The sequence below is a fragment of the Mirounga leonina genome, unplaced genomic scaffold (genome assembly GCF_011800145.1).
Source record: "Mirounga leonina isolate KUSES-001 unplaced genomic scaffold, KU_Mleo_1.0 Mir_114, whole genome shotgun sequence".
NCBI lineage: Eukaryota > Metazoa > Chordata > Mammalia > Carnivora > Phocidae > Mirounga > Mirounga leonina.
Genome location: NW_023270265.1, coordinates 43061400 through 43133488, shown reverse-complemented (window position 1 = coordinate 43133488; position 72089 = coordinate 43061400). Strand labels below are relative to the sequence as shown.

The 72089-nt window shown below is 42.8% G+C and overlaps 1 pseudogene; it reads right to left on the bottom strand.

The window, feature by feature from the left end:
* Positions 1-20315: 20315 nt before the first annotated feature.
* Positions 20316-66482, bottom strand: LOC117998559 (annotated as a pseudogene).
* Between the last annotated feature and the right edge of the window lie 5607 nt (positions 66483-72089).

Sequence of the window (72089 nt, the reverse complement as noted above, 5' to 3'; positions counted from 1 at the left end):
GGAGAGCTCAGCTAGAGTGAGGTCATGAGCTATCAGTCCAGCCTGTGATTTGGTATATGCATTTGTTGGGAAATTGCAGCTTTCAACACAGAAACCTGGATTTCAGGGGGTAGTGGTAAGTACAACTAATATATTCTGAAGTTTTGCAACATTACTTAGAGATGTGTCATATCTATCAGATGATGCATGATTGAGTGCTAATTTTTCAAAACTTCTAGAAGGGAGGTGGTGTGGAAGTGAGGAGGGGCAGAGGGGCATTTTGTGATTTATCAGACTTAGCAAAGCAGCTCAGTTCTGTGTGTGTGTTCCCTACGAGGGTGTGTATGCTCAGCACGCTCCTTCCCAGGTCTCAAATTCTTACCTCATGCCAGGACGTTCACCTAAATATCTAACCACAGTCTTTTCAAATGTGGAGGCTTTTGCCCCCAGAGAAGATATAACCAAGGTAATTTGATCAGTGGAACAGAAATGGTCTATGCCTCACTGAGCCCATGGCAGACTTCTGCTGCATTTTAAAGATGCTGGCATTTATTATCATTGATTACTTGGCTTTTAATTTGACATTTAATATAGCTCCTTGTCTCTGAGGCATTCAAGACATACAGACGTTTCCTTTTTACTCTAAGTTAACATTTTGCCTTTCTTTGTAGCTCATCATTCTTAATCTCCTTTAAACACTTCCTCTAAGCCAACAGCTGTCTTTAGCCTTTCTGCCTAAAGTATTTCTGGTAACAATCTCGCAAGGTTGTCAGTGTATTTGAACTTCGATCCTCAATGACATCAGTCTTAGTGAGGCCTGCAGTCCTTGGGGCCAGGAGCCTCAGCTCTTTACACATTCTGCAAAGCGTCTTGTGAACTCACAGCCTTCAATAAATTCTCCACTGTGGCCACGGTGATCACTTTCCATCTCCACCCTTGGGACTTCGGTCATCCCTATTTCATGGACATCTCTTAACTAGGTCCATTAATTCTGCAGTAAGCATTCTAACTGCAGATCAGCTCCTGTACGGCATGATTTCCCAACTGGTCTATTTCACAAAGGCGCCAAAGGGATCTAATTTATAACATCCTTAAGGAGGGCTGTGATTTGTTGTTTTCATGCAGAAGCTGGAAAGCTCTCTGTGGAGCAACCCCTACACAGGAGCAACATTTACCTGGGCTGGGCCAAGCCAGAGCCTGGGAGGCAGATTGAAGCTAGATGAGGGCATTGGGGTTCCTGGACAGCAGGTGGAAGCCCACCTAAGGAACACCTTGGTCTTGACCAGGGTCTCCCCTGGTCAGTCAGGCCACTGGTCAGTGGTGGAGACAGAAGGCGGGGATCACAGGGGTCCCGGCAGAGGGCCCTGGGGCTGGAATTCAGTTCTCACCCATGGATGAATTGGCCCCAGGTTTGGGGCTGGAGCCCTCCTAGGCTGGGTTCACTCCTCCAAATGCTGAGGATTTAATCACAGTCAACCCACGTGACCTAAACCTGATTTCAGGATCCGCGTGCCACAGCCCCTGCTCAGCAGCCAGGCAGCCTTCGCCTCTCCTGAGCCTCCATCTGCTACCTGGGTCGGAGGCTCGCAGCACCAACCCTGTAGAAAAGTTAGGAGAACCCACAGCACAATGCCTGGCACAGAAGCACTCAATGCCCGTATGTTCTCTGTATTTTATTATCACTTCTTATTGCTTCTGAACATTCCAGAAGGTCATGCAGGGCATATCGCTCCACTTGCCCCCAGCTTCTCACCTGGCACACCTGGCCGCCTCCCCCCCAGCTCTCTGCGATCTGCCCAATCCCCAATGGTGAACACAGCCTCAGAAACCGCACAGACCTGTTAACAAAGTTTAGGCAGCACATAACAGAATTCAAGGCGGGGATGGGGTTGGGGGAGTAGAATTATGTCACAGCCCCATGGACCAAATATTTCATGAGGCTGCTCAATGACCCCTTTCCCCCAGCCCCAGCTGCCAGGTTGCTGGATTCACTCATCACCTCCACACAAAACCTCCAAGTTCCTGTCCCTTTGCCATGTGATAAAATCTCTGCAGTCACCTGTACCCTCCACAGAGTCACCGTCCTTATGCAGAGGATGCCTCACTACCCATTCCAGGCTCAGCTTTAGTTTCATCTTTTCCACAGCCAGATGCATCAAATAGTAATTTCCCCCAAAGGGGGGAGCCCTGAGCCCTGAGAGAAATCATGCCTCCATCTCTGGCTACATAAGGAATGTGAAAACAATGAGCACCTTCCTCTGAAGGTTACAAGAATCCCAAGTACAATACCAGTAAGTAAGGTGCCCCCAGTAGCACCAGGAAGGTCCTTGACCTCCATCTCGTGGAAGGGGCTCGCCAAACGGGTCTCCCAAAACAAAGGGCTATCTTCCCCAAACATTGCTTTGTTACCATCATGGAATAAAGAAACATTTGAGGTTTTCAAAATAGCATTTCCCCTTGTCCTGACCGCACACGGATCCCACCATTTTGGGGTGCCTGGGTGGCTCAGTTGGTTGGGCGACTGCCTTCGGCTCAGGTCATGATCCTGGAGTCCCAGGATCGAGTCCCACATTGGGCTCCCTGCTCGGCGGGGAGTCTGCTTCTCCCTCTGACCCTCCCCTCTCTCATGTGCTCTCTCTCTCATTCTCTCTCTCAAATAAATAAATAAAATCTTTAAAAAAAAGAATAGCATTTCCCTTTGTCCTGACCGCACATGGATCCCACCATTTTGTAATCTGTTCTAATGTTCTGCTTCCTACTATGCCAGGATTTTTTTTTAAGATTTTATTTATTTATTTGGCAGAGAGAGAGAGAGTACAAGCAGGGAAAGGGAGAAGCAGGCTCCCGCTGAACAGAGAGCCTGACGTGGGGCTCAGTCCCAGGACTCTGGGATCATAACCTGAGCTGAAGGCAGACACTTAACCAACTGAGCCACCCAGGCGCCCCTATGCCAGGATTCTGATACATTTTATAACCCATGACTCCTGCATACTTCTCTACGGATCTCACCACGATTTTGTAAAACTTCACTTTCTATAGTTTGTATTTAAAATAGGCATTTGAAAGCATTTTTAAACCACATACCCTTCCCCAGAGGTTCATATCGGCCCTCGTGGCATCTGCATCCTATTCCACTCCAGAGCCTGGGAGTCACTGATGTTAGACCATAAGCTCCTCCAAGGTAGCACCCTCCTCCACTCCGGTGGGCCCCACATTTGATCGGCCCCCAAGGGTGGTGGGCTCCACTCCTGAATATCTGTTCATGTCATGGATCTTTGCACTCCTTTCTATTCGTGGCCCCGCCATACTTGAGCCCACCCCTTAGCTCAGCTGCCCACAGCAACAGCTATTCCAATGGTCTCCCGGACCCTACTCCGGCCCTTCCACAATCTGTGGCCCACGCTCTAGGCAAAACAAGTTTTTTAAAATGCAAATTTGACCGTGTTGCTCCTCAGCTCAAATGCTGCCATGGTTTCCTACTGCTCTTAGGCCAGTGTCCAAAATGGCTCTCAAGACCCTGCATGTCCTGGCTCCTGCCTCCCCGTCTTGCATCATTTCCCAGACTGCCCCCCACTTCCTACTCTGTGCTTAGTCAGGCTGGACCTGTTTCAGTTCCTCCATTTCGTCATCGTCTCTGATCTCCCTTCGTCTGGACATGCCAGTCCCAAGATTGGACCCATGGCAACTCCTCAATACCCATATTTGGTAAAGAGATGAATCAACCAGTTATTTACTAGGTCACTCTCTGCCTAGCAAATTGCCTGCCTGACACAGGAGTAAAATGTTTGAGGGAGAGGAAGAGAAGTGAGATGAGGAAAGACAAGGACACAGGGAAGGGACTAGAAGACAAGTAGTATGCCGGTTGATGAGAGGCCACAGACAGATCCAGAACCCAATTGGTAGTTCTGGGGAGGGTGAAGCATGTAGAATTAAGAAAGGACAAAGCCAGGGTGACCACCATTGTCACAGATTGGGAGTCTTAGACCTTAGCCAGCCCCGCAGGTTGGGCTCTAGCAACAAGTCTAAGTTCCAAATGTTCCAAGCACTCAAGGAAGCTTCTGTCCCCTCTTGTGGGAGTTGTTGGATCCCACCTTTCTACACACTGTCCGTCCCAGCAGAAGGGCTGTCCCAGGGGAGGGCAGGGCTGTAGTCAAGACTGAGTAGACCCCTGATTGAATTTATAAGCCTGACTTCCACCAGCAGAGCTACATCAAGGTCTCATCAGCTGGCCTCTGACCAGGGGCTCAATGCCACTCTGGCCATTCTCACCTCAGAAAAGGATATGAAAATATCTAGGCCAAGAAACCAAACTGGAGGTCTGAAGATGGAGATCTTTCAAGCCCAACACCTCATTCCAGCCACGAGGCAATTATATAGTCAAGCTATTAGAGAGCAAAACAGCATGCCAATGAGGAGCAGCGGGAGAACTTTGTCTTCCTCCTAGAAAATGTGTTTTCTCCTGCATGGTAGTCAACCAGAGATCTACGTGTCAGCATAGCTTTGAGAGATTCTGTCTGCATAAATGTGTACTTCATGTGGAACTCAGCTTACAAGGGGAAACAGAGGTGGCAACTATGTATGTTCTGTAGTGTGACAATCCCGGGCCCAGCTCAGAGCAGGTACTCCAGGAATCGCTGCAAATGGATGAATGAGTGGGTGTGGCAGTCGAGGTAGAATGCAAGAGCCAGTGGGGCCCTGAGAAAAAGCACAGCTCTTATTGGAAAGGCAAGTCCCAGAAGACAGGGAGGATGCCCTTGAGGGTTATTATTCAGGGAGTTTGTTAAAGGAGTTTCTAATTACTAAAGTACTTATTGGAAAAAACCTAGACGTTACACAGAGCATAGAGAAGCACACAAAACCCACCAACGATTTAGGCAGACAAATTGAAGTAGATGTGGAGGAAGTGGCTGAGCAGGGATGGAAATGAAGTCAGTAAGGAAACCGGCCGGCTGGGCTGGGCCAGGCGATGAAGGGAAGGCATGAGGGTTGCTTCTGGGAAGAAAGAGTGATTCAGTTGGCCATACCATGGAAACTCCTGTCTGATATGTTGTTGAGACTTGAAAAATATCTGGGACCTCATACTGATGGTTCAGAGAGAAAGATGGGGTAAATGGGTATTGAGGATTAATACTGCCCAACACCAGTCCTTGTTTGGCCGGAATACCCTACTCATCACTCATGCAGTGGTCAAAAGCCCCTGCCAAATCTTCGGGCCCACCTAACCAGAAGGAAACAAGACTCCTGCCATCCCCAGAAAGAAAAGAACATCACCCAACTCCTGGCCAACCAAGTCCAAACTGACTTTTGGCACTGGGGCAGGGCATATGTGGTAGGCAGAATAATAACCTCTGCCAAAGATTTCTCTGTTCTAGTATTTGGGATTTCTGAATATGTTACCTACATCATGAGAGGGACTTAGATGTGATTAAGTTGAAAATCTCGAAATGGAGAGATTATGCTGTACTATCAGGGTGGGCCCAGTGTCATCACAGGGTCCTTGTAATGGAAAGAGGGAGACAGGAGCATAAAAAGGATGTGTGACAATGGAAGGCAAAATTCAAAGAGATTTGAAGATGCTACTCTGCCAGCTTTGAAGATGGTGGAAGGGGCCAAGAGCCAGGAACAAATGCCGGCAACTTCTAGAAGCTTGAAGAGACAGTGGAACAGATTCTCCTCTAGAGCCTCCGGAAAGGAGCCAGCTCTCCTGATACTTTGACCTGAGCCCAAGGAGACCCAGGCTGAACTGAGAATTACAGTAAATTTTTTTTTTATTAAGATTTTTTATTTATTTGCGAGAGAGAGAATGAGAGGGAGGAGGGTCAGAGGAAGAAGCAGACTCCCCGCTGAGCAGGGAGCCCGATGCGGGACTCGATCCCGGGACTCCAGGATCATGAGCTGAGCCAAAGGCAGTCGCTCAACCAACTGAGCCACCCAGGCACCCGAGAATTACAGTAAATTTATGTTATTTTAAGCCAGTAAGTGTGTGGCAATTTGTTACCACAGCCTTAAGAAACTAATACAGCATGTCTTTGTTTCATACAATTGTCTCCACATTACAGGGCCTATCGTGTCCATGGGTCCTGCCCAGAAGGTTCTGGTAGTGCCCCACAGTCAGGTGAAAACCAGAAACATCCACATTTTCAAATGCTCACTGCACGAGAGGGAGCATCCAGCCCACTGAGCACAAACTACTCAGTGGACAGGCAAACCTTTCTTTCATGCTCCCAACCCCTCAAGCTTCCATCACTCCTGCCTTTTCCTCTCAGTTCATGCCAATTTTTCAGATTAAAGGCTCCTAAAATATCCAGAAGAGGTCGCCTGTGTGGCTCAGATGGTTAAGCTTCTGCCTTCGGCTCAGGTCATGATCCCAGGTTCCTGGGATCGAGTCCCACATCAGGCTCCCTGCTCCTTAGGAGCCTGCTTCTCCCTCTGCCTCTCTCTCTCTGTCTCTCATGAATAAATAAATAAAATCTTTAATATATATATATATATATATATATCCAGAAGAAAGAAACTGGGGCTTGGTAGCAAAGGTAGAAACAGTGGGTACATGGAGAGAAAGACATTCATCCATTTGATTCACTTAAACACATTTGCCCCTGCATAGACGTCTGCTTCTATGTATGTGCTCAACAAAGTACAAGACCGCTTCCGGGAGGGTGTCAGCTGAGATGGGAGCAGCTCCGTGCCCCCTAAGGACTGGAGGAGAGAGTGAGGCTCCCAGATTGACAGCATGCAATCCCAGACCTAACGGTCTCAGAATCCGGCAAGCAAAGGATTTTCATTCTGGGCATGGAGAAACTGGAAAACAGCAGAGCAAGCTGGAATTTGCACTTGCACGATCTGCTGGGTGAAATGATGCCTTGTCTGTTTTCACGTTGGTCTTCCTCCCAGACCTGCACGCCAGAGACCTGCACAGCTTCAGGTGGATGCTGGCTTCCTCTGGAAAAAGCGTGCCATGTGGACATTCCTCATTTGCTAATATGCCAAATGCTAGAGCAGGGATGTGGAGAGATTCAGGTGGTTATCTCTATCTTTGGCTTCCAAGAAAAGCGCTTCACAGATCACACCATTATTTCCCATTAGCCTAAGAATGGTGCCCATTTCTCCCTTAGAGAGAGGCTCTGTATAGATAGGCAGTGGCTTCTGAAGGCCCATAAAAGGAACAGAAATTCAAAGATATTTTTTCCTGTCTTCAGCTAACATTTGCTGCGTGCTTCTTTGAATTATTCATTATTAAAATTATGCCATCAGTGAAACCAAACTATCTCTGTTAAGGGAAGTTTACCCACAGAAGTTTTAGAAAGTAGAATATAGATTACAATCACTCCTACTTTTAGCCTAGTTTTTTTCCTTAAAATCCAAACATCACCATGGTTAATGCTAGAGAAAAGCCAAAATTGATTGATTATATATAGTCACTGATACAGACTTTAATGCTCAAGGTCAAAATTTGTTATTAAATGTTACTTTTCTTAGCTTCAAGAGAATTTTCAGCTATGTTATGTTGTTAATCTTTCTTCAAGGGGAATGCCATCACCTAAGACATGTGAACAAAAATTTTTAATGTCAGAAAAGCCTTATTCTTATGTTTCTAAAAAAGTCCTTGCCAAGTTCTCACTGGGATCCTAAGGTTACTCTAACTGGGTCTCTATACCTCTCTCCAACATGCCCCCCACCCCCGAACAGGGCATACGCTGTGGACTCACATACTCACGTGCATACACACACACACACAGCTGAATTTCTTTGGGCCTTCACCTTTTCTACCTTCAGCTTAGATTAGAATCATAGGTTAGGATAAGAGTAAAAAAGAAAATCTTGGGGCGCCTGGGTGGCTCAGTCAGTTGAGCATCTGACTCTTGATTCCAGCTCAGGTCATGGTCTCAGGGTCATGGGATGGAGCCCCGTGTCGGGCTCCATGCTCAGCAAGGAGTCTGCTTGAGATTTTCTCCCTCTCCCTCTGCCCCCCCCACCCTGCTTACATGCATGCTCTCTCTCTAAGATAAATAAATAAATCTTTTTAAAAAGAGAGAGAGAGAGAGAAAATCTACCCTACTCCAATTCTTCCTACATCCTAAGGACCTGGCCTTGGAGAAAGATGGTCTTTGTAAAAATGAATGAATGAATGAACAAATGAATGAGGTCAAGGTGTGGAAAACACCACAGGGTTATTTATGCAAGCTCCACAAGTCACGAGCAGTGTGACCTCAGGCAAATTGCTTAACCTCCCTGTGTCTCAGTTTTCTTACCTGTAAAATGTGTATATAATTATGGTACCCACCTCATAGCGTTGTTGTGAGAATTGTATGCATGAATGCATGAAAAGCACCTTTTAACAGAAGAAGGAATATAGTAGATGAATGGATGGAGGATGCATAAATAGGTTTTTAAAAATAAGTCATTGTGAGAGTAGCAGGCTTCAGAGATCAATCAGCCGCCCATCAAGGATTGATTGAGCACCTAGGAAAAGGCAGGCTCTGGGCCTGTTGCTATGGTTATGATCACAACCAGTCGAGCTGGGTTCTTACTCTCACAGAGCCCTCAGTGCTGTCTCCTCAGAAAGCAAGGCACCTCCACGTAACGAACATGCTCAAATCATCGCTCTCTCCATGTGGACTGAGCAGGATATGTGCTGTCGGCTCAATTATCTGTGGAAAAAAAACACAAGAGTAACAAGATGATGGAGGCATTATGGTCTTCAAGGCTGAATGGACTGAAAAACACTCCAACTAAAGGCATTATGGAGTAATTATAAACAACTTTAAGTAGCCTATCAAGTCTTTTTTTTTTTTAAGTTTATCTTCTCCCTTATAGCAGTCACTGTTCCTTGGTACCAGGCTGAAAATGTGATCACAGTGCACCTAAAGTTAAATATCCACAAATAATATATTATCATCATTCCCACAAATCCAGCACAAATGGTACCCTACCCAAGACACGGTCTCGAGTCCTACCATTTCTAAAACATGAAAGCACAGACGGCCTTCTTGAGGCCCCTGGGGGTCACGCTTCAATTGACTGGCATCTCCCCTTCTGCCATTTGTATTAAAAGCCACTTCCGTCAACCCTCAAATCCATTCCTATAGGATAGGGTATCTTTGGGAACAAGGCAGGATTCGTGCAACAGAGGGACCATGATCTCTAAACCAGGCTCTAGAAGCTGGTCTCATTTTCAGCTGATTAGCATTCACCATGCAAAGAGTTTGTTTCTGACTTATTTCACAGAACTCTCAGGATAAGTCCAGCAATGCAGATGCCAAAGGGAATGGTTCCTGGTATAAGAGCAACTTGTCATATTTTCTGCAAAGCTTTGAGGCATGTCTACAGCAGTGAGGCCGCTGAATTTCAGGATGTGGCAAAGAAAGAAACCAACTTCATGCACATTTCCATTTGTGTTAACTGCCCGGCCCCAGTCTCCCACTGACCCCCAAAACATATTTCCTGAGAATTATCCCTCAGTTTCCCAATGTCTAATAATAAAAGGGCTAATTATTGAGTAGTTACTACTGTGCAGGCATTTTCTTATTGAAATGTAATGGACTGGGGCACCTGGGTGCCTCAGTCAGTTAAGCATCTGACTCTTGGTTTCAGCTCAGGTCATGATCTCATAGGTTGTGAGATCGAGCCCCGCATCCAGCTCTGCACTCAGCAGGGAGTCTCCTTGAAGATTCTCTCCCTCTGCCCCTTCTCTCTCTCTCTCTAAAATAAATAAATAAATAAATCATAAAAAAAAAAGAAACATAATGGACCAATCATTGTGTACATTTAAGGTGCACAACATGTGGATTCCATACATCTAAATAATACAAGATGATCACCCTGTAGCATTTGCTAACCTATCACCTAATTTTCACTTTTTTGTTAAAGGAGTAATTAAGATCCAGTCTCTTAAGTTGAATGTTTATAATACAGTATTGTTGTCTATAATCACTCTTCTATACATTAAATCTCCAGGACCTTTATCTGCCAGTTGCAAGTTTATACCTTTTTTTTTTTTAGATTTTATTTATTTATTTGAGAGAGAGAGAATGAGAGACAGAGAGCATGAGAGGGAGGAGGGTCAGAGGGAGAAGCAGACTCCCTGCTGAGCAGGGAGCCCAATGCGGGACTCGATCCCGGGACCCCAGGATCATGACCTGAGCCGAAGGCAGTCGCTTAACCAAGTGAGCCACCCAGGCGCCCCTGCAAGTTTATACCTTTAAACAACATTTCTCCTATTCCCCTTTTATTATGAGCTCCCGGTAACCACCATTTTGCTTTTTAAGAGTTTGGCTTTTTCAGATTCCACCTATAAATGATTTCATACAGTCTTCATGTACAGTGATTTCATACAATATTTGTCTTTTTCTGTCTGAATTACCTCACTTCACATAATGTCCTCAAGGTCCATCCATGTTGTAGCAAATGGCAGGATTTTCTTTTTTCGCGTGACTGAATATTCCCCTGTATATACGTATACCACATCATCTTTACCCATTTATCTGTTGATGAACACTTGGGTTGTTTCCATATCTTGCCTATTGTGAATAATGCTACAATAAACATGGAAGCACAGGTATCTTTGATATCCTATTTTCATTTCCTTTGGATATACACTCAACAGAATTACTAGGTCATATGGCAGTTCTATTTTCAATTTTCTGAGTTATCTCCACACTGTTTTCCATAGTGACTAAGGCAATTTATATTCCCACCAACAGTGTACAAGGGTTCCCTCTTCTATAATTGCATACAATTTATATACACTAGTACAAGTGATCCTTGTCATAAGTCTGTTGAAGCATTATCCCCATTCTGTGTGCAGAATACATTTTTAATTCACCATTATCCTCTATAATGAAGAAATGGAGATTTACAGGAAGAAATTTGTCCAAGGTATAGAGTTTGGCCTCCATGCCCATGTTCTAGATCAATGCACCTGTGGTTAACATTGGTTTCTTTGGTTCCAACTTTAAAACAAAAAACGCTTGGGGCACCTGGGTGGCTCAGTCAGTTAAGTGTCTACCTTCAGTTCAGGTCATGATCTCAGGGTCCTGGGACTGAGCCCCACGTTGGCTCCCTGCTCAGCCGGACCTATGCTTCTTCTGCCCCACCCCCATGCTCTCTCTCTCTCTCAAATAAATAAATAAAACCTTTAAAAAATAAATAAAACAAAAAACTCTTTATTGAGATATAAAATACATATAATAGACATAAACTATACACCCATAAGGAATACATTATAAATTTTGACACACGTACCCTCGTAAAACCAACAACACAATCAAAATAATGAATGTATCCATTATACATCACTAAAGTTTCCTTCGACCCCTTTATAATCCTCCTCATATTCTGCCCTATCTCACATTAACTGCTGTCACTCTAGTTTGCATTTTCTAGAATTCTATATAAATGGAATCCTACTATTTTTGTGGACTGATTTCTATCAGTAGGCCTAAGTATTTTGAGATTCATCCATATTGTTGCAACTACAAATAATTCATTACATGTATTGCTGAGTCCTACTTCATTACATAGATATACCAAAATTTGCTCCTCCATTTACCCACTGACGGGCATTGGGTTGTTTCCAGATTTGGCTGTTACAAATAAACTTGCTATACAAATTTGTGTACAAGGATTTATGTGGATGTATGTTTTCATTTCTCTTGGGTAAATACCTGGAGGTGAAGTGACTGATCATAAATGTATGCTTCACTTTTAAAGAATCTACCAAACTATTTTCCAAAGTCCTGTCATTATTTCATATTCCTTCCAGCAGCATATCAGAGAATTCCAGTTACTCTACATCTTTGCCAACAGTTGCTATGATGGTCAGTTTTAATTTTGAACATTGTAAAAGGTGTGATGGACTCTGTTGTTTTTAAATTGCATTTACCTTGGGGCATCTGGGTGGCTCAGTCCTTAAGCGTCTGCCTTTGGCTCAGGTCATGATCTCAGGGTCCTGGGATCAAGTTCCGCATCCTGCTCCTTGCTCAGCAGGGAGCCTGCTTCTCCCTCTGTCTGCCGTTCCCCCCTGCTTGTGCTCTCTCTCTCTGTCAAATAAATAAGATCTTTTAAATAAATAAATAAATAAATAAATAACATTTACCTCAATGATGATAATGCTGAGTATCTTTCATACATTTATTTGCCATCCATATATTTTCTTTAGTGAAGTGTCCAAATCTTCACACAGTTTTTATTGGGTTTATTTGTTTGTTATTTGTTTATTTGTTGTTACTGAGTTTTAGGAGTTTTAAAATTATACTCTGGACATAAATCCTATGTCAGAATGATTTGCAAATGTTTTCTCTCCATAGCTTCTATTTTCACTCTTACAAATGCTCATCAAAGAGGAGCAGTTCTTAATTTTGACAAGGTCTAATTTTTCTTTTATGGGTTGTGCTTTTGATGCCATTTTAAAGAAATCTTTGCCTGATCCAAAGTTGCAAGTATTTTCTCCCAGAAGGTTTGTAGGTTTACATTCACATTTAGGTCTATGATCCATTGAGTTAATTTTGTATTGTGTGTGAGACAGAAATCCATGTTAATTTTTTTTAAATAGGGATGTCTAATTGTTCCAACATCATCTGTTGAAAAAAAATTATCTTTCATTAAATTGCCTTTGTAGCTTTATCAAAAACAAACTGACCATCTACACATGGGTTATTACTGGACCCTGTTCTGTTCCATTCACTTCTTGTCTATCCTGATGCCAATACCCCACTGCCCTGATTGCTATGGCTTTAAAATAAGCCTTGAAGTCAGGTAGTATAAGTCCTCCAACTTTGTTCTTCAACAAAGTCACTTTAATTATCCCAGACACTTTGCATTTCCATGTGAATTTGAAATCCACTTCTCAGTTTCTTTAAAAAAAAAAAAAGCTTATTGACATTTTCATTGGAATTGCATTGAGTCAGCCTACTGATTTACACAACAACAACAACAAAAAGCCCAGGAGAGTTTCAATGGACATAGAATTCTAGGTTGTTGGTTTTTCTCTCAGTACTTTTAAGGTATTGTTCCACGCTCTCTTGGTTTGTATCAATTTCAACAAGAAATCTGCTACCATTTTTGTCTTTGTCCTGCTATATGTAATAAGTATGTTAAAAGGTGTTCTTCCACAGAATTTTAAAATACAAGTAAAAACCATAAAACATTTGTCTCTTATTCTATTTGCACAGATTTGAGCTACTGTCTAGTTGGGAGGACACAGGTACTATCTGCCCTATTGATGGGAATATAATTTGGTGCATTTTCTTCTATGGTAATTTGATATCATCTATCCCAAAAATGTCTGAACCTTTTTACTTTTCTACTAGCTTTTTCTCTAGAGATCTATTCAACAACCGTGTAAGTATATAAAACCACTTACTGCTTCATTGTCTAAAGTCAAAACTTCAAAACACAAATCATAGATTTTTAAAATATGAGTTTATATATTAAGAAAAATCTACCCAGGAAAACAAATGTACACAGCATAGAAGTTTATGAGCAAAGAAATATGTATCAGTAAAGATACTTTTGAGTATACATGGCAAGAAACACAGTCCAAATGAGGTTAGGAGAGAAAGGAAGTTATTGGCTCCATAATCGAAGAAAAGGGAAGGTGACTGAACAACCCAACTCTAAGAAAAGAATAAGGAGCAAGAAAATAGACAAAAAGCTGGAGGTCTCTAACCTTCTTTATCACCATAAAAAAGATGACCTCCACAGTGCAGGACTATGGAGAATTCCCACTTTCTCCTTTACACATTTCTCTAGGGTTTCAATGTTTACCATATGAGTAAGAAAAAAATTCCTATATTTCAAAATAAAACTCCAAAGAGGCAAAGGAATTATTTAGCATAATTTTTGCATAAGAGTAAAGGGAAAGAATATACACATACATACACACGTAAGTATTTTACTTCATATTTCACAAACATAAGGATTGCCCAAAATCTAATAAAAAGTTATCTAGGGGGAGAGCAGGAATAGAATTCTAGAAAGAAGAAAGATGGCAAGGAGACTTCTACCTATACTGTTCGTTTAGTCTTGACTTTTGAATCATGTACCCGTTTTTCTTTTTCAAAATTAATATTAAACCAATAGAATGAAAAACAAATTATAAAACTGACATACATTAATATAACTATTATCAAGTTGATAACAATGCCACATAGAAAAGAAAAGGCATTAATGCAATTTTTTATAGCACAGTTCTTCAACTGCACACACTTAGGATATATTCTAAGAACAAAAAGAACTTCCCAAAGGTCTTGAACTTTACTTGGTGGTTTGTCATAGGCAGTGATATTAGCACAATAATCTTGAAACTATGGGGCGCCTGGGTGGCTCAGTTGGTTTAGCGTCTGCCTTCGTCTCAGGTCATGATCCTGGGATCCTGGGATCCTGGGATCGAGCCCTGCATTGGGCTCCCTGCTCAGGGGGGATCCTGCTTCTCCTCTCCCTTTGCCCCCCCCCCGCTCCTATGTTGGCACACACATGCGTGCTCTGTTTCTCTCTCAAATAAATAAAATCTTTAAAAAAAATAATCCTGAAACTACTTTGTGTGTATTTAAAGATAGAAAAAATTCATAAATATAGTGATTTGTGGTAAGACCAGTTATCGAAAAGGAGAAAGGAGATATAAATATTGAGTTATAGACAGTGAGAAAGACCTTCTATTTGAAGTAGAGGTATCAGTACAAGCTCATGAGTTAAAATGTACTTTTTCCCTAGTCCTGTCTACTGAAAGGGTCTAGAATCAAAGACACCTTAGTAGCAATAAGCTTACCTATTGTCCAGTTTTTGTTCTAAATATTATTCTCCAATAAAAGGAACCAGGGCTCCTTGGAGAAAGAGCTGATTCCATATCTGGGGCAGAGAGAATATAAGATGAGCCTGGACCATCTTGTTGGGCAAAAATAACAAGGAAATGCTCAAAGAATGAAGGGTCATATCAAAAGAACACTGGAGTCAGCTCTAAGGGCTCCATTGGCCAAATCTGAAACAAACTGAGTAAAAAGAATAATGACATGTTCATTTAAAAATAAACCCATTAATCCAAACTTAAAAATGAGAGAGGGAGATGTTTATAGAAAAATGTCAATTAAGGGGGTGCCTGGGTAGCTCAGTCAGTTGAGCACCTGCCTTTAGCTCAGGTCATGATCCCAGGATCCTGGGATCGAGCCCCGCATTGGGCTCCCTGCTTCTCCCTCTCCCTCTGCCGCCACCCCCCCCAACTTGTGTTTTCTCTCTCTCTCTGTCAAATGGATAAAATCTTAAAAAAAAAAAAAGTGTCAACTAAGAAATGTAAAAGAATAGCATTAGAAAATCACTGTTTTTCCACCACTGATGAAATAATTGATTTAGGCAAGGATCACCTGTGAATGCTAAAATCCTTGAGTGAAATTCAGGATTTTCTCAATAAGCTCAGGATATTCACATAGTCACAAAGCATTCAACAGGGAATTTTTATCATGCAGTAATCTGGAGAGGCATACTAGAACTAAGTAATGGAATTTACCATTACTACCAATGGGACAAACTTCTGGCTTATGCCTCTTGATATGATGCAACAGGGAGGACACAACATCACCTGCTTGGAGTTCTTAGGGAAAATGTTTAATTCTGTTTGATCATAAGGAAACACATAGACCAATGCAGATTATAGAACATTCTACAAGACACCCAGGTCAGGACTTCCCAAGTATCCAAATCATGAACACTAGGGGAATGTTCTAGATTAAATGAAACTATGGAGACATAATAAATAAATACAATATATGGGGGGCAATCAGCTGTAAAGGACATCATTGGGCAACTAGAAATATGGATGTTATATTAGACAAAATTTTTGTAGGTATCTTGAGTTTTTGGATATAATCATTGTATTGTGGTCATATAAAAAAATGTTCTTATTTGCATTAGAATATTTTTACAATGTAAATGGGGGAAAGGGATGCCACTTATTGTCTCCCTAACTCCAACTTACAGTACCTAAAGAGATAGATAATACCAACTTATTTTGAACTAGCCCAAAACTCCTGTCACCTTGGAACCTGTTGAAGCATTTTTATCAACATTCCCAATTAGCATCATTTCATTACTCTTGTTTTTATTTCTGTCTTATCTTCCCTGTGGGACAGGGAAGAGGTCTTCTCTTCTGTACCCTCTGTGGCCTCTAAAACCATATCTTACTAGCTCAAAAACACTCAAAATTCTTACTGTGATTAGTAAAATTTGTATATTTCCTGAAGTTATTTGCCAGCACTAATTATGCCACGTAACCATGGTACCCCCTAATAGATTAGGGCATCATACCACCTCCCTTTCATGAGGGCCTAAGATTAAGGCTTAATTCATCCACTCAAAAATATCTACCTAATACCAATTATGTACCAAGTACTGTGCTAGGGTCTTGGGAAAATACAAACAAACAAGACACAATCTCTGTTCTCAGTATAGTGGAAGAGACAGATCATCACAACACAAAATGATATCTGCCACAACAAATACAGATAAGAGGCACAGTGATAGGTCTATCCCTGAAGGAGGTTGGTTCCATTTTGGAAAGAATTATACTTACAATGATCATCATCTGTTGAGTACTAAGAGAACCAAAGGACAGACCCTGTCAAATCAAGGCTGTCTTGAAATATCTAAGAGAGGGTTATACTACTTCCTGGGGGCAATGCCATACCTAGCCAGGAATGGCATTCAAAAATAAGACAACCTGTAGCTCTGCTTATCCCCTAAAACATCCAGATCCTTCTCACTCCTGATTTGCAGGGGAATTTGTCAAGGGTCTTCACTGCAGATGTGGAAATCCATCAGTTCCCCAAAGAGGCTGTGTACAACAGCTGTGATGAAAGCACCCTCGCTGCACAAAAGAGGCACTGTTTTATCATCTTCTATCACAATAATTGCACAGTGCACAGGCTTGTTACTAAGAACTGGGCACCACCATGAAAAACATGTTGTTGGAAAACACCTGCGCTGGCAAAGCAAAAATGAGCGGACCCAATTATTTTCTCCATTTCTAATTCTGGATGGGATATTAAGAGTCACTGAAAAGAACACATTGGCAAGAAATGGAGATAATTCTGCTTGGGGGGAAAAATTGCCCACAGAGCTCTATTGGACAACACTTGGAAATGTCTTCTAATTATACTTTTCCACAACCCCCCTTCCCTCCCTCATGAAAAATGCCAGGGGTGAAAACATGTCATCTAGAGCCTTTCACCCACCAATTTCTCCCTCACATCCAATTTGAAATTTTTAAAAATTCCAATCTAGAGCTCTTTGAAGGATAATGATGGGAGGGAGACCCTGCCAAGCATGTAGGATGGGATGCAACGCGCTATGACTGGAACAGATGGCTCAAGGAGAAGCCACCAATTCAATGTGACAGCCCACGATTACATTGCTCCCTTTAAGTCTTTGGCAGTTTTGTGGCCCAATCCTTATTAGCTTCTCCAGAAACAGAGAGACTTGGGTCTACAGAAGCACCACAGGGCACTTTTCAAATAACCTGTGGACTTGAATAAGATTCGAACTAGGAAGGGACACAGAGTCATTGGCCCTATTCATTCCCAAACTAGTAGCACCAAAGAATCACTCTAGAGCTTTGAAATATCCCTGGACCTTTCAAATGTACAGAAATGCAGGATATTAAGTCAGCCAACTGTGAAGTGCAGATCAGTTACACATTTTGTCTTTTTTTCTCCCAGGTTTTCTCTGGATTTTTTTTACATGGAAAATCAGTACAGATACATTTCAAGTATGCTTTGTATCCCTCCACAATTTCTGTTTCTCTCCCAAGACAACTATTATCTCGAAGATGGTATGTTCCCTTCCCATATGTATTTTTACATTTTTGGTATAAATGCGTGTGTCCCTAAACAATATATTGTATTGTTTTAGGTTTTAAAATATACATGAATATAATACTGTACATATTCTGTAACTGGAATTTTTCACTAAACATTTTTTCCTAAATTTATCCATGATACATGAAGATGCATTTCTTTTATTTTCATTGAAGGAGTCATTGTATTTTTGATATATCTCTTTTAAGCTGTATTTTTTTTTATCTTCCTGTCTTTTGAGACTGTCTTTGAATCAAGAATTTTAATTTACATTTGTTGTGAATGTTAATATAACTTATTTCTACAATCTTATTTTGTGTTTATTTACCTTGGTTTTTCTTTGCTACTTTTTTTGGTCTTCTATGAAGTTTTATCTCTTTATATACTGGGTTAGAAGTCATGCTTCTCATTTTTATTCTCTTTGTAGTTACTCTTATATTTTCCATAAACATTTAGACAGATCTAAAGTTAATAAGTATCTGAATCCTGCTCACATTAATACAAGGTTGGAATATTTTAATTCCTAACTTCCAAGCCTCTTTTTTTTTCTATATTTATTACCACAGCCTGCTCTTGGATTCACTTGGTTTTAAAACCCCCATAAATTGGTCTTTTCTACACCAATTTACATTTAGAATTGCCAACATTCTTTTTTTTTTTAAGGGAACAAATTTATTTTGATTTTTCTGAAAATATCAGGAACTATGAAAAACAAGCTAAATATTTGGCCATACCAAGAGCAAAATACAAGTAAAAACAACATTTAGAAATCATGTGTGACCTTAAACAAACAGGTTTCAAGACACTAAGTTTAACACTCTTTCCTCCGCAGAACAAAACAGGTTAACTTTTTTTTTTTTTTTTATAGCAACAAAACAAGTTTACTAAACCACAATACTGGAGGTTTTTTTTAACTGACATAACTTTAAAAAAAAAAAATTAAAAGAAAAAAAAGAAACCACTCAATTCCCACCCTGGAATCTCATCATTATAATAGATTTCTTTTTTTTTTTCTAAAGATTTTATTTATTTGAGAGAGAGAGAATGAGAGACAGAGAACACGAGAGGGAAGAGGGCAGAGGGAGAGCAGACCCCCTGCTGAGCAGGGAGCCCGGGACCCCAGGATCATGACCTGAGCCGAAGGCAGTCGCTTAACCAACTGAGCCACCCAGGCGCCCCTGGAATCTCATCATTATAAAACAACATGCTCAAATGTCAGTGACAATAAAGTTGGGAAACCTGAAAACATATCAGTGAAGGAATTCAGATTCCAACAGAACACAGTGCTTTACAGCTGGGGAATAGCTTTTGTCGCACTCAGGTCTTACCAAATATAAATAAATACAAGAAGATTAAAAACAAACTACTAAATCAAAATCTTTCTGTAGAGTAGCAGCTTTCACAAAGTAAAAGGAATCAAGTCTGCAGAGTTGGATGTTCTAAAAGCATATGGCCAATTTTATTCCCAAAGCCCCAGAGTCTTGCACTATCAAAATAAAAGTATCTTTGTCTTGGCGCAAGTCCAATGAAGGCACCAAAATCCTATCCTCCGTGTTCATGCAAATGACACTTAAAATGCTCTTATCATCCTTTCAAGATGACCTCAACCTATTAAGAGTTAACACTCTAAATAAATATCTAAAGATCTAGAAGGAAGTTCCAGCCTCATCTGCATTACCAAGGTCCAGTCTATAGCCTTTGCCCCTCCCAAATCCTTCTAGTCTGGACCACTAGTTTAGGAGGATAAAAAAACATTCCCATATTCCCTAGCTATTAAATAAACACAGACTCTGGTGCAGGAAGACTCAACAGTTATACTACTACTGAACTTTTTAAAACTTAATAAACCCATCTCCAAAAGTGAATTTCACAGACTCTTAATATTTATTCTCAATCTGGACTCAGTATGCAGCCCTCTTTGGTGTCCGTCTCTTCCAGGCTTTTCAGTAGTTTTACCCTGGCGGAAACCTTGAAAAACTTCCAAATTACGGGAACCCGCATGGCATGGGAGTATGAGCACGAAAACGACAGAGTTTGTGTCTCTTGTTGCACTGGGATGCTGAAGAAACTCAGAACACTAATTCTTCATCACTAACCTTATCAGGAATGTCTAGTTCTATGCCTAGAATGGTCCTCTTCTATCTCACACCATGTCTTCAAAAATTGCAGCACTGGACCATCAGATTTGTAACAAATGCCAGTAAAAACTGGCATAACAACTAAATAACAGAATCACAAAAAAATAGAAAAACTTCACAAATACAATTCACTTCTAAACCTGTAAGACCCATGTTTTTGCAATGTTTACAGCAAAGTGGGAAGGGACAGCTGAGTGGCAACACATAAAAGTTCCTTCCTTAGCATGAAAATTTCCCTATGAGTTCTCTTTTACAGAGTTTGTTTGCTCCCATAAGTCAGATGGCAACACAGAAGGGGAGGCTGGGGAAAGTAATCAGGAGGGAGAGGCCAACACTATCTTCCTTCCACCCTCCCCTCCACGAAAGTGTTCATCATTATCCGTAGCTTCTCCTAGCTCAACCAAATGCACGTAGGCCTAACTGCACCCTGGCATAGGGGGCTGAAAAGATCTCCAACAGAACTGTTAACAGGGCTGCTCAATCACTGTTCACTATTGTGAGTTCAGCATTATGCAGCGCACAAAGGTCAAAAACATATTTTCAGTCACAATTTTATATGGAATCCTAGCAGTATCTCACCAACGCCATCTGAGAAACCCACCCGCAACACCAAATGATTTTTTTTTCTTTATGAGAGATCATTTTTATTTGACTCAGATCTTTCTGTGACTTGACTTTCAAGTTCAGGTTTAGCTCCTCCCTCCTTCACCACTTGTGTCTCAGATCTTGGTTTTGTCTGCCCGTTCCTCATTATTTTCTGGTACCACCTGCTGGTTATTTGTTCCTTCTGGGTCATGTTGATTTGATTTGTCACCAGATTCCAATTTAGCTTCTTTCCCATTTCCTGCTTTCACTGGCTGCTTTGGGTTAAGTTGTGATGGGTCCTTAGCACTCTTCACCACCTCTTGGAGATTATACTTTCTGAACAACATACAATCTTTGACAACACTCAGGCAACAGACAGCTTTAATTATTTCTACTACAACCGTGTACTGTGGATTGGTAAAATCCACTTTATTTTCCGAATTGAGGCTGCCTACTATTCCTGCCAATTCTTTGATAACTTCTCTCTATTCATGTGATGGTTATTTCGAGATTTATATACAATCTGAAATGTCCCTTTGTTTGGAGCTTTAAACCAGGGTTCCAAAAATGTTTCTGCATATTTTTTCGTATCTTCTAAGAAAGCCCTGCATGTGCCTGAATCAGGTAACATACGTAGAACAACCCGAGTCGTCTTCTTCTTGGTTGTGTACATACCCTGGAGAATATGATATACCAATTTCTCAGGTTCTATTCCAAGACTACATTATTTGCTCCACGCTCCACTGACTGCAATCTTCTTAGCTTCATCTGTCGATGCTTTCATGCCACCAACTTCTTCCTTCAAGACAGCCTCCATGTCATCATCCTCTCCGTCACTTCCAGAGGGCTGCTGATCTCTGTCCGTAAACTTTCCCGGCCCACACACGTCGTCGCCGTATTCGTCGAGCAGGCTGTAGGCCTCCTCCGTGCACTTGGCGTTCGTTCACGTTGCAGGTAATGAGAATGCCCTGTAGCCGGGGGCCCGCCGCCGAGCCCGCTTGGCCTGCACAGACCGAGCTTTGCTCTTGCGCTTTCCGCCGCTGGCCCGGGGCCGCCCTGGCGCGTGGAAAGCAAGGCCAGCGAGACGCGTGCTTCTCTGCCATGCCCGGCTTCCTCGCCTCTGCGGGTGCCAGCTGGCTTGCGTCAGGTCGGACTGCCAACATTCTTAGCAATCTCCCCATCAAGTGTTCCTGGCATCCTTCTCTTTCCTTCTGTGTTGTGCTTCAGCAAAAGGGAAACATGCCAGGCATCCCCTTCCACAGGGTCAGCAAGAGACGAACTCTCAGGCTGTGTGTGTGTGTGTGCCTTTTTTCATCAGCTCTCCTGAATGGTTTGGGTATAAAATTCTAGACTGAGTTCATTTTCAGCTTTAGAAAGCCATCATTCTGTGGTCTTCTGACATCTTATTTCTGATGGGAACCCTACCAGCACCGTTTATGGTCACTCCTTGTAGATAATCTATACATTATCTCGGGCAGCATCTAGGATTTCTGTAGGATATTCACGTTCTGCCATTTCCCTGTGTATGACGTCTGCATGTGTGTTTTCTTTTCCTACTGGAGACTCCACATACTCCTTCAGTCTCTGCTTGATGTCTTCTCATTTCTCTTTCATATTTTCCTTTTCTCTCTGTGCTACGTCTTAGATCATTTTCTCAGATCTTTCTCCCAGGTAAGTCGATCACTTGTAGGTGTGTCTCATCTAGACTTAGACTCCTCATTTGAGGGATTTTTTCCACCTGTAATTACTATACTTTATTCTCTGTCATTTCTATTTGGTTCCTTTTCAAATTTGTCTATTCATTTATCATACTATCCTGTTCTTGCCTTATGTTTTCTAACGCTTCTGTTATCTTTTTTGTTATCTTATTGTGCTACTATCTCTGGTTCTTATGATGTAAATTCTCCAGGGTGATAATTCTCCTTCATGGTGTTTTCTCATGTGAGCTTTTAATTTTTTACATGGGGAGCTTATCTTTAAGTGACATCATTCTCCATGGGAGTCCTAATGCTCTGGGCAGTGTCCATGTTCTCACAGAAGATTCTTTTCCCTTCTATCACCCGACACAGAGGCCCTGCTTTCTTATTCCTTCCCAAGGCAGGTGAACGGGATTTCTCATACCCCACTTCATGGCTCCCAGCATTGCACAGACTGCTGCCCTGCATGGCACTGAGACTTTGTCTCCTATCCTCTAGTTTTTATGAAGACATCAAGCCCCTAGTCGGGAGCTTTTAAAAAATTGATTTCTGGGGGCACCTGGGTGGCTCAGTCGGGTGAGCATCTGACTCTTGATTTCGGCTCAGGTCATCATCTCAGGGTTGTGGGATGGAGCTCCGCATCGGGCTCCACACTCAGTGGGGAGTCTGCTGGGGATTCTCTCCCTCTTGCCTCTCCCTCTCCCTGCTCCACACCGTGCGTACTCTATTTTTCTCTCTCTCTCTCAAATAAATAAATTTTAAAAAACGATTCCTGAGCTCTATTCTAAACCTTCCGAACCCAAAGTCTGAATGTGGGGCCCAGGAATCTATCATGTTCCCTGGTTCCACTAGCCTAGTTATTGGCAAAGACAGAATGAGAATCTGTATTTCCTAAGAGAATGTTAATGTCAGAAACACTAACAGGGGAGCAATCTAGTACTTTCAAGAAACTTTCTCTCTCCATAAACGGAAGAGCAAAGTATAGCTTAATAGACCACCTGTTAGAAGTAATCAGCAGCAAGCACACACTACATGTCATCACTTTCTTAGGTGATGTCCTTCCATACAAAAGGTTTCCTCTTATGAGTCTCTAATCCAACTGCTCTATTTTTCCAAGAATACTAGAATCCTCTAAATTATCACCAGCAAGAGTCCATTTGACACAAAAAGGAAACTTTTTTCTTAAAAGTCCTACATGAAAAAATCAGAGATCTTTATCCTCTTCTTTCGTCTTTATCTAGGCATCCAGGGTAGCTCTCTGGTGAGTTCCCTACATTTAATTTTTAAATCCATCATCCACAGGTTTAATTATAGTTTTATCTTCTATAACAAGCTTTACTTCCATGGCTTCATATAAATACCAGAATAAAACCTGACATTATAAGAAATTAATTTAATTTTTAGTGAGACAAATGAAGTGACCTGTTATAACCTGTAAATAAATTTCTTACGCCTTGCATATTTTTTTTCCTAAATGCAAGGATTCTTTTCCATTTTGAAAACATTTTTATTATGCAGCATAAGTTTCCAGGAGCATTTAAAGTCTATCATATTCAGTCCCATGATCCTCTTCACCTTCATCCCTTCCACTCCCCGACTTTGGCTACAGCCATACTGATTGACCTGCAGACCCCTGAACATATCACTGTTTAATGCTTTTGAGCATTTTCTCACAGTGGCTCTGGCCAGAGTGCTTTGGCTCTGCCCAATCTCATCCCATGTCTCCCACCACCACCAGTTCCAACTTCACACAAACACACTTCATTATCCAGCATCTCCCTACCTATCCTTCAAATACCTAAATATCTACAAATACCCATCTCTTCTACCTACAAATATCTACAAATACACATCTCTTCTAGCACTTTTCACATCTGCTACAATAATTAATTCATTTATCCTCAGTAAAGTATAAGCTCCTTGAGGATAAGGACAACGTCTTATTTAACTTTCATGTGTTATTTGGGAAATGAAATGTTTAAGTAGCTGCTACATGGCCAAGCCTTGCTGGGCAATGGGGATAAAATGTAAGGACGCTGGCATCCTGCCCTCATGGCACGTAGTTGGGGAGAAAGACAATGGAATGACCTCATAAACAAGTGTGCAAGTATACATTGCGAAAATGTTTTACACAAAATGTACAAAGTATACCACAAAGGGATCTGGTTTGTTCCAGAAGGCTTCCCTCAGGAAAAAAATGTTTGAGTTAAGGGAGGAATTGAGGGAAGCTGGGTATACTTGGATTCTCCAGAGAAACAGAACCAATCGGAAAATACATATGTAATCTAAATATCTATATCTAAATTTATGTATTTATCTATAGATCTATAGACATAGACCGAGAAATTTATTATAAGGAATTGACTCATGCAGTTATGGAGGCTGAGAAGTCCCAAGATCTGCAGTTGACAAGTTGGGGGCCTGGGAGAACCGATAGCATAAGTTCAAGTCCAATCCAAAGGCAGAAAAAGATCAATGTCCCAGCAAAAAGACAGTCAGAGAGAGTGAATTCTACCTTATTCTTTGGCCTTTTGTTCTATTTAGCCCCTCAATGAATTGGAGGACATTCTCGTTGGAGAAGACAGTCCTGCTTTACTCTGTCTACTGATTCAAGTGCTAATCTCATCCAGAAAACTCTCACAGACACACTCAGAATAATGTCTAACCAAATAGTTAGGTACCCAGTCATGTTGATACAAATAGTTAACCATCACACCCAGGCAAGAAGATAGGGAATAGCATTCTAAGGAAAGAGTAACCTACTTGAAAGCCTCAAGGAAGAAGCATTTAAGAAGACTGGAAGCCAGTGTGGTTGGAGTCCCAGAGTGAGGGTCTGGGCAACCACAGGTGAGGCTGAAGAGGGGCAAAGGCAGGTCTAGCAGGACTCTGGGAATCTAGAGCAAGTCACAGGGTGATAGAAGGGACATGTTAACATGCATTCCAGACCTTAGCATGGTACCTGAGAAATAATGTCTCAATAAATGTTTACAAAAGAATTAATAATCCATGAACAAACACAAAATCGACCTTGAATTCAAAGCCACGCAAGGCTGAATTAGTATCTGTTTGAGAAAAATCAATTCTCAAAAACAAATACAGAAACATATTCACACACTCATTCAACAAATATCTGTAAGGTCACTGCTTTAGACAAGGTATTGCAGGGTACTACGGAGAGTCATCAGACTCTCATCAACAGTGGCTCAGAGACATTTTTCTGAAATCCAGCAATCCTTGCATTTTATTTTACTTTTTTTTCAGTTAAATTCAAGCAACTATAACTTAATAGTTTTGTTAATAAAAAGCAAATATACCATAATCTAATTTTTCCCAAGCCATTTTTGTCCACCTGTCACTCTGTGTATACATATGTTCAAATATTAATAAAAGTTGGTTATCTCTAGGTGGCAAGATTTTTGATGATTTGTCACCTTGCATCTTTATATTCTTCTGTATAGTCTGATTTTTAAATGTAATGAGTTCATATCATTTTTACAAAAATAAATTCATATTTCTAAGCTACTTAAGAAAAGCATTAATTTTGACCATATCTAATGTAGCCATATAATCTTATGTCTCTCAAAGAAATTAAGAAATTTAAATTCAGATAGGTTAGACAACTAGTACAAAGTTCCAGAGTTAAAACCACTAAGATAGTCCTTGTAAGGAATTTTTTGCTTGTTCTAAAAAGTAGAGGTCTAAAAATTTGCCATTGAGAAGCAGAAAGTAACCTCCCTTCTCCTTCCTGTGGTTCCCACAATCCCCAGTTACAGAGAAGAGTACCTCACACAGGAATAGACACACCCCCAGGACAACCACCACATTCTTGGGCTCTGTCTAGGGAACACGATCTGACATGTGTTACATCTGAACCAGTAACAACTAGTCATATGCCCGTGTTTCACAGGAAAACCCCTACCCCGTATGGGGATAAATAGGTCAACTTTTAACTAATGGTTACAAATCCCTTCTATATCAAAGAATTTAAAGGGTATGCTTTGAAAGAACAGGGTGGGAAGAAGGGGCAAGGAACGGTATAGAACATGCCTTGAATTTTCTACCCCAGATTCTATCATGCTTCAGATAAAAGAAAATCCCCATACATATAATATCTCTAGTCCACTTCTGTTTTTCGTTTTTAAAAAGTTATTTTTTTCGTGCAACATCAGCCATGCAAAAAGATTTGTTCATTTAACAAACACCTGCTAGGTGCCTAAAGGACCCCAGAAACTCTGTAAAGCATGGAGAAACCAAAGATCAAGAGGGCATCATCCCCACTCTCAAAAAGCTAACAGTCAGGAGCCAAGTTTTCTATTGAAAATATCATTAAACATTTATTTCTACCCTATGGGTTAAAGATTGGAAAATTCTAGAAGGAAATTCTAGATGTTATTGCAACTATCCTCTTAAGATCATTAATGTGGAAAAGAGGCCTCAATTAGGTGTTTGCCCTTTAAAAAAAAAAAAAAGAAAGGCGGAAGAAGGCTGGTGTGAGAAAGGTTACCAAGAGAACTATGACAATTTATGATCGAAATACAAGAGCCCCATTCTGAGACAATTTTCGCTGGCAAGCACATTAGTCACTGGGCAGGAAGGAGCATATACTTTTTGGACTGAGATCTACTTTTTGGATCACTGCTTATGGCATGTGGAGAATATATTTGCCAAACTATTCTTCCCTGAGTCTCTGTGTCTTTCAGGGGATTCAGGTAACCACACTGCTCTAGCCATTAAGCTGAAACAAAATTGACCCCAGTCTGCTGGTGGTAAGACACTAACTCATTGAAACTCAAGAGGCATATTGTATGGTTGAAAGTGACTGGTACCCACCTGGGAATAATTGTCAACTCTGCTAGAAGAGATATAAGAAAAAAAATCACTACAAAATAAGTCCTGGAGAACCTTTCAGACCAAATGTGTCCACCCAGGCCTAAATCTCATAGCTGGAAATGCTGATGGCTAGGCACCCAAAATTCAGTTATTTCTACACCTGATAGATACTTTTGATGCCTTTACCTGTGTAGACATATCAATACAAGTTTGTCTCTCTTCTGTACCTCTCCAATATGCTTTATGAAATCAAAGTGTCTTAATGAGGGAAAAGAAATCCATGGCGGCACTGGAGCACTCTTAAAATTTGAACACCACAAAACTATTCTTTAAAACCTTCACAGAAAGCTGATTCATTTATTTAAAACTTGTCTCGAGCTGCTCTTCCTCAACACCCTTGTTTTATTAGAAGAATTAGAACTTATTAAAGTGGTTAGAATAATCAGCTTTCCCCAAACACACCCTGAGGATTTGACAGAATAAGCATTCTAACATCCCTGTTAATGTTTATTCATAGTTTATGGTAATTTTGTAACGTGAATAGTCAATGCAGTAAGAAATTATTCTTTACCATGTCAAAACTATAATCCCTAATGGTTTCACACACAAAAAGAGAATCAACTTCTCTTGATGAAAACTTGAAAACAATATAATTTCTCTTTCAGATACAGTAAATAATCATTGTTGCACGTCCCTATTTCAATGCTTTTTATAAAATAAGAAATCTTACAGTTGAAAGAAAAACACTTTGTTGACTTGGGGGAATCTTATTTTGGACATAGTATTTTCACTGGGTCTTCCAAGCAGAATTGGCAGCTTAGCTTTGCAAGAACCCCTCCCCCACCTTGATCACAAGGCTCTGTCAGCAAACCCCACAAGGCTTAGACCACAGGACACCATTGGCTCTCCTGTGGCTGAAGACCAAGGAGAGTAACTCCACAGTAGAGTGTCCACACAGTCTTCTGTTCTCAAGGGGAAAGTCCAGTCTGTCCTCCTCCTGGACTGCTGCTTTTCACAGTTTCAGTTGTCTTTCTTGGAGATTCTGGAATTCTCAGGAAAGAAAGACAGCCAGACTTTTTCTTGAGTGACATGGTAAGAAAGTGCACTTTTGTTACCCACTCTCCCCTCAAAGGTCCAGAGGAAAAGTGAAGACTCAGACTCATTTCCTACATGAAGGATTTGACTTACAAAATATCAAGTGGTGGAGAACCCAGGTGATGTTTAGAACAGGACTTTAGAACTCCTCTTCCCGGAAGTCCAACAGAGGGAAAAAAGACCTAGGCCAGTTACTTAAAGGAAAGGGGGCAGGGATGAATTAATCACATAAAGGAAAAACTTAGGGACTCTGAACAGATATCCAGTTCTTCTATGGAAAGAACCTAACTTAAAAGCACTCAGCCATTCAACCATCTGTTCATTCATTCATTAAACACTTCTTGACATCTACTCTATGCCAGTTGATGTGCTGGGCCCCAGAAAGCAGGAGACAGGCCCGCCTGCAAAGAGCTCAGTCCAGGAGGAGAGGCAGACTTGTGAACACATGTGTTCAATGCAATGCACACCCCAGAGCAGACAGAGGTAGCCCAGAGTTAGGGGTGACTGACTATTGCAACCTAAGAAGGAGGCAACTCATGAGCTCGGGTTTGAAAGAGGGGAAACGTTCATTCGGTGAGGCAGTGAAGGAATGGGATTTCCATGGAGCAGAAGGAGTGGTTCCAGCAAAGACCCCAGGGCCAGACTAGGAACAGAAGGCAGAACGACTGGTAGCCCAGTTGGGTGAGGAGGGTAGGTCGGAGCCCACCAGTTGGTGATCTAGGAGAACTCTGAGCATATCACCAAACTCGGCACTCTGCATCTCTACCTGTACATTACCATCACCCATAGGCTTAAAAAGTAAAAGCCAATGCCTGGGTCCCCCTCCAAACCGATACCATCAGAATCTCTAGGTGTGGGATCCTAACCGATTCCAATACGGTGTGAGCCCTAGAGCTCACTGTAAAAAGGAGTGAATTTTTTTTTTTTTAAGATTTTATTTATTTATTTGAGAGAGAGAATGAGAGAGAGAGAGCACACGAGAGGGGGGAGGGTCAGAGGGAGAAGCAGACTCCCCACCGAGCAGGGAGCCCGATGCGGGACTCCAGGATCATGACCTGAGCCGAAGGCAGTCACTTAACCAACTGAGCCACCCAGGCGCCCAAAAAGGAGTGAATTTTTAAAACCCAGCTCCGTGGGTTGTCGTGTGGGTTAAGTCATAAATATACCATGCCTTGAGAGCGTTCACAAAGCTGGATGATAACAGAGGGATTGAGGATTGGAAAGGAGACGAAAGGTGTACCAGAGCCAGATCATCCTCACGGCTAAATCTCCCTCGTGTGGTGCTGGTCTCAGCTCTTGGCGTGTATATCACAGCCCATCGGGCTCTGGGGACCAGGCTCTTTCATAGCTCTCTACTGCCAGAGGATGGATTCAGATAGTAAGGCTTTAGGCCTTATTGTGTGTATTGATGAGCCTCATTATCAGGGAGTAATGTGATCAGAATTATATTATTTAAAGTCATTCTGACTGCAGCAGAGACAATAGGTCAAAACGGAAAGAGACGAAGGCAGGGAAATAATGCTACTCCGTATACATAAGGCAGACTGAAAGGGTCTATAGAAGGAGGAAAACAGCTCTTAGAAACCCAGAGCATGAAAGGAAAAAAAGAAAAGAAAAGAAAAGAAAAAGTACAATAGGCTGGTAGATTTTCTCCTACTACCTGTGAGACTTCATTAAGACATAAATGTGTTCTGATACACAAGTAAGTGCCATTTCCACATCAACCACCTCTCATCTCTTGTGCAATTTCAGGCCTCAACATCATCATCATCTGAAACACTGTTAATCATGTCTCTAGAAAAGTCTGAATAATACTACACTTAGCAGACTTCCATCATTTTCAAGAATTTTGTCTATTCAAAAGGTTTTTTTTTTAAAAATGCTTATATTATCATCATCTGTCGAGGGAGTTTGATTTAAATGATTTTGTGTATGGCAGTTTCTTTTTTTTTTTAATTTTATTTTAATTCCTGTAGAGTTAATATGCAGTGTTTTATTAGCACTAGGTGTACAACGTAGTGATTCTATGGTAGTTTAATGGGCAATACAGATTTTTTTTTTTTTTTTTAAGTAGGCTCGGCGCCCAGGACAGAGTCCAATGCGGGGCTTGAACTCATGACCCTGAGATCAAGACCTGAGCTGAGATCAAGAGTTGGAAGCTTAGGGTCACCTGGGTGGCTCAGTCAGTTAAGCATCTGACTTCAGCTCAGGTCACGATCCTGGGGTCCTGGGATCGAGTCCTGCATCGGGCTCCCTGCTCAGCGGAGAGCCTGCTTCTCCCTCCCTTTCCTGGCTTGTGCTCTCTCTCTCAAATAAATAAAATTAAAAAAAAAAAAAAAAGGGGGCACCTGGGTGGCTCAGTTGGTTAAGCGACTGCCTTCGGCTCAGGCCATGATCCTGGAGTCCCACATCGGGCTCCCTGCTCGGTGGGGAGTCTGCTTCTCCCTCTGACCCTCCTCCCTCTCGTGCTCTCTCTCATTCTCTCTCTCGCAATAAATAAATAAATAAATAAATAAATAAATAAATAAATAAATAAATAAATAAATAAAAGGAGTCGGAAGCCTAACTGACTGAGCCACCCAGGCACCCCTGGGCAATTCAGATTTAAACTATGTTTCCATTAGTGATATAACTGCCATCAGACTCTGAGCAGATATGCTTTTTTTTTTTTTTTTTAAGATTTTATTTATTTGACAGAGAGAGAGACAGGCAGAAAGAGAACACAAGCAGGGGGAGTGGGAGAGGGAGAAGCAGACTTCCCGCAGAGCAGGGAGCCCGACGTGGGGCTCGATCCCAGCACCCCGGGATCATGACCTGAGCCGAAGGCAGATGCTTAACGACTGAACCACCCAGGCGCCCCATGAGCAGATATTCCTATACAAGACAGGTGCCAGCATTCCCATGTGACAGACGATGACACAGCAGGTTACCCTTTAGAGAGGTCATGATTACAGAAAGAATGAACTACCCAAGGACCAATCATTTGTATGCATCTCTAGAACGTCAAGATTGCTATTCAACTCTAGAAAATAAGCTAAACTAAGTTCAGCTACTCGAGCCCTGCATGCTGCTCCTTGCTCAGCGGGGAGCCTGCTTCTCCCTCTGCCTGCTGCTCCCCCTGCTTGTGCTCTCTCTCTGTGTGTCAAATAAATAAAAGCTTTAAATAAATAAATAAATAAATAAATAAATAAATAAATAAATAAATAAAATAGATTGGAGTAATAATAATTCTAAAATAGAATTTTCATTCCTATACCAAGCCTCCTTTCCAATGAGTAAGAGAAATATTTTTAATTAAGTTACAAAGTTCCACAAGAAAAGGGGTAAAAAAGTATCTAGTAAAGAAACCAAGCACTCTACAAATACTACTGGTTATTATTTCTATCACTTTCATGACAACAGAACAGAAGGATTCTCAGCCTGCCTTTCCCACTATGCTCCATAGTCAGAATCAGAGATTTAAAAAAAAATAATAATAATAATCTAAATGTGCCTCACTGGGATAGACTGTAGTATAGGAACCCATCCCATGGAATTAACTAGAAGGATTAGATGGATCTCTATCCTCCAACACACCGAGATCACTGAGGCAGACACATTTTAAAATACACATACATAAAAAATACACATTTTATATATGAATGTCTGTAAGGCATAAAAAGATCTTAAAGACTAAATAATATTTGAAAGTGGTTCCCTGTGGAAAGAAAAAAAAGGGAAATAGACAAGTGAACTTCTATGGGTTTCTTCAAGAAACAATTTATAAAAGAAAGAGAAAACCGTGGATTAGACAAGAGACGTATCAACTTATTGCAATATGTTACCCTATTAGAGCCTGATTTAAACAAAAGTTTAAAGTATGAAACAATGGGGAATCTAGACGCTAGACATTTGCTGATAAGGAATTACTGTTGATGTGGGGAGATAGGATTGGAGTGGTTTCTGAAGCCCTTATCTTTGAGACACATTGAAATATTTACATATGAAGTGGTATTTGCTAACAAAATAATCCAATGGCAGGTATAGATAAAACAAGATAACCTGATCATTGTTGAAACTGCGTATGACACTACACATTAGGGCTCAATGAGTTATTTTTCTCCGTTTGTGTATGTTTGGAACTTTCTATAATAAAACATTACAAAAAGCCTTTTTTAAAAATACCTGGCTTTGCTATCTTCCTAACTGTGTGATTTGGGGGAAACTATTTGATCTCTGCAAGTTTCTACCCCTTTTACTTTCAAGAAATGGGAATAACGTGGCTTAGCCTAGAATAAACTCTCAAGAAGCTCGGACCTCATTGAGCTGTTGGACATGCCCTCACCACAGGGTAGTAGCTGTTTTACAGCTACTTGTCATCTCCCTCTGAATGTGCTAGGGAAAACGCAAACCTAGCATGTCTGAAATGGAATCCATCAAACTGGATAAATGAATGAATGACTGAATGAAAGAAAAAGATCTCCATCATCATTCTGGTCAATGCTCCCATGGTTTCTTCTTCATAGATGGGCTTTTCCTGACTGCTGTCAAGAATGTGCTGTCTTTTTTTTTTTTTTTAAGATTTTATTTATTTATTTGACAGAGAGAGAGTTAGCGAGAGCAGGAACACAAGCAGGGGGAGTGGGAGAGCGAGAAGCAGGCTTCCTGCCGAGCAGGGAGCCCGATGTGGGACTCGATCCCGGGACCCTGGGATCATGACCTGAGCCGAAGGCAAATGCTTAATGCCTGAGCCACCCAGGCACCCAAGAATGTGCTGTCTTGACTTCAGCTACTCAGAGTTTAGGCTTCAAGTACAGAATTGTCATGACCCGAATTTTCACTAGCTTTTAGCATCCCCATTTCAACTAACAACCTCAAAGATCTCTAGAACTACTGCTAATGGGGGCTTTGCAGAATGCATCTCTCTGATCTCAACCAGCTATACTGTCTGAGAAAAGTTCTATTTTCTATATTCTTTGTCTTTGGCAAAGAGTGAACATCCAAATTACACATAGCCTCAAAAGAACTCATGAACTTAATAATGTCCTTAGTGTTATTTGATTAATCACACCCAAGGGTGTAGCAACCTATGTTTTTTCCATTAACTATTTCATGCTCATCTTCATAAGATTCAAGTTGGGTATGTAATGAGAGATTTTCCCCAGGGAAGGTTAACCATTCAGGAGCCATACTATAATCAAAAAAAAAGGGAGAAAGGAACAACCCAAGAAACTGTTTTCTATACAGCCCCAGAAATCTGAGTGATTTAACAAGAGTCTTGTAAGCACATTGCATCAAAATGTGGTCTCCCGATGGATTTCATACAAGTAATAATTTCCTCCATCGATGTTCAGTAACGAGCACATTTCCACGTCCTCAGGAATAAATAATATGCTTCTCATGTACACAATTTTGAAAATTTATTTCAGATCCATTAGCATCTTGGCCAATGAATACACTTATTTCTAGATAGATGCAGACATGGTAATTTTGCTGCACTTTTAACTCACCAAGAACATAAGGGCTATGTCTTTACATATTGCCCTTTTGTTCTTTTTTGGTGGTATATGTGTCCAACAGCCCATATCCTGCATTTACTCATCACTCAGCTTCTTCTAGGTGAGGTTTTGTGGCTAAGAAAAACATTAGAGGGGTACCTGGGAGGCTCAGTTAAGCATCTGACTTGGTTTGAGCTCAGGTCCCGAGATCGAGCCCCGTGTCAGCTCCACACCTGCTTGTCCCTCTCCCTCTGATCCTCCCCCACCTCTCTCTCTCTCTGTCTCAATCTATCTCTCACCTGAATAAATAAATAAAATCTTAAAAAGAAAAAAAATGAAAAGCATTAGAATTATAAACCATCACACAGTGGGACACAGAGAGCTTGCCCCTCTTGCCCAAACCAGTAAGGCTGGTCAGTGGTAAAACCAGGGCTACAGTCAGAACTTCAGATTCCTAGTTCAGGGCTCTTTGCCCCACATGATTTGAGTCCAGTGTCTTTGGACTTCTACCTACTGAAAAAAAAAATTATTCTCTGGTCCTTAGAAAGCAAAGTCTCTTTTTCGGACCATTCAGTCACCACATAGTGATTTATGAGAACACATTAAGCACTCAGTTTTCAAAAGCCCATATCAAAGTTCCATTTGCATAGAGGGAATGCTCACTGTGGGGACAGATCCCCTCAGAGGACCTATTCTGTTTCTGCTATCTCTGTAAAGCCTGGGCCTTTCAAAGAATGGGTGCACACTCCCGACAGGAGCGAGCCAGAAAGCCCCCGAGGAACACTGCACTAAAGTGCCAATGGGCACTTGTTCTAAAATTGCAAGCACATGAACGTTTGAGACTGAAAGAACACAAACAACGTATCTCTTCCTATGTTTATGATTTCTACTTCAAAGTTGATATGAAGCCCTTCTTCAGAATGATTTGTACGTCCATTCCATTGATTCAAATTAATCTGGTATTTCATAACCAGTAAGAATGATCAATTGGTGACCAGAAATCAATACATTTAAAATTAAACAAAGTAGCCTGTTTCCTACCTGTTCTCCACAAAAGCTATCCCATTTCTATTGTCAGTCAATAACCTGTTTACCACTGGATGCCCATTCTGGAAATTTCCATTTTGTCTTCCATCTCTCTCACCCCTCCTTCCCACCCGATCTGTCCTCACATCCTTAGGAAATGTGTCTTGGTTCCTGTAGGGACTGTGACCCCACCACCATCCACTCCCTCACTTTCCCCTTCCTCACGGGGCCCTGAACTTCCCAATCATGCTCTTCAGTTGGGTAGATCCAGTCACCACCTGCCCTGGGAGTGGGTATGAACAGTGAGCATGGCTCATCCCTTCTGGCTACAGCAGTCCTTTAGGAAATGGGCACAAGATCCAGTCCAGACCAATGAAATGTGAAGAGCTGCTTGATGAAAGTGCCAGGGAAAGGAATGTCCTCAGTCTTGTATGGGAACTCCTGAAATGAACGCTTTCTCTCCCACTAGATGGATAAGAGAGCACTGGTTACTGCCAGCGATCCTCCTGCAGCCACATGGGCAGCCAGTCTAGATGATACCCACCACCAGGTTTCTGGGGACACTGTTGATGGATCAAGCTTTGTCTGAATGCTGCATTACTGCTGGACTCTACTTCGATATACCTATACTTCTCTTTAATTTATGTTAGTTTGAATTGGCTTTTCTGTTCCTCCCAAACCAGTAATCCTAAAACAAATTCATTCCCTTCTCCTCAGCCCTACACTAACAGTTCATGCTCTCATTCGAATCATAGTAGTATCCTATTCACTCGACCTGCTCCTGGAATAGCTACTCTTTAAACTCTAATTCTTGGAAAGTGATATCAAATTATGACAACATTTATTGAATATTTACAAGGTGTCAGACACTGGTTTGAGTATTTTATGTGCATAATCACATATGATCCTTGTAAGAATCCTACGAAGTAGGCACTATTATTAACCCCACTTTAGAGAAGAGGAAACAGAGTTTTTGAGAGATGGAGAAATGGTCCAGGGTCCTTTATTAAGCAGTGGAGAGCCTAGACAAACTCAAATCTGCCTAATTCCCAGGTCCTTGATCTTAATCACTCTGATAGTCTCCTCCAGTGAAAGCACCAGGGTCTCCCTGCAGTACGTACTAAATATAACATAAGCTCCTGACATGGCCCTGAAAGCTCTTCCCATGTGGGTCCCATCCCCACATTCTTCCAGATCCTGAGGTAGGTCTAAAGCAGAGGCCTCCTTGCTCCAATAGGATACAAAGTCTCATGCCTTTGATTATTAGACCCTCTTCCAGGAATGCCTTCCCCACTCCTTCCCTCTCTACAAAGACCAGATCAAACATCACTTCCAGTCCACCTCTTGTGCTGGTCACCTTGGCACTTTGGTCCTAGTTAGAGATGGACCACTTACAAGGAACAGAAACCCTCCCTAGGTAGCTTAGGTAAAGGGGATGTGCACCAGGGGACAATGTGCTGTCTCACAGCTTCTAAGGACAGGAAATAAACGGCAGCCAAGCCACACAAAGACCCAAACCACCACCTGGGGATTCAAGGCTGCTGGATCCCCAAGATCTCTTGGACTCTCAGCTTTCTCCACTTCCCTTCTGTTTCTCTCTCCCCCATCCACCTGCTTCCCTCCACAGACTGACATTCTCAGCAAAGCTCTTCTGTCTGCCCACATTCCCCCCTACTCGTAACCTTCAATCTCCCTGCAGTCCCCACTCTAGCTGCCACCCTCCTGGAAGACTAATGTCCAGTGCCACCTCAACAGATCTCTGCCACTTATTCACTTTCCCAGAGAATCCCATTTTTTCATCCCACGAATGCTGCCTCTTCCTAGGTCAGGTGCACCCCTGGTCCAGTCAGCTGTGGCTGCTGGGTGGTATCCTAAGACAAGCGCATCTGCTGAGGTCGACTTTTCAACAGGAGCTATGGATGCCCCGCCCACATCCCCTCCTCCCACCATTCCTATGCATACCGATCCAATGGCACCCTATTGTCAGCAGCTGAGGTGCTCTCCTGAAGGCTTTCTCTGGGTGCCTCACAGAGAAGGTCAGATGTGCTGGGGAATGGGTACCCCAACAAAACTGTCAACCAATGACTGATGGGAGATGGTAAATAGCCCTGCTCTAGAGCTCTGTTGGGATAAGGATGTGGGGTGTTTATCCCACTGTCCCGGACCTGCCCAGCAGAATCGAGCCTCAGTTCCCCATGGCATTAACCTGCTTAATAACACACCCTTTACTGGCTGTCTTCCATGTTTCTCTTCCTACTCCCTTGCAGGTCCCTAGGATCACCTTCCAAAATGAATGACCCGCACTCACACTCTTGTCTCAAGATCTGCTGCTAGGGAAACCCTACCTGGGGCAAGTGGGGTGTATTCTCCCTGAAAGGGGTGCTGGCAGGGCAGAAAATCTAACATCTGTGGGACTCCATTGTACAATACTGTTTTACCTCATATTATCTTTAGTTGTCTGCACACCTATCTTTCCAAAGACAGTATGAGCTCCTGAAGGGAGAGGTTGTTTCTTCTTCACCTCTAGACTCCTGGGTTCCCAATATAAGGCTTTGTATACAGCAGGCCAACAACTGTTTCTTGGCCAGGGAATTAGACTGCATCTACCAATGAGACATTCTCCTAACTGGATTATACCACACCCAGGCAGTCCATTAACTGGACTATATTATAAGATTCTCCTATGAACCAGCTGCCTTTTTTCGTTACGTACATTCCATTTTTAAGTAATATCTAGATGCTACTACTGTGCAGTGTGATATATTGCAGAATACTACAACCTGTTAAATTTTGCAAACTTTTTTTTTTTAATTTTGCAAACTTTTAATAGAAAACAAGCTTAAAGCATAATTCCACTTTAATTGCATCAAGGAAAGTGTGATTTTTGCCTGACTCCTGAAATCTCAGCTTAATAAACAGGCCACTGAAATATTTGCACTCATTCTTATAAACTCTATTAGATAGGTAATTATCTTTTCACTTCCCAGCTCAAAATACCATAAGGCAAATTTGCTAAAAGGTGCAGAGGGCAGGTGAAGGCTCCCTTTCACCCATGCACTGTTGAGCAATAAAATCAGCATGATAATTAAATGTCCATCATCCTAAAGTGTGTGCAGAAAACTGGATGGTGGCTGAAAAGAAAACAGACTGAGAGAAGAGTCCCAGTGGACTCACGTCACGGTTTTAATTCTCTTTAAAAATTGACATATTAAACCTACCCTGCGTTCCATTTCATCTTTACATAAACACATCTAAGGATGGAGGGAGGAAAATATACAGATGATGACCCACCGGCTTATACCCCCTGGATTCCTAAGGAATTAGACTCCTGGGGTTTTTTTAAGTAGCATAAACAGGATGAAAGGCAGTAGTGTATACATGAGGTAACAGTCAAGTTCGAATCTGGCTTTGTCAGCAGCAGCCTCAGCTTGCTTTCCATCTGTGAAATAGATTTGAAATCGCACCAGTAGTACCAGAATCACAGGGTTATCATGAAGACTGAACAGGATAATGGCTTGTCCAACCCCTGACGCAGTGTGAGTGCCCAGAAATCAGCAGAAAGGATGGAAAGCTCTGTGCAAGATGAAAGGAATTCAGTTCATCAAGCTTGTTTTTTTGTCTTCACACCCCTTACATTTAGCGTTGCCGAGGGGTCTCATTAATGCCCCCATGAACGTTAGGCCCACATTGTCTGCTAAAGTTGACCATAGTCCTACACCATGGCAGCAAGTTCACTCCTGGGTACGTACCCAACAGAAATGTGTACAGACGTTCACCATGTGCAAGAATGTTCATAGTATTTTTTGTAATATCCCCCAAACTGGAAACTACCCCAAGAGTAGAACAGATCGTACCTGGCCATCAACAGAGAAATTGACCACTCCGTCAGCAGTAGAAAGGATAGATTGTGGTGCTCTCAGCACTGAATTCCTCTCCTGCAGTGAGAATGTGCAAAGAGCCACAGCAACGCAGATGAATGTCACAGACATAACACTGACAGAGAAGCCAGACAACCAAGATAGCTGAGGGCATGATGCCGCTTACATAATGTACAAAGACAGGTAAGACTATTCTAATATATTCTGTCAAAAGTCAAGAAACTGGTCACTCTTGGGTGTACAGTAACTGGAGGAGAACAAAAGAATCTCTGGAGTAATGGTAATGTTCTCTTACTTGGGGTGGGGGGAGCTCAGAAAAGGGTAAGTACACTTAGGGAAAGCTCAAGCTATACATTTAGACTTTGTGTACTTACCTGAAGGTGGGCAATCCTTCACTAAGTTCACCAAATAAATGAGTCAGACTCCTCAGGCTCAGAAATTACACCTTCTGCAGGGGTGGCCGACTCTTGTGCAGCTATAGTAATGCTGCTGGAACACTGCTGGAGGCCCAGGTAGCCCTGGTAGATGGTCTACCCACTGCCGACAGCTGCTCCTCACTGTTCACCTCTCTGCAACTGAAATTCTAATCTCACCAGATACAACAGCGCAAATATGCAGTCAGCGGGGGACAGGAAATTGGCCTCTAGACCAAGACCAGGGGCACTCAGAAACAGTCTCTTAGCCAAGATCTAAGACCTCTCACTTTCCCATTGTCCTCCAATGTCTGGCAAGAAGGACAACACAGAGATGGTTCCAAATTATTGCTACGGGGAACACCATGATCCACCAAGCACCAAGCATATGGCAGATGAGTCGTTCTATTTGGAGAAGATTTGGAGAAAGCAGCTGTGCGGCTTTCAGTACAAAAGACCTAAATTGGGGATCTTCTAGAACAAAAAGCATATATGTATACATACATAGTTATTCATCGTTTTTATATATGTAGTTACATGTAGTTTTATAGATTTTTTTATGTCTAGTTATAGGTTTTCAGTAAATTATTCTATAGTTTTTCTATTTGCAATTGTTTATGCTCTTAGGAAAGCAGTCTTTTAAAAGACCTCCAGTGATGCCAGAAAAATTATTTTTGGCCATAGATGATTCTCTGTACAGAAACACTTCCTCATGTATTTAATACTTTGGCGTTGGAGTCCTTTCTTCATGATAGATGCCAGATTACATTTATTTAAATGGTCACAGAGTTTTGAAAAAAATATGTTGAATACTGTCGTTTTTTCTCCCCTCAATCTGTGATGGCTCCATAACTCTCCCAGAACAGATGACAATCCTTTGATGTCTGAAAGTGGCCGGTGTGCAGTCCCTGTCCTGACTAAGGTGAAGAGCCAAGCTCCCTGATGGATGAAAGTCCTTTAGAATCACAGGAACCAGAGGCTGAAGGGGATCCCAGAGTCCATTCCTCCAACCTCCCCTCCTCTGGACTCTACCTCACAAGGCCACTTTGGCAATGACACAAAGGCCACTGGCCACCCACCAGCCTCACTCACAGATGTCATCCCTCAACCCACAGTATTTCCACTCACGCAGCTCATCCTGCTGTCTTGAGCCTGCTCTTCTCCGTACTCAATGTCCCATTGTCCTTTCCTGGAAAGGCCCTTTACCATCCTATTTACTCTTCTGAACGAGCTCTAGGTTGTCTCTCTTCCTCAAGGTTGTGGAGCTCAGAAGTGGATGTATAAATCATGCTGAAGTCTAGGCCTGAGGAAAAAGAGTAGAGGTAGCACCTCCATTGTTCTCCCACTACCCTCCCCCACTAAGGCACCCTGTGGGGAGATGGAGAATGGCTCACAAAGATACATCCATGTCCTAAACTCCAGAACCTGGAAGTGTTAATGTAGTTGGAATAAGGGTCCTTGCAGAGGTGATGAAATTAAGGAATTAGAAATTTGAGATGATGAGTTTATCCTAGATTACCTGAGTGGGGCTAAGTGCCATCACAAGAGCCTTTATAAGAGAGAGGCAGAGGGTGTTATACACAGAAGAGAGAGCAAGGTGAAGATGGTAGCAGTGATTGGAGTGATGCGGCCAAGTGAAGCCTGGAGTCACAGAAAAGCTAGAAAAAGCAAGAGCATAGAGTTTAGGAGGGAGCATGGCCCCACAGATACCTTGATTTCACCCCAGTGGTATCAGACTTCTGGCCTCCAGAACCATAGGAGAATAGGTTTCTGTTATTACCAAGTTTATGGTAGTTTGTTACAGCAGCAATAGAAAACTAATATATGACCCAAGACTACATTTGTTTTCTGTCCATAATGCTGACTTACTGAATTTAGTTGATTATTTCCTTCTATAGAGAAAATAGTTGGTAATAAAATAGAGCCATTGAGAGGGACAGGTGCCATTTTATTGGATTCCTAAGCACAGAATTTGGAGAGAAAAGCCTCAGTAGAGATTTAAGAGGGAGTGGCTGTGTGACCTCGGATAAGTCACTGTGAGTTACTTTCCCCATTTGTAAAATAAATAACCTCTAAAGTCTTTCCAGGTGATTCTCTAAATCTTTATGTATTTTACTTAATTTTCAGCTAATTTCAGGCCATCACTGACTTAATATCATCTCCTTAGGTGTCATCTCCTCTGGGAAACCCTCTCTGATTCACCTCCTTTCTCTATAGTCCATGGCTCTTGGCACAGGTCTCCATTTTAGTGTTTATTTCACTGCACCCTAGTGATTGGTCTCCATACCCATCTTCTTCCTGAAGAACTCCTTTTACTCCTCTATCTCCAGTGCCCAGCTCTGTAACAAATGGGCAGATAAAGAAAATAATGAGTTGCTATAAAGTAATGACCTCACCCTACATAGATCATGGATGAAAAGGTCACAGGACAGGGCTGAGCACCAGAGTCCTAGAACCAAACATCTCCTACAGGGGAGCCATTCATTGAATAGCCCTAGCAACCAGACTGTGTTGTATGAGTGTTTTATGTGTTGTCATTGTAAATATGGCTTGTTTTATCTATTTAATGCAAGTAAGTCCTATTCCAAAAGCCACCTTTGACAACATATGTGCTTGAATTTCACAATTATGATCAATCTATCCATACTTGAAAAATTTAAATGCCTGCTAGAGATGCCTTCTCCTTGGTCAACAAGGTTTTAGCAAGACTTTTCTAAGTCTTGCCATTTCCATTCATAATTCCAATACCCACAAGCATAAAGTTCAATGGTAATACATGAAAAGCTACACATGAAAGAATCTGGGTCTCTTCCTCTGGTGAATGTGAAGGGCTCATCATCATGATAAATGCCAGCTGCCCCCCAGCCCTAGTCCAGTAAACAAATGCTACCTGTCAGGATTTTAACTGGGGTGCCCCGCTTTTTTTTAAGGAGGCTCCATGCCCAGCATGGAGCCCAACGCAGGGCTTGAACTCATGACCCTGAGTTCAAGACCTAAGCTGAGATTAAGAGTCAGAGGCTTAACCGACTGAGCCACCCAGCCTCCCGTGGAGTGCCCCACTTTTTACCAAATCTCATTGTAATTTTAAAATTTTTCTAAAGTCAGTTGTCAGCATCATAGCTGGTACTGAGCACAGAAGCCATTTATAACAAAAATTAAGGGATCTAATTTAGATTTACAAAATAATCACCCAAGTCTAGACTTCCCTATGAAAATTTTAAGCCACTAATGAAACTTAATTTGGAAATTATCTGGTGTTATTTTATTAATCAAAATCACCCCAGGTACCTTCCTGTTCCCTTAGGAAGTTGAAGATCGACATGGTCCGCCAGACTAAGAGTAAATCTAAGGGCCTGATAGAGATGGGATTTATCACAGGCCTTATCTATTCTGAAATAATGACCAAGAACACTTTTAATTGCAATGTGTTCACAGCCAGCAGGAACCCAGGGTCCTTTCCTCCTATCTACAGGAGTATTGTTCAAGATGCTTGCCTGTGGGATTGCTTCTCATTTACCAGTGATAATTGTCATGTCTACAAATGGGAACTTTCTAGATGTAAAACTCCCTTAAGTAAATGGTTTACCTCTAGATACAATTTCTCTACTAGCTCTTTAGGACTATAAAGGATTCTACCACCACAAGTCCAAAATTCCTTGGGACCATTTCATTTTACCTCATAACTTTAAATAGGTTTTCTGCAATTATGGATCCCTCCTTTTTATTACTTTTTTTTTTAAGTCTGTACCTACACCAGGGACTTGGAAATTCTGCCTTTTAGTGCCCAGGTGTTCTGTGATTCAGGCTAAAATGTTCCTAATATTGGCTACCTTTTCCTAATTTGCAAAGGGAAAACAAAAACAGGCACAATCTTCCCAGTTTCACACTTTGTTTTCTTCCACAACTTACAGTGATGGCTGTTGCTTGAAGGATAGCAGATAAAATTACCGCATTAATAAATACTGAGGGAAACAGACTTTCAATCGCTGGTTAAAAATCAGTATGATAGAGGAAATTTTAATTCAACCTAATTTGGATAGCACCCCTAAGATGGGGGAGGCACTACAGAACAGGAAAAAAATTGAAAAGCTCTCTGCTGCCAGAGGCAAAATCTTTGCTTGGGAAAATAGGGCACCTGTGGAAAAAGATAACCATGGGCAGCAGCATATCGGATGCTGGTGGTCGGGAGGGGGGTGGGTGTGGTTGAATATGGCACAATGAGCAGGAATAGGAAAGGGCAGGAGCTGGAGAGAGGATTCTTGAGCTAGGTTGGAGAGAAAGGGAATAGTTTAAGGAAAACAAAAGGTAAGATGATGTGGAGAAGCAGAACAAGGAGCTTTACCTGGAGTGAGACTTTGGTAGAGAAGGGACTAGAGATACAAGTCAACGCAAGAGTGAAGGACACTGCACACCATGCTAAAGGCTAGGTGGTTTCCTGGAGACGACTGGGGGAAAACAGATGGCTGGGCAAAGGAATGGCAGGATTTAGAAGGAGTAATGTTCCTACACTGTACAAAATGCAAGGATGAGGATGCAAATTACGGGATGGGGGCGGAGGGACCTGGTATAAATCCAGTGAATTAGACCATGCTTAAGCCAAGGTGGTGACAGGGAATAGGAAGGTGTGTAAGAGATGCTGAAAAAGAAGGAATGTTCTGGTTTGGAGACGAATTGGATAGGGAGGACAGACAGAAAGCAGACACTATATTTTTAGACCCAGATGACTGGGGTCATTAATCAACCCATTCAGATTCAAGCAGAGTAAATATGATTGCAGGTTTTAGATGAAAAATGTCCAGCAATAAAACAGTCATTTATTCAAAGCTCACCATGGGCCAACTACATTCTCAGCCCTTCATGCCTACTAGCCCATGCAATTGTCAAGGGAGCTCCAGGAGAGAAGCATTGTGCCCCCCTTTTACAGATAGGGGAACAGAGGCCAAGGTCACCTTAGGGAGTGGCAGAGTAGAGATTTGAACTGAGACCATAGTTTTTGTATTCTACTTTCCAACTGTCAACAGGAGGCTGGTGATGTGGGGCTGAGGGACCTAGGAGAAGAATCAGAGCCAGAGACAGAAATCTGGAAGCACCAGTGGCCGCTTAGGAAGAGCTAAGCAGAGAGCAAAGGGTGGAATCCAGGGACAGATCTTTGGCTGGCCCCTTGTTTGGTTTCATCTGCAGATCTGAATTCAATAAAAGTGACTAACAACATCCTGTGATAAATGACCTGAATCCAGACACAACGACTTTGAGAAATAAAGAGGTCGATTCATCGTTTTCCTCCCATTCCATGCTCTTGTCATTGGTTTTCTTCCCTTTTCAAATTCCCAGCAATCTGTTTCAAAATGATCAGAGATTAATCGTTGACTGGGAAGATTTTTAAAGCAATCGGAGTATAATCAGGAGAGAGAAATCATTCAGTAATTGGAATAGTAAGAGGTTAATGTAAAAAAGGTAACGATAAAGCAATTAGATTTACAAGGGAGCAGCAAATAAGAATTGAAAGGAAGTTTCAAGACTACAGGAAGAACAGATGTAAGGAGAAGCCACAATTTCTAGAGGAGACACAGCGTCCTCCCCAGCTCACCCTGAGGGCAGAGATCTGACCTTGTTAGGAAGGGCAGAGCTGGGCTGAATGAAGGGCAGGAGACACTGGTGGGGGTCTTCTAGATTGCTGGGAAAACCTGTTCTTGGGGAGGGGTCTCCCCAGAGGCACTCCTGTGAGGAGAGGTGTTGGGGAAGCTGCTGGCTGTTAAGAGTGGCAGAGTCCAAGCCCCTCAGCTACAAAACCAGCCAGGAGGAGTGCCTGGGAAGCCCCCAGCCACCGCGTGCTACAGAGCTGAGCTGGAGAAGGTGCCAACACTGCAGGAGCTTGGTGGATGCTGGAGAAAGTTGCACGTGCTGCAGGAGCCTGCCAAGCAAGCACTCCAGATCCAGGGGGGCAAAACCCTTTCCTCCCGCACGGTCTCTCCAGCAGCCTCTGTGGACAAAACGTCAGGGTCGGCTGGCTCAGGAAAAATACTTAAAGGATCCAGATCCATCTTTACAGAGCAGGCAAAAAATGTCTGAATTTGCTGTTGGTATTAAGAGAACATCAGATTTTTAAAAGAACTGGAACTTCTCATTCCCTTCTAGATCTAAAAGCCAAGCATAACCTGGCTGCCATGTTCTAAGCCCAGAACTAAGAACTCTGTCCGCTACAGCGGGGGCAGAATCCTTGCAACTTGACCATGTGGCAGGCAAGGAGAGTCAGGTGCCGCCAGCAGTCCCTTTGCCCATCCATTTCCAGCAAGATCCACACTAGCACTCTCACATAGAGCTTTCTTTTGTTTATAAAGAAGCACAGACAGCAGTCACTCTCATTAGCAGAGGGAGCCGAGAGCAGGTTTTAGTAAATACATCCAGAGTAAAACTAAGGCGGGAAAATTCATACTCTGGGTCCCATGTGATTTTGTTCTAATTTAAAAGAATATTCACTTGGGTGCCTGGGTGGCTCAGTTGGTTAAGCGACTGTCTTCGGCTCAGGTCATGATCCTGGAGTCCCGGGATCGAGTCCCGCATCGGGCTCCCTGCTCAGTGGAGAGCCTGCTTCTGCCTCTCTCTCTGCCTGCCTCTCTGCCTACTTGTGCTTTCTCTCTGTGTGTCAAATAAATAAATAAAATCTTTAAAAAAAAAAAAAAAGAATATTAACTTCACACCACACTTAGAGTGGACATTCGTACACGTTAAAAACTAGTTAAAATATTAAAACACACAGTTTTGAAATGTAGGGGAGGTGGGTGGGGTCCAGAGATGGCCAAGAAAGAATTCTTGAAACATCTTTGGTGCAAAATGGTGGTTTTATTAAGGCATGAGGATAGGACCCGTGGGCAGAAGCAGCTGCTGCCCCAGGATTGTGAGGAGCAACTGATTACTTCCCTCAACCCCAAAGTATATAAAGATAAGGGAAGTTCCAAAAGGATTTTCATATGCTAAAGATTCACAGGCTACTGGAGGCCTTGCTGTTGTCCACCCAAGTTTGTTTTTCCCTCTAGCAAGGCATTAACATCAAGACAGTTGGGAGCTTCCTGGAGGAGCATTATACTCTGCCTGCCTCAAGTATTTGTCAATGGGCTGCAGGTTATAAGGACATTAGATTTTATCTACATTTCCTTCTGCCTTTGTTTCCCACATCATTCCCCCTGAACAATGTTGACCTTTAAATCTTTAAGGTTGCTGAGGGTAGAAGGTCTCCTCTTCTGTTACTTCTTCCTGCTGAATAGGGGCATAGAGATATCCCTACCTACGGGTCAACATTGTTCAGTCAGGAAATGTAGAGGGGAGTTACGAAAGGGGAAGGCAGCTGAATCCAACACGGACAACATAGATGAACCTCCTTGAGTAGAACAGATCATCTATCAGCTGGGAGTTCTGGCAGTGAAGGAGTCTTGGCACCAGACAGGGAAACACCGAAAATAAGAAAATAAGGTTAATATTATGAGGAGAAAGAGAAGCCTGAATAAAAGACCTTTGACAGTGGACCATAATTTTCCTCCAGTCTAGGAATCTTAAGTAATCACTAAAGGAAAGATCGTTTAAAGCACCCATTTGAGTATTCATGTCAGAAACCCAGAAATATTCCTGTGACAGTCTGGAATGTACACAACATTGTCTTTATGATAGTACACATTTCACCTTGTGCAGCAGCTGAAACATCTAATGCCATTCTGTTTTGTAAAACTGCTCTACACATTTGTGTTACCTCAGTATTTAATAGAGAAATGCTATTTCGAGCGTCATTCAGGGCTTTGACCGTGTACTTACTAAGAGCTTCCATGTGCCAAACATCCTCCAGTCTCAAAGAGGGAACAAAGATGGATGCTAGGCGGTCCTACCAATGTAACACAAAACATGTCCACTACTTTTTTAAATATGGAAGATTGGCTGGGTTGGTAATGGCTTTAATGTGTCCATGCATCCAGGCAAAACCCAGAGTCCAGCGGCCTTTCCAGCCTGGGGGAAGTTCTAGACACAAGTTAGAGCCACATAGACATTGGGTCCCATTAGGAGCCAGCCATCTAATACTGGGCCTCCCTGAACTGTAGTCAGGGTTATCAAGGGCTCTTCAGTTTTGGAGGGCCACCTTCTGATTTGTGGGTGACTGCATGTCAGGCTTAGTTAAAGGTGGTCATTGTATGCTCAGCTAAAGCCGCTACTTGCAATTTTACGCTCAGAGGTGGCTTTCGGGATAAATATGGCTTAGGGATAAAACCATCAAGAAGCCCCCTTTGTTTGAGATCTAGCCTTAACAATATCCTAAATACAAGGAATCACTGGCTCATGGGAGAAGACTTGTCTTAAGAGGTAAGGGCATCCCCGAGTGCATCATGCAATCCAATCCTAAAGAAAGTGGGGTCATCCATTATCTCCACAAGTCCATAGTTAACCCTATGGAGTGGGGTATGCTCTGGCTTTTAAGGAAAAATTTCATTATCCATAAGAATTGGTCAAGATGCTGGCTTGGGGAATCTATCTCATTTTCCAGTTGTTTAAATAATCCTATGCCCATGGGGTCCTGTTGTTATCCCCCCAGAGTAAGAAACAAGATGACGGTCTATACATGAGCTATTGTGGCAATTTCTCTGAAGTTTACCTCAAGTTGTCTAGCATCAGTTTTTACGGTTTTAGGAAAAAAGGCAGCTTTACTTTTTAATGACTAAGTCAAGAGAATGGAAGAAGATTGGAAACCTTAGTTGGAGAGCCATAGCCAAATATCTGAGGAAACTGGCATTCAGGATCTAGCCTAGTTTATAATAGTATTAAAATTTAGTATCTACAAAGATGTGTTACTGAAACATTTTCTCTCTATAAACCCTCATTTTTAATCAGAGATAGCCAAATCAGGACTAATTTGTTTGTAAAACAAGTCCAGTTTTAACAAACTTGGCCTATTTACATAAGCTCAGCAAGAATAACAATTGGCCAAACAGAGCTTTTCAGATCGGCTTTGCTGGAACTTTTCATAAGGAATCTAGATTGAACTTTTAGTAGCCTCTCAAGGCCAGAAACCAAGCCAAGTGCTCGCCATCAGACATGCCTGCAATACCTGTAGATTTGGGCAAATGCCACTTTACGAGGTCCCCAATATATCCTGAGGTTCCTGCACTTGCCAGGAAGGGACATTCTTTACTCACCTGGTGAGATTGCTGGGAACTCTGTAAGCAAGGGATCAGGCCAACATCTCCAGGGGACTTTATGGTTCCATGTTTCATAAAGTCAACCCCAATTCCTTAAAGCTGTTTGGTCATATCTGAGTCTGTGCATATCTCTCAAATATGACATTCCAGTCAAAGCCTTGGTAAAAATAACCAGTTTCCAATGGTGTCTTGTTACAAGGAGAACAGATTCTTACTGAATTTATGCAAATGACTATGAGTGCCATGGAAGAAAGAATACTTACTGAGACCTTTTGAATTTCAGAGAGTTCAGGTAGAGAGAAAAATTAAATGCTTCAATTTGTTCACAAGTGAATACTTTATCACATTTCTGTAAGTCATAGATAACTTAAGGGAAAGTTTCCTTAATCTGAAAGAACAAAATTTAGAGAACCAACAATGTTTCAAACAAGAGTCATAAAACAAACAAAAAAACTATAATCATTTTTCCCAATTCGCTTTGTCCCATGTTACTATTCTTGTTCAGTTTGAATGCAGCTTTAGTTAGTTCTGGAAATTTTTACCCATTTTAAGTTTTGATCTTAAAGATATCAAATACCTGTGTTTGTCCTAAAGTCCTTTATAATGAATCTCCTTGAAGATGAAACTCATTTTGCAAGAGAATAAGAACAATTACAAATGCTAAGAACTCAGAAATGGACCCTGTTAACTATCTGATGATGATGCAATTGACAAGGAAATTGCGGTTATTTCTATGACACATAACACTCAATCAAACTATCAAGTGATGACCTTATATTAGAACATATTACAACTTTAGGAATTGCATATCATCTCTAGAAGAGTTATAACATTTACCCAAGCAATACAATCTAAGGCTTATTATTTGTTTAACAGTGCTTCCAGAGTAACTTAACATACCAAATAAAAAGGCCTAAAAGATTCGAAGAGACTTCATTTACAATTTAAATCTTGGGAAGTTAAAACAAACCCCAGAAAGTTATAGCATATGCCTAAATAGATTACAGATCATTACAAACTTATTTTTATTTAACCAAGGTGACAGTAAGAGATTCCAAAGGCAAATATGTAGGGTTATATAGTTGCTAGCAAAACTTAGCTCCTTTAACATTGAGAAGTTTTAACTAAGTGATCAAAGACCTGATAAAGACAAAACATCGAAACTGGTTTTCTGGGCAGATAAAGGAGAAAAAAAAACCTTTGTTTACATTTTCTTATCAAGAGCAGACCAATAATTCAAGAAAACTTTGTCTTTTTAACAGAGAGGAAAGCAAAATTTCAATCTTACACCAGTGTACTTTTTAAAATCCCTTCAGTTTAATCTTAGTCTGTCCTGACCACATATAAAATTCCTCTGCAAAGATTTCCCTACAACCAACCTTCTACAACTTTCCCTTTGCATTCAGATTTTGTCCCAAGCCATTTCTTTCCAAACAACTAGTCTTATTTAGGACAAAATTACCTTCTTTTACCTTCAACAAAAACATTCCCATTCCTTAGATCTTTCTTATATATAGTATAATTAAGACTGATAAAAAATAAGGGAAGCAACATTTAGCAGAATTTTAACTCTTAGAAATCTTAGTCTCCAGTGAAAGCTAAGTAATAACTAATTGTGAACTGCTACACCAGAATTCTGTAGATGGCAAAGCACAAAGTTTTCCAACAGACTCAAATATCCTTAGTTTCTCTGCAGTAAGTCAAAAGCACAAACCTACATTCAGTAATCAATGCTTTAGCACTCCATCATACTTGTAAAAGACCTAGATGTCCAATGAATTCAATCCCATTTATCATCCAAGCAAAACTTGAAAGTCTCAGGTACCAAAGACTTTGAAAGCTACCTTAACAATTACCCATAAAAACTTGAGACAATTCACCACCATTTATAGTCATCTTTTTACGAACAAACTGCAACAGAGATAACATGAGCTTATTTGACCTTCAGTAGACCTTGGTAGAATAAAAGTTTCACATTTAATGCTGATAACTTTAGAGACAGGTCTACCTTAAACCAACAAACAAGTCAAATACCAAACTATGTTCCACCTGGATCTGCTTTTAAAAGTCAGTTTGTTCCTCATTATCGATTTTTACCTGAGACACTGGAGGGAAATCTGGAGTAGGTGGTGTTAGGTCCAGGGGATGCTCTTCTTGCTCCTGGAGAGTGAGGGGAGGGGAGGAGAGGAGCCAATCATGCTGGAGGCATCGAGGATGATAAGGAAGCCAGTTATGCTGGCCACACCCAAGGTGGTACAGAAAGAGGAAAGGGGTGGGGGGGCAGAAGAGGAGAGGTGCTGCCAGCAGGAGATGAAAAGGGGTTCCAGGTTCTAAACCTCGTCAGCTCGGACAGATGAGCAGGCACCATGTTTTCCCACCAACAAGGGAGAATGGGCAGTCCACATCAGGCCAGAGAAGACAGGGAATTTCCCCAAAACAAAGAGCATGTCCAGCAGCTTGCCTGGGAATATTCCTTAAAGTTCCCATCCTGAGGTACACTAACCAGAGACAGTTGGTTCCAGTTATAGCCATTAACCCAGGAAATGAGGGAGAAGTCCCCACATACTGCTAGAGTAACCCGGGTCTATTAGAAGAAACAGTGAGAGTCAGCATCCCCTTTGCTAGGGAGGGCCTACATTTCTTCCAGCAACCTGGGTTTATTCAAAGGAGGCCTATTTGGATAATTATCATCCAATAATAGATCAGGAGGGAGTTTACTGGTCTGGTTACGACCAAACACATTCTACAAGAGGCCCTTAGGTCTGGGTCCTGATTTAGAGCCCTGAAGACCTGGATAGACTTAAGGTACCTCCATCTATTTGCCCTGTTTCCTGCAGAAGAGATCTAAAGGGTAGATCCCACTGAGGCCATGCAATGCCTTTCTTAAATTCTATAATCCGAATTGTTTCCAATGGGTTAAAAGGCATTCCAAGGGAGAGTCCTTGGGAACTGAAGAAGAGAGAAGGTCCATTACCAAACACCACCCACCCCCGCCAGGTGGCATCCCACGCAGGCTATGTCAGAGGTTCTTGGTGTCAAAGTGACCCAAGTTGTCCCCCGAACAAAATCGCTATGATCACTGCCACTGTTAAAGGCCCTTATAGGAAGGATGCTAGCATCATCCCCCCCCCCGCCCCCCACTTTCCCCATCTTATTCTAGACTACAAAATGGGTGCTGGTGTATGGACCAAGATACCGTGCCTTGGAGATCATGCCATAGAAGGTCATGCTTTATTTTGCCTTGTCTTGAAGAACCCGCCATTTTTAATCCATGGAAAACACTAGAAAAGTTTTACAAGGGGAAATCACCCAATTTTGTAATTTTAGTTAGTAGAGGACATTGATGGAAAACAGTAAATAGAAATCCTTCATGATCTAAGCAACATCCCCACACATGTAGTCTTTGCAGCCAACAGTACCCGATTAAATTAAAACCCAACCAGGGACCAGTTTTGGCCAGCCACCTGTGGAGATCTCGGGGCCAGATAAACCAGAGATGTAAGGAGGTCACGTTAGACCAATGAGGAGAAAACCTCACATGGGAGTCTCAAGAGTGGCAGCTGCCCCGTGCCCAAGACACACAACTTTGTATCAGGACAGGAATAATGAGAGGCCATCAAGTTTCTGGGTCTTAGTACCATGGCCCGAATGGTAAAACTTCCAGCCAATGGGAAGGCTTTCTCCTCCCCGTAGAGTAGCCACGGGCTAGAGGATTGCAGCCTAAGCCATCGACATGAAAGTGTTCCAGTAAGACCATCCTCCTTGAAGAGCCCCTGGAATGAGAGCAAAGGGAGAGCCAAGTACTCGCCAAGTTTGCACCGAAGCTCAGAGTCCAGACGAAAAGACTTGAAGTCCCACGTTGAAGCACCAAATGATAGTTTTGGGAATGTTGCTGAGGTGGGGTGGGGTCCGGAGCTTACGGCCAAGAAAGAATTCTTAAAATGTCTTTGGTGCAAAAGGGTGGTTTTTATTAAAGCGTGAGGACAGGACCTGTGGGCAGAAGGAGCTGCTGCCCCAGGATTGTGAGGAGCAACTGATTACATACTTTGGGGTTGGGGGAAGGAAAGCTAAGGGAAGTTCCAAAAGGATTTTCATCTCCTAAAGACTCACAGGCTGCTGGAAGCCTTGCTGTTGTCAACCCAAGGTTGTTTTTCCCCTCTAGCGAGGCAATAACATTAAGACTGTTGGGAGCTTCCTGGAGGAGCATTGTACTCTGCCTGCCTCAAGTATTTGTCAATGGGCTGCAGGTTATAAGGACATTTGATTTCATCTACATTTCCTTCTGCCTTTGTTTCCCACATCACACTTAAGAGGTATATTGGAAAAAAGAAAAGTCTGCAGAAATTGGATTTTCTAAAGAGACCATTATAAGAAGTCACCTGAAAAATTGTAGTACCAAAATTATGTAAACTGGATGCAAGTTATATAAAATTTAATAACTCCTATATAAAACTATTAAATATACATCATATAAACTTCTCTCACTACAGCAAGAAAAAAAATTGTGAAAAAAACCCACAGAAATCTTAACATGATTGATGAGATCAGATCAAACCAGCAGAAGTAAAACATCTAAGCAAAAATGATGTACTTCCAAAATTCCTTAAGTATCAGAAGTTCTATTTTTTAAAGATGGGTCCATGAAAGCACAGGGTGAAACAGCCTAGGAGGAAATGAAGTGACTTACCATACACCTGGCTCTTAAAATTCATTTCCTGACCTCCGTGTGGCTATGGTGGTCATGTTCTAGACAATCACGTTTAAGTGGAAGTCATTAGGTTAGGTTAATATGTTGCGTTGTTTTTGTTCCCTCCACCCCCATCCCTTACCTTTTCCCTTCTGCATTGAGAACTGGATGTAATAGGCAGAGCTCTGGCAACCATCTCACGTTCAAGAGGTGATAGGTCACGTCCTGAGCTGATGGAATAGAAAGCTAGATGGAACCTAGGTCCCTACTGACTTTAGAGAGCCACCATACCAGGCCTGGACAGCCAGACCTCTTTGGGAAAGAAAAACCCTTACCCTGGAACCTGGAATTAAATGTAGTTTCTAACTCAAAAGTTATTCAGTTTTGAAATTTTGCACATCGAAATTTGTTAAAGAGGAAACTAACAAATCATCAGTATGAGACCTTAATAGATCTGCTTCTTAAAAAAAAAGAAAAAGAAAAAAAAATCAACTGATCTTAAACTTCACAATTAAAAGGCAAAAATTATCAGTTTCGATAAAAAAGCAAGCCCCAATTACATGCTGTCAGAGACGGAGTTTTGTTTGGTTTGGTTTTGTTTTTTTAAAGGCAGGGCCCTCCTTTTTTTTTTCTGTTTTAAGATTTTATTTATTTATTTGACAGAGACACAGCGAGAGAGGAACCACAAGCAAGGGGAGTGGGAGAGGGAGAAGCAGGCTTCCCATTGAGCAGGGAGCCCGATGCAGGGCTCAATCCCAGGACCCTGGGACCATGACCTGAGCCAAAGGCACACACTTAACAGCTGAGCCACCCAGGCGCCCCGAGACGGAGTTTAAATTTTAAAAATGCAGACAGGTAGAAAATAACAAGATGGAAAAAGATATGTTCGAATATGTCATTCGAACACTAAGCTTAAGAATCAGCCGAAGTTGGGGCACCTGGGTGGCTCAGTTGGTTAAGCGACTGCCTTCGGCTCAGGTCATGATCCTGGAGTCCCAGGATCGAGTCCCGCATCGGGCTCCCTGCTCGTCAGGGAGTCTGCTTCTCCCTCAGACCCTCCCCCCTCTCCTGCTCTCTCTCTCTCAAATAAATAAATAAATAAAATCTTTAAAAAAAAAAAAAAAAATCAGCCGAAGTAGACAAGGAATATTCCAAGGGAAGTGAGAATCCTTTCATATAAGGCGGTCAATTCATCAAGACGTAATTCTAAATGTGACACACGTAATAGAGCTTCAAAACACATGCAGCAGAAGTGGACAGAATTAAAGGGAGAAATAAACAAATCCACCGTTCTAGTTGCAGAATTTGCCATTCCTCACTCAGTAGTTGTTGGGGGCGGCGGGGGAAGGTTACAGAGTCAGTAAGGATGTAAAACTCTTGAACAACACTAGCTAACAACTCACCTAACATTTCTGGAACACTACCCAACAACTGTGGAATGCACCATCTTCACAAAGGCACATCAAGATAGATACTTATCCCAGACAAAAAACAAAAACCAAAAAACTGATACATCAAGCAAGATGAGAAATAATTGAGAACACAAGTTGGAGCCAATATATGGAACACATCTCAATGGGGGGGGGGGGGAGTTACTTTCAAACCTTAGGAGCAGCAAAAACTGAACATGTACCTGGCAGTGGTGAGCAGCCTCCAAGATGAGCCCCAGTGACCCGCATCTCCCTAGAATCCTGCCTTTGTGTGGTCCCCTTCCAATAAATATGGGTAGGACTTAGAGAGTCCCTTCTAATGAGTACAATGTAAGTAAGATTTCCTTTTAATGAACAGGATAAGGTGGATGTCATGGCAGTGGACTCACACTATCTCAGAAAAGGCTGTATGGCGTGGCGGGCGCCCCCACATGGCCTCCTGGAAGCTTCTGCTCCAGCCCCAGCCAACTCTTCAGAGCTCTGGAGTGCTACCAACAGCTGGCTGGAACCTCACGAGACCCTTAGATATAACTACTCATCTGAGCACTTTCTTGATTCCTGACCCTCGGTCAGAAACTGAGATAACAAACGTTGTTTTAAGCTACTAAGGTTTGGGGGTTGTTCGGCGACAATAGGTAACCAATAGAAGCCATTAAAAATTTTTTTCTCCAAACTGACATTTATACAACCTACTTTGCCTGACCACAAATATTAATGACAAGAACAAATTATCCTTAGAATTTTTTTTTTTAAGATTTTATTTATTTATTTGAGAGAGAGAGTGAGAGAGAAAGAGCACAAGAGGGGGGAGCGGGAGAGGGAGAAGCAGACTCCCTGCCGAGCAGGGAGCCTGATGCGGGACTCGATCCCGGGACTCCAGGATCATGACCTGAGCCGAGGGCAGTCGCTTAACCAACTGAGCCACCCAGGCGCCCCTATCCTTAGAATTTTTAAACCTTTTAAATGATTCTTGGTTAAAGAGACCAACCTGAAATTACAAACTATTTAGAAATGAATGAAAGTAGAAACACTACAGATCAAAGCCCATAGCATACAGCCAAATTAAGGAATGTTTCTAGCCTAAAAATCTAGTATTTATTAGAAACCAGGAAAGAATGAAACAAAACAAGCACTTGATTCAAGAAACTAGATAAAAAAGAACCAAATGAGCCAAAAAATACTCTATTAAAAAGGAGTTGTATTAAAAATTAAAATATGAATTAAAGGTTTTAAATAGTCAAGAAAACCAAACATTCTTTGAGAAAGTTAATAAAGAAACCTGGCATCTCTAACTGGCAGAAAGAGAGAGAGATGTAAATAAACACTAGGCATGCAAAAAGGAACAAGTCCACCTAAAGAGATTCAAGTTACTTTAAGACTGTATATAATTATATGCCAAAAACGGGAAAACCCATTAAAATGATAATTTTCTAAGACTTCCCAATAGAACTTTCTGCACAGATGGAAATATTCTGTACATGCTCCATCAAGTGTTAGCAGCTGGCCACACGAAACTATTGAACAATGGATACATGGTTAGTGCAACTGAGGAACTGAATTTTTATTTAAGTTATCACAAATGGCTGGTAGCAACTATAACGGACAGAGTAGCCAAAAATATACTCTAAAATATATTCTAGCCTTGGATGTTTAATAGGTAAGTTCTAGTAAGCCTCGTAAGCAATATCTGTTTGAAGTTTGCAGAGTACAGAAAAAGATGCCAAAAGTTCCCAGTGATTTCTTCAAAGCTAGCTCTGATACCGAATTCCAACAAGCATGTACACACCCAGATTTACAGATCTATGCAACAGTAAGAACACAATCCCAACATCTCAGTGACTAGGGGTCAGCAAACAACAGACTAGGCACCGACTCTGGTCCTTTACTGTTTTCAGATGGTCCACAGCTAAAAAATGGTTTTTACCTTTTTTAATGGTTAGAAATGAGCTTTCCCACATACTTGATGTTTCTTAATTCGACATAAACCTATAAGAACGGACAGCATGTGTATGTGAAAGGTACACAAAAATTATTTCACTTCTCCTAACAGCCACACAGGCTGTAAATATACGGAAACTGAAGCACAGAGAGGTAAAGTAACATGCCTGAAGTCACACAGCAAGTTATTGTCAGGGTCAGGTCAGTAAGTGGAACACTCTCAAATACCATGCTCTGGGTTATGTCAATAATCATTAAAAAGCAATCTCCCTAGACAATAAACACAGGAGCAAAGAGCTAGGATGCACATGGGGGCGGGGGGTGGGGGAAGTGTTGCTGAGAACAAGAAACAGCTTCTTAGAGGAAGTGATACCTAATTCATCGAAGTGATCTGCCTTCCAAGCAATGAATGTGCTCAATTAAAAGCCTAGGCTCATGGGTGGATACCAGTATTTGGCAGTACCCATCTGTGTGAACGGTCGCTTTTAGATGTGAAACAAATACATACACAATGAATAATGCAAGGTGATTATTAACCAGTGGAAGACTTTCTGGCATCAGTGAAGGGAATGCTTGAGAAGGGGGCCTTGCTAGGCTCTGCCCCCTCAAACCAATGGGATTGTTGCTGAGCCCACAGATCTGGTGGCAAACAACTCAATTAGTAACAGCTGTTTCTTCACCTCAGGAAAAGGTAACCTGATTTCCCTGCAATATAATATACTTGATCATTAAAAACTCTGCAAGCTCCATGGAAAAATGAAAGTCTGAGAACAGAAACCTGAACATATCCTGTCGGGTGGCAGACGACCAGGCCCATAAAACACAGCTGCAAGAAGGCGTGGATGTCACTGATGAAAACTTCAGACACGACACCTTTCCAGCCGCATAGGTCACAGGCAGGCGCTATCTTTGGGCCTCTCCAGGGGCCATCTAAAGCTCTTTAAGAGGCAACGGAAAGCTCTTATTAGTGTTTCAATAAAGCTCTGTGTTCCAGGACTCCTACCGATTTCAGACTTGGCCAGTGTAATGTTGTGAAACATCTCAGAAACTCAGGTGCAGATCCTGGAGATGAAAGGCCGAAGGACATGGAGCTTATTAACTACGACCACAAAGCAAAGTAAAAATGGTACTTGATGGCAAAGCCCAAGAACCCCTTGCAGGAGAGCATTAGTGAGGCCCTAAAGAGGGGGCGTGGAGAAAGACTTGAGAGGAGTGGCTGGTTCTGAACAGGGCTGGGGGTTGGGGGGAGGTTTGCATGGTGCTGTAGCAGCCTGGATCCCACGCTCCTTCACACCTGGGTAGGGAATACCAGCTTAACATGCAAGTTCTCGGTCATCACCTCAACCTGCAGCGCCGAGCACCTACTGGGTGCCCGGTAGTGTGCAGAGGGCAGAGTACACAGAGATGAACGAGACACATGGCCCCCACCCTCCCGGCTTAGTTCGGAGCAACATTTTCCTGTACAAGGTCAGAGAATAACTCAGGCTTTCTACGCCATATGGTCACAACTACTCAGGTCTGCCTTCGCAGCCTGCAAGTGCTAGGTGTAAATGAAGATAGTATGTAACTGAATAGGCATGGCTATGTTCCAATAAAACTTTATACACAAAAGTAGTGGCTGGATTTGACCTGCAGGCTGTAGTTGGTCAACCCCAGGTCTAGAAGGTCATTAGACACACAGTTAATAGCTCACAATGATTGGAGCCTGTTATGTACTAAGTATTGTTGGACATACTTTGTAGATTGTTTTTCCTCATATAATCCTCATAATCCTCTGAGCTGGTATTATGCCCATTTTACAGATGAGAAAAACTAAGGCATAGAAAGGTGAAGAACTCAACCAAGGTCAGACAAGTAGCAAATAGGATGAGCTAGGGTTTGAGCCCTGCAGCTCCAGACCCTAGCTACGGGAGCACCACATGGCACCACACCAGCTCTCCTGCACCAAACCGCCTCCCCAAAGCCCAAGTGTGGTTAAAATGTCAGAAAGAAAAGAAACAGGGGGGCATGAAACAGGTGGGCCTATGCTAGATAAGCTCATTGGAGAATGGCTGCACCCTAAAGCATGAGAAGGGGTCACCCAGGAAAAGAGGAGGGAGGGGAGAACATTCCGGGCTGTATGAGTTTTCTATTGCTGCTGTTCAAATGACCACACGCTTAGCAGCTCAAAACAACCTAAGTTACCGTCCCACTGTTCTGTAGGTCAGAATCCAGGGCGTCTACAGGTTTCTCTGCTTTGGGTTTCAGGAGGCCAAAACCCAGGCGTTAGCTGGCTGAGTTTTGTCTAAAGCCTCTGGGGAAGAACGGGCTTCTGAGCTCATTCAGGTTGTTGGCAGAACTTAGTTGCTCATGTTTGGAGGGCTGAGTTGCTGTCTTCTCATGAGTGCTCAGCCCGGAACCCCCCTCAGCTCATCCTGTTGGCCCCTCCATCTTTGAGCCTGCACCCGAGCACGGAGCCTGCACACGTCGACGGTCTCTGCCTCATACCGTCTTCCTCCTGCCTCCAACTCCACGCCGTTCTCCGCTATTAAGAGATCACGTGATTAAATTGCAGTCACCTGGATGAGAGAGGCCCTCCCTGTTTTAAGTTCTGTAGCCTTAATAACACCTGCCGCCATCCATCAAAGCATATCACAGGTGTGGGGCGGGGTTAGGGAATGGCTATCTCTGGAGGCCCCTCAGCCTACCCCACAGGCAGGGGGAACAATGCAAGCAAAGGCCTTGGCATGGGCGCTGAAAGAAGGCCAGTGTGGCCAGAGGACAGCAAGATGGGACGACGAGGAAAGAGCTTGGCTGGCCCAGGCTCGAGGGTGGCCAGCGCCTAGAGGCCACAAGCTTTGCAAGCCATTAAGAAGTCGAGATTTCGTTCTAAGGGCTATGAGAAGCTGTGAAAGGCTTGTAAATGGGGGAAATACGTCTGATTCACTTTTTCTTCATGATTAGCTGCTGGGTAGAGAATGGATCGGGGAGGGGCAAGAGTGCGTTAAGTGGGAAGACCAGTTAGGTGGCTACTGTGGTTTTCTGGATGCACATGGTGGGGCCCTGGGACAATGTCAGCAGTGGAGGTGGGGGAAAGGAGGAATGCGAGACATGTTTTAGAGGAGATTGTCAATGGATTGGCAAGTGGTAGAGGGAGGCGTTAAGGGTAAGAAGGAAAGATGGAAGAACAGGTTGGGGGCTGAAGATCAAGAGCTCAGCCTTGAACGTCCATTGCTGAAGTGGCTATTAGGCATCTAAACAGCTCTATGAAGTAGGCAATAGATGATCTGAAAGGCAGGCGGATGCCACAGAGTTCTGCCCACCCCAAAAAACTTTCCCAGCAATCATTATGGTTTCAAATTCTCATTGCTGGCCTCATGTCATTGGGGAAAGGTGTTGGGTCTCCAGGGCAGGTACTAACAAATGGCCTACAACATGCTATGGATTCACACAGTACTACAGCTCAGGTGACGGGATCTGAAAGCTCTCTGCTTAGGAGGCTGTGAGCCTGGAGGGAGGGAAGGAGGAGGGCACAGGATGGGACATTTTTGGTGATGAGAGACAAGTCTAGGGCAGGCCCTGGGAGGTAGCCCAAGTGGGAGGCATCTCAGGAGGAGACTGTCAATGAGGGCCTGCATGAACCTGAACCAAACCACCTTTTTTTTTTTTTTTTTTTTTTAGATTTTATTCATTTATTTGACAGAGAGAGACAGTGAGAGAGGGAACACAAGCAGAGGGAGTGGAAGAGGGAGAAGCAGGCTTCCGCGGAGCAGGGAGCCCGATGCGGGGCTCGATCCCAGGACCTTGGGATCATGACCTGAGCCGAAGGCAGACACTTAATGACTGAGCCACCCAGGTGCCCCCCAAACCATCTTTTGTTCAGCCCGAATCCCTGACTGCAGAGACCAAGATGTCCGCTAAAGAGAAGCACCTGAGATTTCTGGGAGGTGCTGTTATCCAGCAGAGGGACAGCAATACCGGCTTAGGCAGGACCCACTTCCCCTGCCTGCTGGAAAGATACACGCATGGCCTCCCTGAGGATGCCTCAGACTGACCAAAGAAAGTCAGCATGATGTGGCTTAGGCCATAGGGGGTGGGGGGGCACGCAACGGTTTTAGCACTGTTCCGAGTATTACCCGCTCTTGAGCCTCTCCTCCACCTGAAGATACGGTTGTGCCACCTACAGACATGCCCTTCCTTTCAGGCCAGTGCAACCTTAGGCGTGGGATGGCATGGTTTTGCAGCCCAGCTTTGCATTTCCTGTGTAACTTTAGGCAAGTCACTTAACCTCTCTGTGCCTCTGTTTTCTCATCTATAAAAGGCTCATGGCAAGAATAGTACTGGGGAGTCCCCGCTTCCAGGACAGCAAAGAAAGGAGCTCGGCAGACCTCCTTCCTGGTGAAACAAGCCTAATGGTGAAAACTATTTAAAAACAGACAACCATTTAAAATCTCTGAAAATTGTTTTTAAGGGCACATAGCAAATGAAGAAACATTTATTTAAGAAAATCTACCGGAACTTGCTAAGAACTATAAAAGTCTGTGGTACCTGAGCCACAACCTCCTCTCTTCCCCCACCCAGCTCAGCTGCTACCCCCCCCACCCATCCACTCTGGTCAGCTGTGGCCAAAAAGAGGGCTCCCTCTCCCCCTGATCTCCTAAACAATGGTACAGCTCACTTCAGGGAGCAGGTTGCCAGCATTTCTCATCCCCTCCAACTCCAACTGAAGAGGTTAAATTCCTGGTAAGTTTAGTCAAAACATCAGGGGCTTTCTTTCCTCCACACATCCCCCATTCATAGGATGGGCACTATTCTGGGCTCATCTGGCCAAGAATACTTGGGGTGGGGGGCAACAAATGCCCCAGGGCAGTGTTGAAAACAGGAGAGCAGTCAGCCAGCAATTCAGGGAGCCTAAGAGCTGGGTGTGCTATTAAGCGAGTTAGTTCTACAGAGAGATGGGGAGAGACACACAGAGAGCCCCACTGAAACCCAATCATCCCAGGGTGAGTGTGCACACCCACTTCATTCTGGAGCCCAATCATTTCACTTTCCACCCCCCAGGGATGAAGGAAGTCAAGAATGAAAATGAGTGCTGCAAAGATTAATTCTAAATCACCACATTCATGGAATTTTGCTCAAATTAGAGCATGTTTGGCAAAGCACTTTGCAAACTATAAAGCACACCATGTATGTTAAATATTGTTATTACTTATCAGGGCGACCAATATAAGGTAGTAATTAAGAGGACAAATTCTAGGGTAAGGCGTGTGAATTCAAAGACCAAAGCCATCACTTCTTGACTTTGGGGATTACCTGACTTCTCTGAGACCCAGTTACCCCATATGTGAGATGTGTCCTGTATCTCCCAAAGAAAATTCTTCTAAATCCTGGTACCCAGCCAGTGGCCACCAGGGAGAGTTGAGGCATAAACAAAGAAGGAGCTCTAATATCCTGCCAGGTCGCTGCAGAAGCAGAATTTCCTAGAACCCCAAAGTCAAATCTGAACATAAAAAAACTGACACTAACTCATTAACTTGTTGGAAACAATTAAGATCTAAGGAAAGATGTACCTGTCGTTTTTTTTTTTTAAATTCAGTCATTGATCTGTTAGATATTGCTGTTACATATCCATGTTCCCAAGAAGGTTTCACTTTATAAAGATCATTCTAAGGTGCACTGGAAGGGTATTTCCTGGTGATGTACAGCGATGTACATTGTAGGGCTCTTGATTGACATTAGAAAGACTTTCAACAGTTTCTCAGAGGCACTAAAGGATTATTCTTCCATCCTTTTACTTCTCTTTAATAGAGATTGTGCAACCATTATTTAGCTGGAGCCATGTAGCTTCTGACGGAAACACTAGGTGCCCTTTTTGAGTTTATCCCTGAGTTCAGTCCCTGTCTGACCACTTTGTTCTCTAGATGAAGAGGTGATTCAATTTCCATAGAAGAAATGGTTTGATGCTTTCAGCCAATTCAAGAGGAAAGCAACACAGCTTTGTTACATTAGTACTCTTTTTTAAGCAAGCTGCCCTAGGAGTTTTCTTTGATTGCTGCCTCTAAAATGGATTGAATGTCTACTGTTGACCTTTACCAGGTATCTTGTAGATAATAAATCATCTCCGAGTGGTCCCATATTTACTGAGATATACCACATACTGTGTATACATTAATTCTTTAACTCTCTTAATTTTACCTACTGAAAATATCCCCAGTAAAATAGTGCTTCATTCTTTTTTTGCATCTCCAAATCTTATACAGTGCACAATGTACAAGTGAAATTTTTATGCTGCATGGTGGGCAGGGGATGGGGCTGGAGTGGATCTGACTTTTGTCATGAAATAATTTCTTCAGTTCTTCTTGGTAAGTAGCTTTTCCCAAGAAATGTTTTAAACTTATTGGAATACAAAGTACATTCATACTCACGTGGTCTACTTTTTTTTAAGCATGCAAATCTATGCCCTGTGCTGTCTTCTAGCTAGAAGGTAGGTCACTGGGTCATTGCTCTGGCCCAACCTGCCATCGGGCACCTCTCTCCATCACCTCTGGCAAGCTCAAGTCTCTTGTCGCCTCTTGCCTGGACTAATGCAGTAGCTTCCCACTGGTTTCCCTGCCTCTAGCCTCAGCCTCTCTAAGTGGGAGGAAGCTTCAGGGCTGGGGCAAACAACAGATATAGTGTTACTCCTTCCCAGTAAATTCAAAAAAAGCAAGACTACAAACAATGAAGCAAAGATTAGTAGGCGCAAGTTCAATATCCCTTCCTCCACATATGAATTTTTATAAGTGAAAACACTTGGCAACAAGCAACTTTTCATCATTCTGATGAGTTGGGTTTTGGCTTAGTTCGAGCTTTGTGAAATGAATTTAAGACTGAAGGAAAGTAATGCTGTCTCTCTTTGCTGAGAAATTTATGCTGAACTGGACCTTATGCCCATAGACTACTGATCTTCTATTCTCACATCTGAGTCCTACTTGGCTACAGGCCAAGGGGTCCATAAGGACCTGGGCTGCTAAACTATTAATATCCATTGACCCTGATGAGTCACCTGCCAGGAGGAAATCTGCTATTGTTCCCACCTGGAAGCGGGAGAAAAAAATGGCAAGTAGAGTGGTCACACCATTCATTATCTGCCCTCTTGGGTTCTGACCAGTGGTGTGCTGGACCTGGCTTGTACCAGCTTGAGAGAGATAACCATTAAATTTTCAGGAGTTTTGTGAGCTAGTTGTTAAACACTGTTATTATTGAAAAACTAACTTATGTAGATTCATAATTAAACAAATTATGGAAAAACGAAGGCAATCATTACTCAAAACTCATCACTTCCTAATTATTTTACTACAGCTTACAATTAGTTATCTAGGCTTTTCAGGTGATTTACATCTATTGTACCTGCATAGAGAAAATGCTCTCCAACAGTGGGCTCCCGTGCATTTCCCAACTCCACCTTCGGTGATACCACGTTGGTAGCTTGAAATCAGCCATGGTGAGAACAACGACACCATGGAAATCAGCAAATGACACAAATTAGGGTTTTCCATCTCCGTTCAGCAGAGTGGGCTGGTAAACATTTAGGACACCACTGGTTCTAACCTGCTTCCTGTGGGCATGATTCTGTAGTTGTCAAGCAAGAGGCCCCATATCCACCACATAAGAAATGTAGCTTCTAGAGGCAGTGATGGGCCCAGGAAAGGCCACATAACCCCAACAGACCCAATCAGAGATGCTTGGAGAGAGGACCAATGTGGCTACAAGCAGCATAAGGATCTTTCTGTCCTTGAGGTTGTAAGCTGGAGGAACACATAAGCCCGGACTTGCTGGGGATCTTCATATGGAGGGAATTGTCAGAAGGAGAAAATTGCACAAAAGGAAATTAGACGTAGGGGCACTTTGTGACATCATTTGAGCACCTTGCTCCAGCTGTACCTGAAATGAGAACCAATTCCTGGAGTTTTCAGATACAGGAGTGGAAAAACTCCTCTGGGGCTTGACAAATTTTAAGTCCTTTGTTTCTGTCCTTCGTAACTGGAAAAGTTCTGACCTACATACCATTCCAAGTAGGATTTAAGTAGACCATTGGGCTCTGGTTTAGGTTTTGTTCTTATCAAGTAAAAATTGTCAGCCACCTGCCAGAAGGGAGTGGGAAAGAACAGAGCAGACAGCAGAGCTGGCCTCCTGCCACCCAAGCACACCCTAACAGCACGTCTGTTAATGCAAAGGCTCTGAGCGTGCCTTGAAGGAGACTTTGTTTTCAATAACCAGGGACACAAAATGAAAAAGTCAAATATATGCTAAGCACTATGGCCTCCACATCTGGATCCCACCCCCAGAGTTTGAGAGATAGCAGGCCTGGGATGGGGCAGATAAACTTGTATTTCTATCAAGTTCCCAGATGCTACTGATGCAGCTGGTCCAGGGATTATGCTTTGAAAACCATTATTTGTACACTAGAAATATAAACATAGAGGTGGAAGATACCAGTTGGGTGCTATTCCCCAGACCCTCCCCTCCTCTGGCCCCAGTCTACAGGGTGGACCCCCAGGGGCCATGTTTATGCCTTTTGACTCTGCCACTTGTTCAGAGCTTATCAAAGTCGAGCCAGTTCAGTGGTTTTTCCCAAGAACTGGAAACTTAGAAGAGAGACAGACTAGAAGTAGTCATAGCTGATTCTCAAAGTCATAGCTGAATTGTAGCAGCCTCGAAAGTTGATCCAGGCTCTAATTCTGTCAGAACTATTATTGTTAAGTGTGCCAAGTTAGATGAAAACCTGAAGGAAATAAGCATTTTAATCTCAAACACTATGGAAGGTGGGGTGGGCACTAACAGAGGGCAGAGAGGACGTCTGGGTTCTCCAGTTGGCTTGGACACCCCATCCCCATCTAGGACAGACCTCCCCACCCTCCTTCCTCCCCCACAGACTCCAAACACCTGTAGTGGCCAGATGAGGAAGCAAGGGGCACAGCATGGGAAGAGGTGGCTATTTGAGGGAGGGGACCACCCTCCCAGAACCTGGATGCCCCCCTAGAGCCCTGCAAGAGCACAATGTCATGGAGCAAAAGGACCAGACCAAGCCAGTTCAAATGGGTGCTGGACCCTCCTGGAGGCCTGGGCAGGCCAGTGCCCCTCTCTGCCTCAGTTTCCTTGTCAGCAAAAAGGAGTGCCCTTGATATGATGTGATGAGAATGGCACTTTACCTCTGTGGTCTTCTGCCCCAAAACCTATAATCATGAGGAAAACATCAGACAATTACTGTCGAGCACTTGAGGGGCGCATTCTAAAAATATACGACCAATACTCCTCAAATCCATTAATGTTGTCAAAAACAAGGAGAATCTGAGAAACTGTCACAGCCAAGAAGAGCCTAAAGAACATGAGGTTAAATGTAATGTGTCGTCTTGCATGTGATCCTAGAACAGAAAAAGGGAATTAAGTAAAAAACTAAGGAAATCTAAATAAAGTGTGGACTTTGGTTAATAATATATCGTTATTTTTTTAAAGATTTTATTTATTGGGGCGCCTGGGTGGCTCAGTCGTTAAGTGTCTGCCTTTCGCTCAGGTCATGATCCCAGGGTCCTGGGATGGAGCCCCAATTCGGGCTCCCTGCTCGGCGGGAAGCCTGCTTCTCCCTCTCCCACTCCCCCTGCTTGTTTCTCTCTCTCTGCTGTGTCTCTCTCTGTCAAATAAATAAATAAAATCTTTAAAAAAAAAAAAAAGACTTTATTTATTTATTTATTTGAGAGAGAGAGAGTGAGTGAGGGAGTGAGCTGGGGGGGGAGAGGTAGAGGTATAGAGAGAGAGAATCTGAAGCAGACTCCTTGCTGAGCGCAGAGCCTGACGTGGGGCTCGATCCCACGGCCTTGAGATCACGACCTGAGCTGAAACCAAGAGTCAGACGCTCAACCGACTAAGCCACTCAGGCGCCCCAATAATATATCAGTATCGATTTGTTCTTTGGTACAAATGTAGCACACTAACCTAAGGTGTTAGAAACTGGGTCTGGGGTGCAGAGGATCTCTCTGCACTATCTTGGCGATTTTTCTAGAAATTGACAACTGCTCTAAGAGTTTATCTTAAAAATGGACACACACCTCCTTCACAGGGCTGTTGGAGGGCTCGAGGAGATGTGTGGGGAGAAGGTGGCATGTACAAGGCTCTCATTAAAAGTCAGTTCCTTTCAGAAGCAGTGAGATGACTTAGCTGAAAGTTCCAGAAACAAATGTTGGTTTATCAGATGCTTCCTCAGCTTCCTCCTTTAGCCTTCCTCCATGCGTGCTTACCTTCCCCATGTTGTCCCATTCCTTCCACTACGTGCATCATGGAGCCAGCCTTAGATACCAGCACCCACTTGTAAGTTTGTTTCCATCGGGTTGCCCATAACGTTAGCTAATAATAGTTTTTTAAAAGCATAAATAAGGCAATGTTAGGGTCCTCTTACCTGTCAAAAGCGAGAATCAAATTACAGGGTGTGACTGTAGAGATCGTCCCTTACCCCTGTGCTCAAATTGTCTCTGAGCGGGTCACACTGCCGGGCAGCATTCCCACGCAGAACAGAGCGTCCCACCAATTCCCAAGGCCACCCATTTTTACAAGCACGGAGGAGCCGCCTGTCCAACGGGGCGCTTGACTAGAGGCAGCGCTGCCAGCTTCGTCGTCCCCATCCCAGGCCTGCGCTGGGCCTGTTGGACCCGCAGCCGATGAGAAATGAAATCTGTGCCTTGGCGCAGAGCCACGGCCAGGCAGGAAGAGCAGGGAAAGCCGCTGGCCCTGCAGGATTAAGGCTTTCTGAGCACAGCTGAAGACAGAAACATGGCCTCGGGCCCCGGCTGGAAGCAGGGATTGGAGGCTGTGGGATTCCCTATTAGCGTGCAGACTGAATCGAGCCCTGAGCCGCTCAGGACAAGGGGAGAAATCATCCTCTGATTACATAAATGGATTTCTTAGAATTGCCCTGCAAAGTCATATTGTCGGTGTAGATTCTGAATCCAGCTTTCTTACTGCTTCTAAAAAGTGCTGTCCGCCTGTAGTTCATTGGTTGTGGACCACGGGGACCCCCAAACGGCAAGCTTCGCCCCCAAGCCACTCCTGCGCCCGCGTGCCCAGCGGCTGGGGAGCCGGAGGGGGCGGCTCTGGCCGCTGCTGGGGGCGCGGCGCTGTGAACAGAGAGCCGGGAGCCTGGCACCTGGCCGGTCCCCGGCTCCCACGACAGCACCGGGCTCTGCCCTCGGCTCCGGCCGCCAGGCCAGCCCAGCGACCCGAGCCCCGAAAGGCCCCGCCACCGGCTCGGCCTCAGCACCTCTGCCGCCTTTCCCTCCCTAGCCTGTGAGTAAAGGAACACGCAGACAAGAAGCCCTAAGAGGCAAGACTGGTATAATTAGGTACGCTGCAACTTCAAAGGTCTTGTTAAGAAAGGACGCTATAAAGTTAGGAGGCAAACCACAGCTGAAGATATTTGCAGCTTGTTTCACCTACAAAAGCTCAATATCTATCACCTATCACATGTAAGGATAAAAGATTCTTTATCCTTACAAATCAATAAGGAGAAAAGACAACCCGGGAGAGGCCTGAATTGCCAAAAATACATGAATGATGCTCAGCCCCGCTGCTGACGAGGGGCTGGCAGATGGCATCCAGGGGGTCTGGGGTGGATAGGAACGTGGGCTGGCTGAACCCCGAGCGGGAAAAAGCGCCTTAGAGGCTCATGAATAATCTTGGGGGCGGGGCCGGGAAGTCCCGCCCTGCTCCCTCCAGATATCCCTCCAGACAGGCAACGAGGCTTTTTCTCTTAATAAGAGAAAAACAGGGGCGCCTGGGTGGCTCAGATGGTTAAGCCTCTGCCTTGGGCTCAGGTCATGATCCCGGGGTCCTGGGATCGAGCCCCGCATCGGGCTCCCTGCTCCGCGGGAAGCCTGCTTCTCCCCCTCCTTCCTGCTCGAGCTCTCTCACTATCTCGGTCTCTCTCAAATAAATAAATAAAATATTAACGATAATAATAAATAAATAAACAAAAGAAAAACATCCTGAAGCAGCCAGGGTAAATCATTGTATTTGAGAAAGTCGTGTGGTAGGCAGGTGCGTTTATTTTCTGAAATTTTCTGCATGCGTGAACTATTTCACAGTTTTTATAAAGCTTATAAATGATGAAAAAAGAATGAAACTGTGACATTAAAAACAAGGATAGAGTCTGACGAGGACCCCATGATGCAAAAGCAGGTTCCCTTGGGACACAGACCTGGAGGGGGGGCAAGGAGAGACTCCACTCTCACACCACTGTCCACACACCTTGTTGCCTTCCCTGGGGGGTTATTCAGGACCTGGTGAGGGGGCCTTTCTCCTCCCCAGCCTAGGGCTGGTTCTGAGACCCACCCAGCGCCTGTTCCAACCACCATACCGACTCTGCTAACAAAGACTGACATTTAAATTGGGGATATTAAGAAACTGTATAACTTCCAAATTAACCAAGTGCTGATTTCATAAGAATATTCATTACTTATTATAAATGTAAGTACTGCAAAAGGGTATGACCTAAGTTCTTATCACCTATTACAGACTGTCTTTCAGTAACAGGACTTTCATTTAAATTTCCTGGGGTTTGGGTTTGTCTTCATTTCTAATATTAAAAAAAAAAATCACTATGAAAGAAAATCAGTTCAGGTTTGTCAAGGATTCGTGCTTTTGTATTCCGTGCGAGATCTGGTCACAGCAACTTGTGCTTCTTTGTCATAGCAATTAAGTCCAAGTAGCAAGAACCTATAATTTCAGGCTTGAAGTTGACTCAAATGGACAAAAATATTTATTTTTCCTTCACGCTGTCTATGCGTTCACATAATGAATTAAATGCAGGGCTCTTTTTCTTGATTATTGCTTTAGAAAGAAATTGTCATGCCTCATTACTCATTTTCAAAGAGATGATAGCATACTTTGTTATAGGATTTTTATGTATTGCTAATGTCTAGAAAACTCAGAAGACTAATTCTCTCTACACAAGGTGAAATGGATTGAGTGAATTGGATATCTATAAAAGCCCATCAATTGTGACCTGAAAAGTTGATAGAAGAGGGCATGCAAGGACCTGATGGGAAAAGTATAAATCTAACACCAGAGATATAAAAGTACACCTTTATCTAAGATCGATCTAAGAACCATGATAGCTGATAGGTAATTTTTAAATACTATGTGATACCTATAGAAGGTAGAAGATAGGAAAATAACTAAAAATATTCTCAGATTCGTAAGGAATGTCCAAATGGAAGAAGTTAAATTATTTATAGACATTTAAAAGCCAGGCATATATAAAGTTTCAGGTGTAAGTTTTGAAGGGTTTCGATAAAATATATCAGTGGTCACAGAACAACTTCTAAACTTCAGGAAACTAGGAGAAGTAGGGCTCAATGTCGACAGACGTTGGTTCCAGCTTCTTCTATATGTAGAGAATAAAGTTTCTCTCGGTTTTTGTTTGCCCAGCATGCTTTTCTGACTACTCCTCCTTGAGAGGAGTTCATTCCATGGGGTTCAAGAAAGGCACACCCTCATCTGCTTACTTAAGATGCTGGGTGTCTCATGTTTGGCTCTTCCCCATATCCACCCATTCCCACCCAGCTCTGGGCTGTGTTAACAGCTGCATGGCTCTCTGGCTTCCAGTTGGCCTGGTTCCATGCGAGTCACCAGGAGGAGAAAAAAGGCAGGAGGAAAGTGAGGTCAGGGAGGTTATTCCCCAGCTCCTTCCCCTGTCAGGTTCTGCAGCCAAAGGCCATGGCTCCCATCAAGAGGTGCTCCCAGATTCCAGTAATTGTCCCCTCCTTGCCTATTCAGGCATAGGGATGGTGATGGCAGCCTGGGGTACTGTCTTATCCCTTGCTGGTTTCCCTAAGTCCTTTCCTATACCTTTGCATGTAATACATTGATTAAGTTCTTCTCAAATTGCCCCTGTTGGATGCGCCATCCATTTCCTGCTGGGACACTGCCTAATGTCCTTGATCCTCTGCTTCTGGCTCCATCAATGGGTAGGGCCCTGGCAGGTCTAGACTGAGATTCTCCAAAATAGCTGATACTCCCAGTAAAAAGAGAGAGCCTCTCTTGATTTCTGTACACAAGTAAGAGACAGGTTTAAATCCACATTTGGAAAGAAAACTCTGAGAAGAGAGTAAAGGAAAATTAGGAAGAAGGCAAAACTGAAAGCAGAGAGACACGTATTTTTCATGGCTACCATATGCCAAGCACTGTGCTAGGTCCTGGCAACGTGTACATGAGCAAAAACAGTCGAGTCTACAGTCCAAAAACTCACTGAGTCTGAAGTGTTATTTGATCACCTTCAGCTGCCCTGGACATCATTTGGGACATGAAAATCATTTGTAAGCTCACCCCAGATTTAAATGACCAATGCCTCTGCTTCACTCCCCTCATATTTAGATAGACCAGAACAATCCAATTCTGGAGGTGCAGTTCATCTGGCTATTTCAATCATTATAGGAATGGGTCATTGTCTGATTTCCTGTTCATGACGGCTGGAGGAAGAAGGTTCTGCTATGATCCCAATTTCACAGAAAGAAGAATCTAAGGCTTAATATCACACAACCCAAAAGTGGTAGGGCTGCATTTCAAACTCAAATAATTCTGATTCCTATCCTCCATATCTTAACCTCTGTACTATAGTATAATCTTTTTTGATGATTACCTAATCTAATCTAATCTTCTAAACTTCTAATCTAATCACTAAAATCGCCAACAAAAATTAACTATACCAAGAAATGGTTCATAGGAAAATGGTAAACCCCCAGAGCATTCATGCCTCAGAAAACATTATCAAAATTAACGTCTGGAGCACCTAGGTGACTGGGTTGAGCATCCGGCTCTTGATTTCGGCTCAGGTCATGATCTCGGGGTCATAGGATCAAGCCCTGCATTGAGCTCTGTGCTCAGCATAGAGTCTGCTTGTCCCTCTCCCTCTGCTCCTCCCCCTGCTTGTGCATGCTCTCGCTATCTCTAAAATAAATAAAATCTTTTTTAAAAAATTAACATCCATGCACATTTCAACATTAACACATAATCAAACCAAGATGTTCTCCATACCATTCCAGGGATATTATCATATACCTCAACAAAGAGCTCTTAGTATGGAGTCCTAGTGCGGTCTGGAGAGGATCTAATCTATTTTCGATTGTATCCAGAATATCATGGAGACAGCTGGAGACTCTGCAGTTCAATCGTGTATTAGCATTTAGTGTTCAGCTGGCACTCCATTATCATTAGTTATGACTGAGCTACAACACACTTTTTAATGAAGTTCATATAATGGTCTCTTTATCATTTGCATTTACCATCAAACTAAGGTGTTATAAAGCACAGCAAACTCAGGTTTTAGTAAGATGCGTGCATTTAGCTTTGATTAGAACAGCTTTTCCTGCACCTGCTCCTCATCAGACAGGACAGGCACTCAGTGGCTTATCTCCAGCAATGGGGGGATGAAGTTTGCTTTGTTAAAACTCACACTTTGCTTGGAGTGACTTACTTCGGTCAGATGTCCAGTGATGATGAGTTAAGACGTAAGTCCTGGAACCAGGTCCAATCAGAAAAGAGAAAGATGTTTCAGACACTTGCCTTGCCAAGAGTGGAATTACTTTAAAGGACACTGGCATGGGAGGGCTCTCATAACCCCACACAGCTGCTCACCATTCCCATTATCTACGCTGGAATTTTAAGATGCCTGGAAGGCACAGAAACAGGGAAACAGGAAATAAGAAAAATTGACTGTTTGGGCTAAATGCGTAGGTCAGCAAATAGACAAGTGGCCCTATTGGGGGGCATGTGAACACATCACACACCACACACACATACACACACACACACATCCAAGATCTTCCTAGAGGAGTGAGTCAGAATCCAAGTGGGCAAAATGAAGTTGGGGACGTGGGTCTGAAATAGAAA